The sequence below is a fragment of the Salvelinus namaycush genome, chromosome 18 (genome assembly GCF_016432855.1).
Source record: "Salvelinus namaycush isolate Seneca chromosome 18, SaNama_1.0, whole genome shotgun sequence".
Classification (NCBI taxonomy): Eukaryota; Metazoa; Chordata; class Actinopteri; order Salmoniformes; family Salmonidae; genus Salvelinus; species Salvelinus namaycush.
In genome coordinates, this window is record NC_052324.1 from 2,815,824 (window position 1) to 2,887,912 (window position 72,089).

The following is a 72,089-nucleotide window of genomic DNA, read 5'->3' on the forward strand; positions in this document are numbered from 1 at the left end:
TTGAGTGCATTCTCAAACGTGAGATTAGGCTCTGATAACAAGCATATGTATCCTATCATCATTAATCCCACACACCAGCCGATCGCGTAGCATTTGCGATAATGTATTCACATAGTTACAGTCCAGGGCTAGTTCTCAACTCAGCCACATATTCCCCCTCTGATTTGGTAGGTTTTCTCATGCGTGAATCAAACTTTAATCGTGGCACTATTTCACTGGGTTTGAGGTTGAAGAGATATTTTAATAGGTCGACTAGATCTATGAATGACTTTTCTCCTGGTTTATCTGGGCCCAACAGGTTTCTCATTAAACTGTATGTTTGTGCACCGACAACGCGTACAGTATGGATTTCTGTATAACGGCAAGGGTTATTATATTAGCAGCAAATAAATGTTTCATTATTTTACAGTACTCCTCCCATTCCTGATTTTCTTTGGATCAATTGGTGGTAGCGAGCCTATTGTTGCCAAAGCCATCTTTTCCGATTCTCTCTCCCCTCACAGTCAATAATTTGTCCTACCCGTATCCAAGGAATCAATCCTTCAGAATCTTCCACCACTCACTTGAGGCGCACATCCAGCGTCGCACGCTAAACACTCAGTTGAGTTCGTGGAAAACAAATCCAACGCAGACATCCTCGTCGCCAAATATCTAGTATCTCAAGAGGCTTCTTAGATTGATGGTTTAGTGTTTTAATAGAGTATTTAATGGTAACTTAGAATAACATACCCTAATGCACCTGGCATAAACTTGCTGAGGCTTTCTCGAGCATGGTTATATGGCAAAGAAAACGGCTACGGATAACGCAAAGCAAACCCCCGTCTTGAGTCAATACTGCCATCTATTGGTAAACATAAATATACCAGGTTACTACACTACAGATGCCTTGTAACTAGATATTTTTTCAAAACGATTGCCTACATTTACCGTGTAGGGCACTGCAAGGTTGGGTGACCAGAGCCACCTGGGACTGCCTCTTGGGGGAATTCAGGCGTGTGAAGTCTTCCTGTGTCCTGCATAACTTCATGAGGATGGACACAAGGTCCAGGAGGGGATATACAGCTCGCTGCCATGTGCCAGAGGAGAAGTCTGCTGCTCTGCAGGATGTTTCAAGGATGGGGTCCAACAACACAGCAAGAGAGGCAATCTGTGTGCAGGAGATCTTACATTTACATTTTACATTTAAGTCATTTAGCAGACGCTCTTATCCAGAGCGACTTACAAATTGGTGCATTCACCTTATGATATCCAGTGGAACAACCACTTTACAATAGTGCATCTAACTCTTTTAAGGGGGAGGGGGGGGTAGAAGGATTACTTTATCCTATCCTAGGTATTCCTTAAAGAGGTGGGGTTTCAGGTGTCTCCGGAAGGTGGTGATTGACTCCGCTGACCTGGCGTCGTGAGGGAGTTTGTTCCACCATTGGGGTGCCAGAGCAGCGAACAGTTTTGACTGGGCTGAGCGGGAGCTGTACTTCCTCAGAGGTAGGGAGGCGAGCAGGCCAGAGGTGGATGAACGCAGTGCCCTTGTTTGGGTGTAGGGCCTGATCAGAGCCTGAAGGTACGGAGGTGCCGTTCCCCTCACAGCTCCGTAGGCAAGCACCATGGTCTTGTAGCGGATGCGAGCTTCAACTGGAAGCCAGTGGAGAGAGCGGAGGAGCGGGGTGACGTGAGAGAACTTGGGAAGGTTGAACACCAGACGGGCTGCGGCGTTCTGGATGAGTTGTAGGGGTTTAATAGCACAGGCAGGGAGCCCAGCCAACAGCGAGTTGCAGTAATCCAGACGGGAGATGACAAGTGCCTGGATTAGGACCTGCGCCGCTTCCTGTGTGAGGCAGGGTCGTACTCTGCGAATGTTGTAGAGCATGAACCTACAGGAACGGGTCACCGCCTTGATGTGAGTTGAGAACGACAGGGTGTTGTCCAGGATCACGCCAAGGTTCTTAGCACTCTGGGAGGAGGACACAATGGAGTTGTCAACCGTGATGGCGAGATCATGGAACGGGCAGTCCTTCCCCGGGAGGAAGAGCAGCTCCGTCTTGCCGAGGTTCAGCTTGAGGTGGTGATCCGTCATCCACACTGATATGTCTGCCAGACATGCAGAGATGCGATTCGCCACCTGGTTATCAGAGGGGGGAAAGGAGAAGATTAATTGTGTGTCGTCTGCATAGCAATGATAGGAGAGACCATGTGAGGATATGACAGAGCCAAGTGACTTGGTGTATAGCGAGAATAGGAGAGGGCCTAGAACAGAGCCCTGGGGGACACCAGTGGTGAGAGCGCGTGGTGCGGAGACAGATTCTCGCCACGCCACCTGGTAGGAGCGACCTGTCAGGTAGGACGCAATCCAAGCGTGGGCCGCGCCGGAGATGCCCAGCTCGGAGAGGGTGGAGAGGAGGATCTGATGGTTCACAGTATCAAAGGCAGCCGATAGGTCTAGAAGGATGAGAGCAGAGGAGAGAGAGTTAGCTTTAGCAGTGCGGAGCGCCTCCGTGACACAGAGAAGAGCAGTCTCAGTTGAATGACTAGTCTTGAAACCGGACTGATTTGGATCAAGAAGGTCATTCTGAGAGAGATAGCAGGAGAGCTGGCCAAGGACGGCCCGTTCAAGAGTTTTGGAGAGAAAAGAAAGAAGGGATACTGGTCTGTAGTTGTTGACATCGGAGGGATCGAGTGTAGGTTTTTTCAGAAGGGGTGCAACTCTCGCTCTCTTGAAGACGGAAGGGACGTAGCCAGCGGTCAAGGATGAGTTGATGAGCGAGGTGAGGTAAGGGAGAAGGTCTCCGGAAATGGTCTGGAGAAGAGAGGAGGGGATAGGGTCAAGCGGGCAGGTTGTTGGGCGGCCGGCCGTCACAAGACGCGAGATTTCATCTGGAGAGAGAGGGGAGAAAGAGGTCAAAGCACAGGGTAGGGCAGTGTGAGCAGAACCAGCGATGTCGTTTGACTTAGCAAACGAGGATCGGATGTCGTCGACCTTCTTTTCAAAATGGTTGACGAAGTCATCCGCAGAGAGGGAGGAGGGGGGAGGAGGGGGAGGAGGATTCAGGAGGGAGGAGAAGGTGGCAAAGAGCTTCCTAGGGTTAGAGGCAGATGCTTGGAATTTAGAGTGGTAGAAAGTGGCTTTAGCAGCAGAGACAGAAGAGGAGAATGTAGAGAGGAGGGAGTGAAAGGATGCCAGGTCCGCAGGGAGGCGAGTTTTCCTCCATTTCCGCTCGGCTGCCCGGAGCCCTGATCTGTGAGCTCGCAGTGAGTCGTCGAGCCACGGAGCAGGAGGGGAGGACCGAGCCGGCCTGGAGGATAGGGGACATAGAGAGTCAAAGGATGCAGAAAGGGAGGAGAGGAGGGTTGAGGAGGCAGAATCAGGAGATAGGTTGGAGAAGGTTTGAGCAGAGGGAAGAGATGATAGGATGGAAGAGGAGAGAGTAGCGGGGAAAAGAGAGCGAAGGTTGGGACGGCGCGATACCATCCGAGTAGGGGCAGTGTGGGAAGTGTTGGATGAGAGCGAGAGGGAAAAGGATACAAGGTAGTGGTCGGAGACTTGGAGGGGAGTTGCAATGAGATTAGTGGAAGAACAGCATCTAGTAAAGATGAGGTCAAGCGTATTGCCTGCCTTGTGAGTAGGGGGGGAAGGTGAGAGGGTGAGGTCAAAAGAGGAGAGGAGTGGAAAGAAGGAGGCAGAGAGGAATGAGTCAAAGGTAGACGTGGGGAGGTTAAAGTCACCCAGAACTGTGAGAGGTGAGCCATCCTCAGGAAAGGAACTTATCAGGGCGTCAAGCTCATTGATGAACTCTCCAAGGGAACCTGGAGGGCGATAAATGATAAGGATGTTAAGCTTGAAAGGGCTGGTAACTGTGACAGCATGGAATTCAAAGGAGGCGATAGACAGATGGGTCAGGGGAGAAAGAGAGAATGTCCACTTGGGAGAGATGAGGATCATCTGACCAGAAGCTCTCGGGGTGTGCGAGAACACGTGGGCAGACGAGGAGAGAGCAGTAGGAGTAGCAGTGTTATCAGTGGTAATCCATGTTTCCGTCAGTGCCAAGAAGTCGAGGGACTGGAGGGACGCATAGGCTGAGATGAACTCTGCCTTGTTGGCCGCAGATCGGCAGTTCCAGAGGCTGCCGGAGACCTGGAACTCCACGTGGGTCGTGCGCGCTGGGACCACCAGGTTAGAGTAGCGGCGGCCACGCGGTGTGAAGCGTTTGTATGGTCTGTGCAGAGAGGAGAGAAGAGGGATAGATAGACACATAGTTGACAGGCTACAGAAGAGGCTACGCTAATGCAAAGGAGATTAGAATGACAAGTGGACTACACGTCTCGAATGTTCAGAAAGTTAAGCTTACGTTGCAAAAAATAAAATAAGATTAAAAAAAAAAAAAAAAAAAAATATATATATATAATCTTATTGACTAAAATGATATAGTACTGCTGGCTGGTGAAGTAGGCTGGCTAGCAGTGGCTGCGTTGTTGACTTTGTTTGAAAGTGTAGCTGGCTAGGTAACCTCTAACTGGCTAGGTAACCTCGACAATTTCTCAAAATTTCTCTAAACTACACAATTATCTTGGATACAAGGACAGCAAAGACAACTATGTAGCTAGCTAACACTACGCTAATCAAGTCGTTCCGTTGTAATGTAAGTTTCTACAGTGCTGCTATTCGGTAGAAGTTGGCTAGCTAGCAGTGTTAGCTAGCAGTGTTGACCAGGTAGGAGAACGGCAGCGCGGTGGACGAAAATAGCTGGCTAGCTAACCGATAATTACTCAAAACTACACAATTATCTTAGATACAAAGATAGCAAAGACAACTATGTAGCTAGCTAACACTACACTAATCAAGTCGTTCCGTTGTAATGCAATCGTTTCTACAGTGCTGCTATTCGGTGGCTAGCTGGCTAGCTAGCAGTGTTGACTACGTTACGTTACGTTAGGACGAAAATAGCTGGCTAGCGAACCTCAATAACTACACAATTATCTTTGATACAAAGACGGCTATGTAGCTAGCTAAGATCAAACAAATCAAACTGTTGTACTGTAATGAAAATGAAAATGTAATACTACCTGTGGCGCGAAGCGGAATGCGGAAATGCGGAATGCGGAATCTTCACCTCCTACTTCTTTCTGTACTTGGGTTTCTGTACAGCACTTTGAGATATCAGCTGATGTAAGAAGGGCTATATAAATAAGTTTGATTTGATACTACTTCAATGAGGGTGCTGTTCCCTGGCAACACCATAGACTACACTTTGCACAACCAAAGGCTATTTTTTTAAGAGCCACCCACATTGTAATAAGATTATTCTTCCATTTACTTAGCTATGTCAACTGCATTTATTCAATTTTCAGTTTCTCTCCCTTTGACTTCTACATCTCAGGTGAGGGTTCTGTTTAGGTAAGGATGTGATGTCTGTACAAAACAAAACAGGCTATTTTAAGTCCACCCAGGTGTTGACCTTGGTCAGGTCAGGGTTGGCATCCTTGGTCAGGTCAACAGGAAGTATTATTAAAGAGATGCTTTACATTGAAATACAGATATATGTAGTCCCAGAATTAATGATCCAAGGTCAGCTTTGCATTTCACCTCCTGATGATTGATGACTGGCAGAATAATAATTAAAAAAACAAGGCTTAAACATGCTCTCTGTCTCCATCTGTCTCTCGTCTGCAGGTATGTCTTGATGTGAGAGGATGCCAACCCTGAGTCCAGTCATTGCCAACTCACCCGCTCTTAAGATAACCTTTGGGCTGACTGGGAGCCCAAGGCTGGTTAGGAGACACCACTAGAGACACTATTATGTAATTATGATGAACAGAGAATATTAGGGTAGCACTGTGATTCATTAATCATATGCTGTCTTCCCTGATCCTCTGTTACCTCTTTCCCATTCTCTTTTACACCTCTCTCACCACCTCTTTCTTCCTGTTTTTATAATGCACACCAGATGTGCATTGAAGTACAGCTTGAACTTGTATTTATAAAATTACAATTATAATACATCTATTATGTATTCATAACACTTGGATAATTAACTTCTTTCAATAAAGCGTTTCACATTCTCCACTGGTTGAAATTAAGTGTCTCATTTGATTAAATGCTACACCTATCCTGTGTTTCTCAGATCGATGCAGATGAAGGAAATTAGATATTGAGACTAACCGGTTTTAGAGTATTTACATGATGCAAAGGAAGTGTAGTGTACTGTTTTTTAAATTATATTTCTGTATATATGAATTACAAATCAGCCTTTAACTAGTTAAATCATGTTTATAGTCTATTGCATAGTTACAATGTGTGTCCATTGATGTCCCAGGATTGGTAAACACTGTTTAAGTGTATATTTGTAATACATATGCGCAGACACAGCATCATTCAAAGACTGGAATTTGATACTCCTGGTTTTGGATATGACTGAAAAACACTGCACCTTTATTTGCCACGGTAGAGTACATGATCAGACAATATATTAAACGTACAGGCTACAATGTGGGGATCTCATGCATGGCAATAACTACATGTATATCCGACTTGTATCCTTGGCACAAAGTTATATTACACTCAATCCATAGGCTTCATTAATGTCATTCAGACCAATTTGAAGTTGATACAGCTGGCTATGATGGCTGGGGTTCATAGCTAGGTTCTGAACTAATATGTATACCAAACGTTTTAGGGTCCATACAAAGATTGGCTACATAGCTAGCTTCACATCCATAGGCATACAGGTATTTTTATCCTCTACTGCACAATAAGCAAGAAAATAGTTAGCTAGCTACGTTACATCAGCTGCATTACATGGCAAATATCAGCAAGGCAAGCTTACAAAATTGTACATTCAATTTGTAGTAAACGCTTTAGCTAGCGAAATGTTTTACATCAACTGTTTCACAAGACGACAGCCTGGTATGCTGGTTGTTTCAGGAGTCCCTAAAACATTAAACAAACATAATTACAATTTCATACTCATGTCACAACACCCATAAAGCTAGCCAGCTAACGTTAGCTGGCTAATGTTAGCTATTCAGCTAGCTTGCTAAATAGCGATTTTCGTAAATTAACTTTATGACAGAAACATCTGCATAATCGCTTGTCTCTACATTAACTAACATATTCCTCTTAACTGTACATTTTTTGCATGATTCGTTATGAGGTTATAATTACTGACATTTGCTTCCATTTGCTTTTTGTCAGCCATCTTTGCTGAAGAAAGTTCTAGTTATGTAAGAGATACTGTCACGCTTATCACACAGCAACGGCTATGCGTTGGTCTCAAACATAGGCTACAATTGTTCCGCGAACCATGAAACGGGCCACCCCAACCCGCATCAACTCTTAGAATATTCACCCCATACAAAACCAATTAGTCGATATAATTGAAATCACGCGATATGAATCAGACAGTGGGGCGCCGCCTGACCCACTAGTTGGTCAGAAGGTTCAAATCAGCGTTTCATAGCGTAATTTTCGAGTAGGCAGTAATGGTCATTTTTATTGTGCTTTAACTGAAATTAGAAGAATATCTTCTGATGTCCTTTCCCTTCGTCAAAGGTACATAATACATTTTTAAAAAGTGTTTTTACCCCGGGATAGCCCGCTAATATGACCCATAGTAGGGAATAACATTTATTGAGTGCAATTCGATCTACAGTGCATTTACACGACGATATGAAACGTTGATTTGAACCTTCTGATCTACTAGTAGGTCAGGCGGCGCCCCACTGTCTGATTCATATTGTTTGATTTCTGATGATAGTTGTCGATTATATCGACGGATTGCAATTGTATCGGGTGGAATATTAGGCCCGGCCTGAAAATCAATTTTTTCACATTGTTTTTTTCGGTTGCAGGACAATTAACGAAGAGGCAACTCTAATTAACTTTGATCGTTTTATTCAAATTTTTACATTGCAAAAAGTGACTATTATTGTTCATGTCAGGAGAGGTACCGGATACGGCTAAATAAGTTGCGGAACAAAACAGTTCAAAATGGAGAGGTTCCGGTTCAAATTAAGCCCTGTTATTGAAACTTGTCTACTATTACGTGGGGGACTTTTATTTTTAAAATTCGCAAATTCGTGTCCCGGATGTACTTTTTTGTTTTGCTGACGAGTCGCTGGTCGAGGTGTCTGGTTGGATATAGAGACCGTGTGGTTTTAGCGATAACATTCCAGGAATGATAGGAGCACGTAGTTTGAATCGAATAATAGACAGAAAGAAGGAGCAAAGCCTATCGGTTTTACTGTCGTTTGATGAAGTGGTTTTCCAAACGTATGTAAAACCTGGATATGGGATATATGCAGTGAGACCGCACTCACAGAAGCCGCTACAGTGTTACAATTGTAAAAAGTTTGGATACTTGGCAAGTGTTTGTCGAAGGAATAAATATGTAGTAGTTGAAGAGTCAGATGAAACATGTTGTAATTGTGATGGGAATCATGTTCCAGAGTTCTCGGAGTGCCCTGTAATGATGAAGGAGGTCGCAGTAACTAGGATCAGGGCCATCCAGCAGATATTATATGTAGAGGCAGTGAAAATAGCTGGAGTGCGTAGAGAGTAGATGGTAGTGGATGTCCCACAGTCTGCAGTGAATGCCATGCAGGAGAAGGATCCCCAAACACTAATAGTGAAGATGAAATGTGTTGCGTTTGTAGCGCAAGTGATACATTTCAGAAGTCAAACTAACGAAATCTAAGAAGCTAGACATCATTGTGAAGGCGGCAAATAGATTTATGGATCTCCAGGACTTTACAGACAAAATGTTACAGGGAATACTGAATGAAGAGGTTCCCCCTCCCATGTTCCTGAGCCTGTGTAGGGATCTGAATATTTAAACCGACTGGAGTAGTTTTTTGTTTGAAATTCAGGGTAGTAGCGTGAATTTGGTTAGTGTTTTTGGTAATAAGTATGAATTTGTAAATCCAAAACATAATTTTCTTTTTTTTTTTTTTTTTTTTTTTTTACTACCCCGTACAGTAGGTGGCGCAATACACATGTGTGTAGTCGGCCAATAAACCTCGAAGAAGATGCTGATCAAGAAGCTAGTATGAATAAGCAAGACCTAGCAAGAATAATGCCGCCACTGTTTACAGATGCTACACTAAATGCACATGCTTCTATACTTATACATTAAAACAATTGTACAGTTCATCCATTAACTTATTCGGAGGGAATTTTTGTTCCCGAAAATGGCAAATTCCTTTGCCCTTCACACTCAACTAGCCTCCATCATGGAGGTTTTGGCCAACGCGGCAGTGGTTGAAATCTGCGAGCTTGTTGACAATGGCTATGCGGTCCTGCATTCGGAGATATCTCGAGGGCAGAAGGAGAATGAAGCTTTGAGGAGGAAACTACGGCTGATGGACCTGAAAGTGTCTCGTGCAAGTACTCTGAGAGCGGGAATGGGAAGCTCCATCCTCGCGCACAGTTGCTCTCGAGCTCACCATGACATGGAATCGAAAAGAACATCAAGCTGTAAGATTTGGTCGTGCCATTAGAGCACGTACTAGCAACATTTATTAGTTACAACATCATTTTATAAACGAAACCACTTTATCAAGACAGCGTTAATACGTGTGTGTGTGTGTGCGTGCGTGGATGCAAACCATTTCTCATGTTTACTCATTTTAGGCGATATTCAATGTCTGAGAGCAGTTGATTCCCAGTTGGTCACCAGCCTTTTTAGGGAGGGAAAGTCTTCAGGTGACACTGGACAGACTACCACACAGAGAAAGGTAAGCTTTACTTTTGCATGTGTTCCCCATTTCCCACAATATTTCAGTGCTTATCAACACAGCCAGGTCTGGAAGCAAAAATAACCTAGTAAGCAGTGCAAACCCGTTTTGGTGATTTCTGGTATATCATCAAAATAAATAAATCACAGCACGTTGTTTTTGACTCATTCAGCAATTATTACCTGGTTAAATACAATACTATTGGAAATACATTTTGAAAGTTACATTTAAATGCCTAAAAATTAAGTTGAAAATTATGCTGTAGCTGCTTGCTGCTTGTTGACATTTTGAAAAATAGCCCAATGTCAAAACACAATTTGTGTCCAAGTCAATAACCAATATGCAGAAACAGTTTGATATATACACATTGACTATTTTTAAGAAAGCACCTTGTAAAAACTGCATAAATACCTAAACCCCTGTTGTTTTGACAATTGGCAATAAATCAAAACACAATTTGTGTCCAAGTCAATAACCAATATGCAGAAACAGTTTGATATATACACATTGACTATTTTTAAGAAAGCACCTTGTAAAAACTGCATAAATACCTAAACCCCTGTTGTTTTGACAATTCATTTATTGCCACTTGAAACTACCAAAACTAAAAACCACATGGAAACTGGATGACGTTTTAAATCACTGGTTAAATGATAACCTGCAGAACACAGTAAGCTACATTTTGGAATGTTACATTTGGATACAGGGGTCACGAAAACAGAAAGAGAAACACAACACTGCTTTGTCAATTCCTTTGAAATCAATTGTGCGAGAGGGGGAGATGAGGCTGCACTTCTTGTTAAAACTTAACACAGCTCAAAAACCATCTGGGAATAATGTGTACATCACTTTTTAGAGGATAATCACATTTTTATGTGTTTCATTTTGATTCAAGTAGGTCGCCAACGCGGTATCACACTTTTTTTGTTAATCATTTCCATTGATTTCATGCTGAAATCAATAGAACAGACGTTTGGGGTGTAGCGCTCTTTAACAGTGTTCAAAGGCCACACAGAAACTTGGAATAACCAATACATCAGGGATAAAAAAAGATGTTTACATTTCATCTATATTTAACCAGGTAGGCCAGTTGAGAACAAGTTCTCATTTACAACTGCGACCTGGCCAAGATAAAGCAAAGCAGTGCGACAAAAACAACAACACAGAGTTACACATGGAATAAACAAACGTACAGTCAATAACACAATAGAAAAATATGTATACAGTGTGTGCAAATTAAGGAGGTAAGGCAATAAATAGGCCATAGTGGCGAAGTAATTACAATTTAGCAATAAACTATGCTGAACTAAAATATAAACACAACATGCAACATTTCAAAGATTTTACTGAGTTACAGTTCATATGAGAATCAGTCAATTTAAATAAATTCCTTAGGCCCTAATTTGGGGATTTGGGGATACCTTTAAAAAAATGGACCTCCGGATCTTGTTACGGTATTTCTGTGCATTCAAATTGCCATCGATAAAATGCAATTGTGTTCGTTGTCCGTAGCTTATGCCTTCCCATACCATAACCCCACCCCCACCATCCCGTTATCACTCTGTTCACAATGTTGACATCAGCAAACCCTTCTTACGCACAACGCCATACACGTGGTCTGCGGTTTTGAGGCTGGTTGGACGTACTGCCAAATTCTCTAAAACTATGTTGGAGGCTGCTTATGGCAGAGAATTTAACGTTAAAGTATCTGGCAACAGCTCTGGGGGACATTCCTGCAGTCAGCATGCCAAGTGCATGCTCCCTCAACTTCAGACATTGTTGTGTGACAACTGCACATTTTAGAGTGGCTGTTTATAGTCCCCAGAACAAGGTGCACCTGTGTAATGATCATGCTGTTGAAATCAGCTTCTTGATATGCCACACCTGTCAGGTGGATGGATTTTCTTGGCAAAGGAGAAATGCTCACTAACAGGGATGTAAACTAATTTGTGTACAACATTTGAGAGAAATAAGCTTTTTGTGCGTATGGAACATTTCTGGAATCTTTTATTTCAGCTCATGAAACATGGGACCAACACTTTACATGTTGTGTTTTATATTTTTGTATAGTGTAGAAACAACCACAGGCCGATTCTTTTATTGAGCCGATGGTCAGGGGCCCGGAACATAATTACAAATAATTTGTAGAATGCAAATTGACCGCAAGAAGCCCGAACGGATATCACATTTGACTAAAATATAATCAGTTCAAACCTTGCTTACATCCTAAGTATACGATCACATACACTGAGTGGACAAAACATTAGGAACAACTTCCTAGCAGGAACAAACCACTTCTTTAAGTTAAATTCAACGAATCACGACACGCCATAAGATATCAAGTGATAACGGTTGGCTGCTATTTAAGTGATAGTTGGACTGTCAAATCCGTGTATTGGCTAGTGACTTTAGCGAGACCTCCCAAAATGTTCCCTGCCATTTGAGTCCTAAAATTAACTCTGAATACTAAAGGCCTCAGTCTGCATGCTTACCATCCGAAACAGTTCAGAACAGTTCAGACATTTTTATGTTTTGGTTTGTTTTGGTTTTTGGCAAGAGTTATTTCGGCTGTTCGTGCACACAACCTTTTTTTTCGAGGCAAGCCAAATTTCAGTAGCTGAAGTCTACGCCCCTTCCTCGGTCATTGGTCAACAGTAGGGAGTCTTCAATGGATTGTCAAGATGGACAGACTACTATTGCTGCTTTTTTTGTCATTTTTCAAGTGGTCTTTTTAAGGGAGTATGCGAACACACTCGCTTGTAGGTGCCAGCCGAACAGAAGGATGCAGAAGCCTTAACTCCTGCACTCCCCAGTATGTGTGACAAAATCAACGGTACAAAACCAAATATATTGATCTGTTGTAGCCCTTTAAACTCGTACGCAGGTTGAAAATGGCAGATTTGGGCATTGATGAACGCCTAAATTGGAACGCAGGGGTTGTACTGTAACATGCCATACATGACATCAGAGCTCTGGGTCTGCACTTCACAGCGCTGCATGGGTTTTGACTGACCGCTGCACCTCACGGGACGAGAAGTTGCCCCCGTCCCGCCCGCTAATTGGGCAACATTTTCACATGTTTTGTTGTCTGAGTGAAGGAAATTCTGTAAATTAAGAGGACTAAGTATTTTGAAAGATGAGATGTTGAGGATTATAATAAATACCGCTTGGATGACAAACAAGCCAAACACCCGTAATTTGAAATGTGCATTTCGCATTTCCATATCATGAAACGTATCATGTACATCAAACATAGTGATCATAAACATTGACAATGTACATGATACGTTTCATGATATGGAAATGTGAAATGCACAAGATGAAATGGCGTCATACCCTTAGTTGTTCTGAACAGAATGAGCCTATGTTTGACTGTTAAGAGAATTTGCTGCTGCACAGGCACCTGAATGCACTCATGACTCCTTTCTATGCTCACAAATTATGATAGGCTTTCACAATGCAATTCAGCAAAAACTAAAACTGTGATCCATATTTTATAACTTAGCTAGTCATGTTTGCTAGTTATGTTTGCAATAGAACAGAATTTAAATGATGCCCACTTTACCCAGATTGTGATTTATAATGGACTGTTTTTGGATTGCGTAAACAACAGTAATTGTGTTGGCAGGGATGCAGGGTTATGTTCCAAAAAAAACAACTACAATTGTGCTAGCTCTAGTTCCTCAACGGCACAGCTAGGAGTACTTCAAAAAGCTTATAGTTGAAGACTCTGAGTCATAAAAGTGCATTGAAATTACTTTGGAGCTGTGCACACTTTGGAGAGGTGTGTGGCCACTTGGAGACACCAGTTTAGTCCTCTCACTCAAACCCTTGTCATTTTTTAACTTATGTTGCACCTACCCCACATTTTCCAGGAATATTCTTAGCATGTTACTGAATGTATCCAGAGTATTTTCAGAATTCCTCCACAAATGCACTGAAAAGTACAGTAAATGTAAAATTCCCAAAATCAACAGTGTAATGTTTGGATTCAGTCTTGTCAGGTGAACTGTTATGTCCTCACCTTTGTGATCAAAACTGTTCCCTGTCAGTTGTTACCATGGTTATGCATATACTTTTTATATTTCTTCTGTAAGAAACATTTTAATTTAGCCCTATTAAGGGTTAAGCAACCGATCTTATGTCATCGTGTCAATTTTTATTCTAAAATCACCAATCTGAGGTAAAAGGATGTGTAATTCCACTAAGTTGTATTGGGTGAAAATGCAAGCTTGTGTAAGGTAGTAACTAACACGAACTGACCACATTAGGGAAATTAGCACAATGTAAAAAATATCATATGGCAAAATAATTCAACATGCCAATTTAAGATGATAGTGTACACTGTGTTGTCCACTCACAAACTATTGCAACAATGACACATTTCTTAATTATTTAGAGAGTAAAAACGCTCCGGGCGCTCCCAAGATTAGAGCATTCATTGTGTCTGTGCAGCAACCTGAACGTTTCACGTCCCTACCTATAGCCCACCCATGCTAGTGGTCATCTTGCAGTCAAGCGGTGCTGTTTTACCTGTTTACTGTGTTGTTAGTGTTCTTAAGTTATATCTTTTCAGTTTTCTTTGACTGACGTGAATAGAGTACATTTTCTCAGTTAGGGGATTATTCCCAGTTACAGTGCATTCAGAAAGTAGTCATACCCCTTGACTTATTCCACAATAAATTAGCAAACATTTCTAAAAACATGTTTTCACTTTGTCGTTATTGGTGTGTAGATGGGTGAGAGAAATCTATTTAATCCATTTTGAATACAGGCTGTAACAAAACTAAATGTGGAGTAAGTCAAGGGTTATGAATACTTTCTGAAAGCACTGGATATCTGGTATCCCAACTGATTTTACACTACATTGTGTCCAACAGCCTGCAGCATTCAATGATATAAAGCCCAAATCACCTACCATCAAAGAGGAGAGGCGGGAAGAAGCCTGGGAGAATCATGACCAACAAGAGCGACAGAGCACCGGTAAGTAAATGGGAGACCAACTAAATCAAGTCTTTTCCTTATGCCTTTTGGGAAAAAGTGTTGTATTACGCACATCTCATTACACTTAGGTTGTGGGCTGTACCATTTTGCCTTTTTCCATGAATATACCAAGCTTTTATATATGTAAAAAAAAAAATGCTGTCATGTAAAATTATTGTAATAATGTTGGACTGTGTACTGATACAATGCTTACATTTGATTTCATTATAAATGCTTCAGATTTCATGCCAATATTTAGGCTTTCATATAGACTAGATTTACAGTGCATTCGGAAAAAAAAAAATTCCCTTATCAATCTACACACTACCACATAATGACAAAGCAAAAACACGTTTTAAATGTTTTTAGCAAATGGATTAAAAATAAAAAATGGAAATATCATATTTACATAAGTATTCAGCCTAGAGGTCCACCGATTAATCGGAATGGCCGATTTTTAATTCGGGCCAATTTCAAGTTTTCATAACAATCGGTAATCGCCATTTTTGGACACCGATCATGGCCTATTACATTGCACTCCACGAGCAGACTGCGTGGCAGGCTGACTACCTGTTATGCGAGTGCAGCAAGGAGCCAAGGTAAGGTGCTAGCTAGCATTAAACGTGCATATTTAGTTAATATTGCCTGCTAACATGAATTTCTTTTAACTAGGGAAAATGTGTCACTTCTCTTGCGTTCTGTGCAACAGAGTCAGGGTATATGCAGCAGTTTGGGCCGCCTGGCTCATTCCGAACTGTGTGAAGACTATTTCTTCCTAACAAAGACAGCCAACTTCGCCAAACGGGGGATGATTTAACAAAAGTGCATTTTCTCAAAAAGCACAATCATTGCACGAATGTACCTAACCATAAACATCAATGCCTTTCTTAAATCAATACACAGAAGTATATTTTTTTAACTTCTTATGGCTGCAAGGCAAAGTGTTGAGTAGCCAGTGAAATCGTGCCCATTTCAAACGGCCTCCTACTCAAATCTTGCTCGTACAATATGAATATTATTATTCTTTTTGGATAGAAAACACTTTCTAGTTTCTAAAACAGTTGGAATTATTTCTCTGAGTGAAACAGAAGTCCTTCTGCAGCACTTTTCCTGACCAGGAAGTGAAATGTCAGAAATCGATGCTCTTTTCAACTTGATGCCTATACATGGTCTTGACACTTAGGAGTCTGCTGACACTCTATACGCCTTCCTATTGGTGTAAAGAGGATGTCAGAGAAGAAATTTTTGTGCTCATCTTGTTCTGTGGTGGAAAAAAACCTATTTCTTTGACGTGACCGTCCACTTCCCGTACTCTGAAGGAAGTGGGATTGACTTCTGTTTTGCCTTCGTAACGAACGGCTAACATCTCCGGCTCGAATTTTTTTTGATACATGTGACCATATCATCGTAATGTATGTTTTTTCAATATAGTTTAATCAGATTATTGAAACTTTATTCGGGAGTTTTGCCGTGTTCCGTCCTCTGACTGTGTTTACGTTGGAGAAATTTATGCCATCGGCTAGTGCCAATGCTAATTGAAGAGGGAAATTTGCCATTCTGAATCGAAACAACGACTCATCTGGACAGAGGACACCTTCTTCAACATTCTGATGAAAGATCAGCAAAAGTAAGACCCATTTTATGATGTTATTTCATATATCTGTCGTGCATGTGAACTGGCCGTGGGCGCCCAATTGTGTCTGTCTATTGTAGCTACGCTAATATAGCGATACATTTTGTTTTCGCTGTAAAACATTTAATAAATCGGAAATATTGTTTGGAATCACAAGATGCCTGTCTTTCAATTGCTGCAGACTATGTATTTTTCAGAAATGTTTTATGATGAGTAATTAGCTATTTGACGTTGGTGTCTGTAAATATTATGGCTGCTTTCGGTGCAATTTCGGATTGTAGCTGAAATGTAAACTATGGTTTATACATGAAATATGCAAATTTTTCGAACAAAACATATGCTATACAATAAATATGTTATCAGACTGTCATCTGATGAATTTGTTTCTTGGTTAGTGGCTATTTATATCTTTATTTGGTCGAATTTGTGATAGCACCTGATGGAGTAAGAAACTGATGGAGTTAGAAAAGTTGTGTCTTTTGCTAACGTGGTTAGCTAATAGATTTACATATTTTGTCTTCCCTGTAAAACATTTTAAAAATCGGACATGTTGGCTTGATTCACAAGATGTGCACCTTTCATCTGGTGTCTTGGACTTGTTAATGTGTGAAAGTTAAATATAAAAAAAAAAATAGATTTTGAATTTCGCGCCCTGCACTTTGAGCTGGATGTTGTCATAAGTGTACCGGTGTCGGGCTGCCCCCGTAAAAGGTTAACCCTGCATATTTTGTGAAAAGAAATCCAGGTTAGCAGGCAATATTAAACTAGGGAAATTGTGTCACTTCTCTTGCGTTCATTGCACGCAGAGTCAGGGTATATGCAACAGTTTGGGCCGCCTGGCTCGTTGCGAACTAATTTGTCCGAATTTTACGTAATTATTACATAACATTAAAGGTTGTGCAATGTAACAGGAATATTTACACTTATGGATGCCACCCGTTAGATAAAATACGGAACGGTTCCGTATTTCACTGAAAGAATAAATGTTTTGTTATCGAGATGATAGTTTCTGGATTTGGCCATATTAATGACCTAAGGCTCGTATATATGTGTGTTATGTTAGACTTAATTATATGATTTGATAGAGCAGTCTGACTGAGCGGTGGTAGGCAGCAGCAGTTTGCCAGCAGCTCTTCGCTGTGCTTCAAGCATTGAGCTGTTTATGACTTCAAGCCTATCAACTCCCGAGATTAGGCTGGTGTTACCGATGTGAAATGGCTAGCTAGTTAGCGGGGTGTGCGCTAATAGCGTTTCAATCGGTGACGTCACTCGCTCTGAGACCTTGAAGTAGTTGTTCCCCTTGCTCTGCAAGGGCCGCGGCTTTTGTGGAGCGATGGGTAACGATGCTTCGAGGGTGGCTGTTGTCGATGTGTTCCTGATTCGAGCCCAGGTAGGGGCGAGTAGAGGGACGGAAGCTATACTGTTACACTGGCAATACTAAAGTGCTAATAAGAACATCCAATAGTCAAAGGCATATGAAATACAAATGGTATAGAGAGAAATAGTCCTATAATTCCTATAATAACTACAACCTATAACTTCTTACCTGGGAATATTGAAGACTCATGTTAAGGAACCACCAGCTTTCATATGTTTTAATGTTCTGAGCAAGGAACTTAAATCAAATCAAATAAAATGTATTTATATAGCCCTTCTTACATCAGCTGATATCTCAAAGTGCTGTACAGAAACCCAGCCTAAAACCCCAAACAGCAAGCAATGCAGGTGTAGAAGCACAGTGGCTAGGAAAAACTCCCTAGAAAGGCCAAAACCTAGGAAGAAACCTAGAGAGGAACCAGGCTATGAGGGGTGGCCAGTCCTCTTCTGGCTGTGCCGGGTGGAGATTATAACAGAACATGGCCAAGATGTTCAAATGTTCATAAATGACCAGCATGGTCAAATAATAATAATCACAGTAGTTGTCGAGGGTGCAGCAAGTCAGCACCTCAGGAGTAAATGTCAGTTGGCTTTTCATAGCCGATCATTAAGAGTATCTCTACCACTCCTGCGGTCTCTAGAGAGTTGAAAACAGCAGGTCTGGGACAGGTAGCACGTCAGGTGAACAGGTCAGGGTTCCATAGCCGCAGGCAGAACAGTTGAAACTGGAGCAGCAGCACGGCCAGGTGGACTGGGGACAGCAAGGAGTCATCATGCCAGGTAGTCCTGAGGCATGGTCCTAGGGCTCAGGTCCTCCGAGAGAGAAAGAAAGAGAGAATTAGAGAGAGCATACTTAAATTCACACAGGACACCGGATAAGACAGGAGAAGTACTCCAGATATAACAAACTGACCCTAGCCCCCAACACAAACTGTCTCAGACTGCAGCATAAATACTGGAGGCTGAGACAGGAGGGGTCAGTAGACACTGTGGCCCCATCCAATGATACCCCGGACAGGGCCAAACAGGAAGGATATAACCCCACCCACTTTGCCAAAGCACAGCCCCCACACCACTAGAGGGATATCTCCAACCACCAACTTACCATCCTGAGACAAGGCCGAGTATAGCCCACAAGATCTCCGCCACGGCACAACCCAAGGGGGGGCGCCAACCCAGACAGGAAGATCACGTCAGTGACTCAACCCACTCAAGTGACGCACCCCTCCTAGGGACGGCATGAAAGAGCACCAGTAAGCCAGTGACTCAGCCCCTGTAATAGGGTTAGAGGCAGAGAATCCCAGTGGAGAGAGGGGAACCGGCCAGGCAGAGACAGCAAGGGCGGTTCGTTGCTCCAGAGCCTTTCCGTTCACCTTCACACTCCTGGGCCAGACTACACTCAATTATATGACCCACTGAAGAGATGAGTCTTCAGTAAAGACTTAAAAGTTGAGACAGAGTCTGCGTCTCTCACATGGGTAGGCAGACCATTCCATAAAAATGGAGATCTATAGGAGAAATCCCTGCCTCCAGCTGTTTGCTTAGAAATTCTAGGGACAATTAGGAGGCCTGCATCTTGTGACCGTAGCGTACGTGTAGGTATGTACGGCAGGACCAAATAGGAAAGATGGGTAGGAGCAAGCCCATGTAATGATTTGTAGGTTAGCAGTAAAACCTTGAAATCAGCCCTTGCCTTAACAGGAAGCCAGTCTAGGGAGGCTAGCACTGGAGTAATATGATGACATTTTTTGGTTCTAGTCAGGATTCTAGCAGCCGTATTTAGCACTAACTGAAGTTTATTTAGTGCTTTATCCGGGTAGCCGGAAAGTAGAGCATTGCAGTAGTCTAACCTAGAAGTAACAAAAGCATGGATTAATTTTTCTGCCACATTTTTGGACAAAGTTTCTGATTTTTGCAATGTTACGTAGATGGAAAAAAGCTGTCCTTGAAACAGTCTTGATATGTTCGTCATATCAAGACCGTCATATCAGGGTCCAGAGTAACGCCGAGGTCCTTCACAGTTTTATTTGAGACGACTTTACAACCATCAAGATTAATTGTCAGATTCAACAGAAGATCTCTTTGTTTCTTGGGACCTAGAACAAGCATCTCTGTTTTGTCCGAGTTTAAAAGTAGAACGTTTTCAGCCATCCACTTCCTTATGTCTGAAACACAGGCTTCTAGCGAGGGCAATTTTGGGGCTTCACCATGTTTAATTGAAATGTACAGCTGTGTGTCATCCGCATAGCATTGAAAGTTAACATTTATGTTTTCGAATGACATCCCCAAGAGGTAAAATATATAGTGAAAATAATAGTGGTCCTAAAACGGAACCTTGAGGAACACCGAAATGTACAGTTGATTTGTCAGAGGACAAACCATTCACAGAGACAAACTGATATCTTTCCGACAGATAAGATCGAAACCAGGCCAGAATTTGTCCGTGTAGACCAATTTGGGTTTCCAATCTCTCCAAAAGAATGTGGTGATCGATGGTATCAAAGGCAGCACTAAGGTCTAGGAGCACGAGGACAGATGCAGAGCCTCGGTCTGACGCCATTAAAAGGTTATTTACCACCTTCACAAGTGCACACTCAGTGCTATGATGGGGTCTAAAACCAGACTGAAGCATTTCGTATTCATTGTTTGTCTTCAGGAAGGCAGTGAGTTGCTGTGCAACAGCTTTTTCTAAAATTTTTGAGAGGAATGGAAGATTCGATTATAGGCCGATTTTAGTTTTTTTGATTTTCTGGGTCAAGGTTTGGCTTTTTCAAGAGAGGCTTTATTACTGCCACTTTTAGTGAGTTTGGTACACATCCGGTGAATAGAGAGCCGTTTATTATGTTCAACATAGGAGGGCCAAGCACAGGAAGCAGCTCTTTCAGTAGTTTAGTTTGGAATAGGGTCCTGTATGCAGCTTGAAGGTTTAGAGGCCATGATTATTTTCATCATTGTGTCAAGAGATATAGTACTAAAACACTTGAGTGTCTCTCTTGATCCTAGGTCCTGGCAGAGTTGTGCAGACTCAGCACAGCTGAGCTTTGGAGGAATACGCAGATTTAAAGAGGAGTCCGTAATTTGCTTTCTAATGATCATGATCTTTTCCTCAAAGAAGTTCATGAATTTATTACTGCTGAAGTGAAAGCCATCCTCACTTGGGGAATGCTGCTTTTTAGTTAGCTTTGCGACAGTATCAAAAATACATTTCGGAATGTTCTTATTTTCCACAATTAAGTTGGAAAAATAGGATGATCGAGCAGCAGTGAGGGCTCTTCGATACTGCACGCTACTGTCTTTCCAAGCTAGTCGGAAGACTTCCAGTTTGGTGTGGCGCCATTTCCGTTCCAATTTTCTGGAAGCTTGCTTCAGAGCTCGGGTGTTTTCTGTATACCAGGGAGCTAGTTTCTTATGACAAATGTTTTTAGTTTTTAGGGGTGCAACTGCATGTAGGGTATTGCGCAAGGTTAAATTGAGTTCCTCAGTTAGGTGGTTAACTGATTTTTGTCCTCTGACGTCCTTGGGTAGGCAGAGGGAGTCTGGAAGTCTTAAACGGTAGCTTTTTTACATGGCACATTACATTGCACTTTTACTTTCTTCAACACTTTGTTTTTGCATTATTTAAACCAAATTGAACATGTTTCATTATTTATTTGAGGCTAAATTGATTTTGTTGATGTATTATATTAAGTTAAAATAAAAGTGTTCATTCAGTATTGTTGTAATTGTCATTATTACAAATAAACAAATAAAAATGATCGGCCGACTGAATCGGTATCGGCTTTTTTTGGTCCTCCAATAATCGGTATCGGTTTCAGCGTTGAAAAATCATAATCGGTCGACCTCTAATTCAGACCCTTTACTCAGTACTTTGTTGAAGCACCTTTGGCAGCGATTACAGCCTTGAGTGTTCTTGAGTATGACGTTTGGGGAGTTTCTCCCATTCTTCTCTTCAGATCCTCTCAAGCTCTGACAGGTTGGATGGGGAGCATCGCTGCACAGCTATTTTCCGGTCTCCAGATATGTTAGATCGGGATCAAGTCCAGGCTCTGGCTGGGCCACTCAAGTACAATCAGAGACTTGTCTCGAAACCACTCCAATGTTGTCTTGGCTGTGTGCTTAGGGTCGTTGTCCTGTTGGAAGGTGAACCTTCGCCCCAGTCTGAGATCCTGGGCGCTCTGTAATTTGTTCCGTTCATCTTTCCCTCGATCCTGACTAGTTTTTCGTCCCTGCCTCCAAAAAACATCCCCACAGCATAATGCCGCCACCACCATGCTTCTGCGTAGGGATAGTGCCAGGTTTCCTCCAGATGTGACGCTTGGCATTCAGGCCAAAGAGTTCAGTCTTGGTTTAATCAGACCAGAGAATCTTGTTTCCTTTAGATGCCTTTTGGCGGCCAGCTCTAGGAAGAGTCTTGGTGGTTCCAAACTTCTTCCCTTGAAGAATGATGGAGGCCATTCTTAGGAACCTTCAATGCTGCAGACATTTTTTGGTACCCTTTCCCAGATCTGTGTCTCGACACAATCCTGTCTCGGAGCTCTACAGACAACCCTTTCCTAGATCTGTGTCTCGACACAATCCTGTCTAGGAGCTCTACAGACAATTCCTTGGCTTGCTTTTTGCTTTGACATGCACTGTCAACTGTGGGACCTTATATAGACAGGTGTGTGCCTTTCCAAATCATGTCCAATCAATTGAATTTACCACAGGTCGACTCCAAGTTGTAGAAACATCTCAAGGATGGTCAATGGCGACAATGTACCTGAGCTCAATTTCGAGTCTCATAGCAAAGGGTATGAATACCTATGTACAGTGGGGCAAAAAAGTATTTTGTCAGCCACCAATTGTGCAAGTTCTCCCACTTAAAAAGATGAGAGAGGCCAGTAATTTTCATCATAGTTACACTTCAACTATGACAGACAAAATGACGTCCTTCGTGTCAGGAAACCTGCATCTGAAAAGAGAGAGCGCAGCGAAACATCTCGCGGCGGTATATCCAGTGCAAAGATCTGTACCTGTTGAGACAGGAGAAACCATCAGGCACGGTGTCAGCAGCCTTGAGGCAGCAAGTGCTGCTGCCTGAGGAGGAGAAGAGGAGGCAGCTGAAAATAAAGATAAACACCGCATACTTCATTGCGAAAGAACAAGAACCTTTCGTCAAATTTGGGCCGCTTATCAGACTCCACCACAAAAACGGAGTTGACATTAATTCCACATACGACAATGATGTAAGATGTGCGGAGATGATCGGTCAAATTGCTGACATAATGAGAGAGCCTGTCAGCGAAGCTGAAAGCCGCGAAGTATCTTGCGGTTCTAATAGACGGAGACTGATATATCCAACACCGAATGCGAGATTGTCTGCGTACGCTTGTTGGAGGATGGGAAGCCAGTCAATCCCTTGGTCGGACAACAGACCCTTGAGCACTCTCATGCCATTGGTGAGTTGTTCCTCTTCATAGGCTTTGTTCTTGTGTAAAGTTTAATCATTATTCATAATGGAGATAATTTAGTTTGTCAGAAATACTTTTGTATGATTGTTTTTTTGTGATGTCATTCGAGGTGTTTTGGATGCTACCAAGGCCACATTTTGTGCTGTTTGCCCAGAGGAGGATGGAGGGTCATGGATGAAGAAGTGCATCTCCTTCGGGGCAGATCGTGCCTCCGTGAACATGGGCCACCGTGGGGGAGTGATTGCCCACCTGCAGAGAGAGGCGGGGGGGCATATAATCCCAATCCACTGTATGCCACATAGGTTTGTAACTAATAACTAATCATCTCTGTGCTAGAATGGTAAATACCACAGAATTATTGTTTTCTGTTGGCACGAGACAGGGGGAAGGAGACAGTGAATTGTTTGGAAGATTCTTTTCTGACTTTTACAGACTACAGCTGGCAATACTGACCATTCAGAAGAAAGAGCCAAAGGTGTCTGTCGTGTACGATCTTCTGAATCTGATATGGAAGACGTATCACTTCAGCGGAAAATGCAAACAAGAGTTCTATGTTCTCGGGCAAGAGCTCGGTGTGGATATTTGCACACTGTCTAGCGTCAAGGGAACTTGCTGGATCCCCCATGTCCACAGAGCCCTCAAAATGTTCCTACGGCATGGACAAGACAAGGACCTTGCCACTGACGAAGGCCAGTGCACCGTTGTTCGGCAGCACATGGAGCATCTGGCCGTAGCATCAACAACAGCTGAAGTTCAAGGGCGGTCAAAGGTCAGTTTTACACAGGAAATGTAGTACCACACTAGTTGTAAAAAATTGTTTCAAGACTCAAATGAACTTTCAGAATCAAGTAAATGAGGGGTGACAGTTTATTTACTCACAGATAAAGCGGGAAATGGAGGATGCACTCTTTTGTGTATTCTGCCATTTTCTTTCAGACATGTTTGAGGAGCTATCCTCACTTAGCCTCACCCTGCAAAGGAATGACCTGATCCTCCCCCAAGCCACATCAGAGTTGAGGAAGACAATGACCAGACTGGAAGCACTAAAGCTTAGGGCAAAGGCAGGAGGCATGCTGGAGAAGATCCAGACCATGCTTGCTCAGCAGCAGGGTGATGAGAGGAGATTCCAGGTGTGTTAGGATGAGAGCTTGTTAGGATGTAAGAGAAATCGATTTCATTGTGTGTTGGTGTGTGTTATTTCTGTTAAAGGGAATAACACTGAAGGGGAATCTGAAAGGCTTCACGGACCTCCAGCTGAATCCCCAGCTGAAGCAGCACATGGAGGTGGCCATCAACATCGGCGTGGATGATCTCAAAGCCAGGTTTGGTGGTTTGCTGAAGGATGAGGTTGTCCAGACCCCCAGTGGAGTCTTTCAGAGTGCTAAACCCTGACACATGGCCAGAAGACCAGGCCAGCCTCCTCACCTTTGGCGATGATGGTGTGGCATACCTGATGAGGCATTTCATGGAGCCTCTAGAGAGGTAAGAATTTATTTGACACAGCATTGCCATATGAGACAATGTTATGTTTGCATATTTGCAAACTCGCTTGCTCTGTTCAATCCTGTAGATCGGGGTGGAACATGGTTGGAATCCAGGATGAGTGGCAGAGGCTGAAAATCCTGGTCAGCCACAATTTCAAGGACAAGTCCTACAGTGGCCTGTGGGAGACCATGTTGACAAAGGACCCCTACAGGCACTATTACAAGGTAGAGTAACACTGGTTATGTATGGTATCCTATGGTTGGTTTTGATAAGTTAATGGTAAGAGTTTAAATAAAATTGAAAGATATAATCTTTTCCCTAGAACATACTGGAGTTGGTGCAGCTTATGCTGGTGCTGCCCATTTCAGCTGCCCAGTGTGAGCTAGGCTTCTCTGCGCAGAAGCGGATTAAGAATTCGACAAGAAGCTGCCTTGGTCTCCACCACCGAAGACCTGATTAGGATCAGCCTGGAGGGGTCTTCTGTCAAGGAGTTTGATCCCACTCCTGCCGCGGACCGCTGGCTGACCTCTAAGCGTGCCAGACGGCCAACATACAAAAGCAGCTGGACAACTGATATCCTTTGCGTCAAGTAGGCATGGGTCAATGTGTGATTTTGGTGGTATGTGCTGTTCCACAGATGTGTCCCTTAGTACACGCTCACACACACAGTATAAATATGTATGTAATAAATTGTTTGTTAATAAACTCTGTGTTACATTTCTCACTGTGCTCCTAAATTTCTTTGTGTGCTCCTACATTTTTTTCATTTAGGAGCGCATGTACTCCTCGGGAAAAAAGTTAGCGTAGAGCCCTGGGCTTGCAAGCTTCCCCCTTTTTCCTCCAAACATAACAAGGGTCATTATGGCCAAACAGTTTGTTTTTGTTTCGTCAGACCAGAGGACATTTCTCCAGTTGCAAACCGTAGTCTGGCTTTTTTTATGGCGGTTTTGGAGCAGTGGCTTCTTCCTTGCTGAGTGGCCTTTCAGGTTATGTCAATATAGGACTCATTTTACTGTGGATATAGATACTTTTGTATCTGTTTCCTCCAGCATCTTCACAAGGTCCTTTGCTGCTGTTCTGGGATTGATTTGCACTTTTCGCACCAAAGTACGTTCATCTCTAGGAGACAGAACGTGTCTCCTACCTGAGCAGTATGATGGCTGCGTGGTCCCATGGTGTTTATACTTGCATACTATTGTTTGTACAGATGAACAGATTTTTCTGAGGTCTTGGCTGATTTCTTTTGATTTTCCCATGATGTCAAGTAAAGAGGCACTGAGTTTGAAGGTAGGCCTTGAAATACATCCACAGTTACACCTCAATTGACTCCAAATGATGTCAATTAGCTTATCAGAAGCTTCTAAAGCCAGGAAATCATTTTTTGGAATGTTCCTAGCTGTTTAAAGGCACAGTCAACTTAGGGTATGTAAACTTCTGACCCTCTGGAATTGTGATAAAGTGAATTATAAGTGAAAAAATCTGTCTGTGAACAATTGTTGGAAAAATGACTTGTGTCATGCACAAAGTAGATGTCCTAAACGACTTGCCAAAACTATAGTTTGTTAACAAGAAATGTGTGGAGTGGTTGAAAAACGAGTTTTAATGACTCCAACCTAAGTGTATGTAAACTTCCGACTTCAACTGTATTTCTTTTAGAAATGTTTGCTATTTTATATATTTATTTTAAACAAACTTGTTTTCGCTTTGTCGTTGTGGGTTATTCGGTGTAGACTGATGAGGAAAACATTTATTTAATCAATTTTAGAATAAGGCTGTAACAATGTGGGAAAAGTTAAGGGGTCTGAATACTTTCTGAATGCACTGTATAGCAATACATTTATCTGAAATTGCTCATACCCTTTGACTGATTTGTGATACTTTCATGATGATTATCCATTTCATATTCACACACTGTTATTTATTTTGCAGAAGCTTTAGATCATGTTGATGGAGGGGAAATGCATTCCAGCATCGACACAGAGGCTGCTCAACCAATCAGTAAACAGGAGAACGACAGATCTTGTATGTGGGTGAGTGGTGAAACCGACAACTGCATCCTCTTGCCAGAATCAATTAAAAACCTGAGTGTGAACAAAATATCTCAAAACCCACGATTGGGAAATGGTGATGGAATACCTGACAATGTTGGCTTTGATTGTATGCTGTTTGAGCCCCCCAGACAACTTGGGACCTTTAGCACACAGGGTCATGGGACTGATCTTCCTGACTGCTCTTACTCTCGTGTGGATGTGGTACCTATTCACTCTGGTTCAGAGAATGGTCTTCCCTATGTGATGAACAAGCTGAGTCGCTCCATAACTGAGCACAAACAACCTGTAGGTTACAGAGACAAAAGACAGATGGCGTCATTGCCCTCAGATGAGCCTCACATGACTATACGAAAAGGTATGGATACTGGATCCAATGCTTTGTTGATGAAGGATGGTTGGGTCACCCATGACCGTCATAATAACAACGCTGCAAGTTACACCACTGACGGCACAGCAGGTAAGCTGTTCATTTGTAGTTTATGTGGTAAGACTTTGGCTTGTCTGCAGACCCTCAAGACACACCTGAGGGTTCACACCGGGGAGAAGCCATTCAGCTGCATGCAGTGTGGGAAGTGCTTCTCTGATTCCAGCAACTTCAAGCGACACCAGAGCGTTCACACGGGGGAGAGACGCTACGGCTGCAGCCACTGCGGCAAGCGCTTTGCCCAGTCAGGCTCACTCAAAGACCACCTGAAGGTACACACAGGATGCAAGCAGTTCAGATGCTCACAGTGTGGAAAGACTTTCATATCGGCCAATCACCTCAAGAGACACATTATTGTCCACAATGGAGAAAGACTTTTACCAACAACTTTTCAATGAATGAAAGCATGCCGAAACATGCTTTACCCCAGCTTGAACAAAAAAGGAATCTGGTGCTCGACTGAGGGACTAGATAATCCAAAAAGTATTCCATACACTTTTTAATTAGTGTTTTTGTAACTACAGTACCAGTCAAAATTTTGGACACACCTACTCATTCAAGGGTTTTTCTTTATTTGTACTATTTTTTGCATTTATAGAATAATAGTGTAGACATCAAAACTGACGTAACACATATGGAATCATGTAGTAACCAAAAATGTTTTAAAATAATCAAAATGTATTTGAGATTGTTCAAAGTAGCCACCCTTTGCCTTGATGACAGCTTTGCACACTCTTGGGATTCTCTCAACCAGCTTCAACTGGAATGCTTTTCCAACAGTCTTGAAGGAGTTCACACACATGCTGAGCACTTGTTAGTTGCTTTTCCTTCACTCTGCGGTCCAACTCATCTCAAACCATCTCAATTGGTTTGAGGTCGGTTGATTGTGGAGGCCAGGTCATCCGATGCAGCACACCATCACTCTCCTTCTTGGTCAAATAGCCCTTACTCAGCCTGGAGGTATGTTGGGTCATTGTCCTGTTGAAAAACAGACGATAATCCCACTAAGAGCAAACCAGATGTGATGACGTATCGCTTCAGAATGCTGTGGTAGCCATGCTGATTAAGTGTGCTTTGAATTCTAAATAAATCACTGACAGTGTCACCAGCAAAGCACCATCACACCTCCTCCTCCATGCTTCACAGTGGGAACCACACATGCAGAGATCGTCTGTTCACCTACTCTGTCTCTCACAAAGACACGGCGGTTAGAACCAAAAATCTCAAAGGACAGATTTCCACCGTCTCTTCTTCTTGTTGGTGTCCTTTAGTAGTGGTTTCTTTGCAGCAGTTGGGTCTTCCTTTACTATGGCGGTCCTCATGAGAGCGAGTTTCATCATAGTGCTTGGTAGTTTTTGCGACTGCACTTGAAGAAACTTTCAAAGTTCTTAATTTTACAGATTGACTGACCTTCATGTCATAAAGTAACGATGGACTGCCGTTTCTCTTTGCTTATTTGAGTTGTTCTTGCCATAATATGGACTTGGTCTTTTACCAAATAGGACTATCTTCTGTATACCACCCCTACCTTGTCGCAACACAACTGTTTGGCTCAAACGCATTAAGAAGGAAAGAAATTCCACAAATTAACTTTTAAGAAGGCACACCTGTTAATTAAAATGCATTACAGGTGACTACCTCATGAAGCCGGTTGAGAGAATGCCAAGAGTGTGCAAAGCTGTCAAGGCAAAGAGTGGCTACTTTGTAGAATCTCAAATTTAACATTGATTTAACACTTTTTTTGGTTACTACATGATTCAATATGTGTTATTTCATAGTTTTGATGTCTTCACTATTATTCTATAATGTAAAAAAATAAATAAAGCAAGACCCACTTTTGACTGGTACTGTATATCATTTAAGTTTTTAGTCACTCATCCTCTGTACATGAAGTGCCTCAGTTTTAGTGCAAAAACCTCTAACATTAGAGCTCTGAGCGTAAATATTTCACTGTACACTGCTATAAAAAAAAAATGTATACATACACTACCGTTCAAAAGTTTGGGGTCACTTCCCCACTTCCTTGTTTTTGAAAGAAAAGCAAATGTTTTTGGTCCATTTTAAAATAACTTCAAATTGATCAGAAATACAGTGTAGACATTGTTAATGTTATAAATGACTATTGTAGCTGGAAACGGCTGGTTTTTATTGTAATATCTACAGAGGCCCTTTTTCAGCAACCATCACTCCTGTGTGTTAGCACGTTGTGTTAACTAATCCAAGTTTATCATTTTAAAAGGCTAATTGATCATTAGAAAACCATTTTGCAATTATTTTAGCACAGCTGAAAACCGTGGTGCTGATTAAAGAAATACAACTGTCCTTTAGCCTGGCAGCTTCATTAAATAGTACCTGCAAAACACCAGTCTCAACGTCAACAGTGAAGAGCCGACTCCGCAGTGTTGCAAAGAAAAAGCCATATCTCAGACTGGCCAATAAAAATAAAGATTAAGATGGGCAAAAGAACACACACTGGACAGAGGAACTCTGCCTAGAAGGCCAGCATCCCGGAGTCGCCTCTTCACTGTTGACGTTGAGACTGGTGTTTTGCGGGTACTACATAATGAAGCCAGTTGAGGACTTGTGAGGCGTCTGTTTCTCAAACTAGACACTAATGTACTTGTCCTCTTGCTCAGTTGTGCACCGGGCCTCCCACTCCTCTTTCTATTCTGGTTAGAGCCAGTTTGCGCTGTTCTGTGACGGGAGTAGTACAGAGCGTTGTATGAGATCTTCAGGTTATTGGCAATTTCTCGCATGGAATAGCCTTAATTTCTCAGAACAAGAATAGACTGATGAGTTTCAGAAGAAAGTACTTTTCTTCTGGCAATTTTGAGCGTGTAATCAAACCCGCAAATGCTGATGCTCCAGGTACTCAACTAGTCTAAAGGACAGTTTTATTGCTTTTTTAATCAACACAACAGTTTTCAGCTGTGCTAACATAATTGCGAAAGGGTTTTCTAATGATCAATTAGCCTTTTAAAATGATAAACTTGGATTAACTAACACAACGTGCCATTAGAACACAGGAGTGATGGTTGCTGATAATGGGCCTCTGTACGCCCATGTAGATATTCCATAAAAAATCTGCCGTTTCCAGCTACAATAGTGATTTACAACATTAACAATGTTTACACTGTAATTCTGATCAATTTGATGTCATTTTAATGGACAAAAAAGTTGCTTTACTTTCAAAAACAAGGACATTTATAAGTGACCCCAAACTTTTGAACTTTGTGTGTGTGTGTATATAAGTGGTTTTTGGATGCGTAAGTGGTGTTGTCAAACAAATAACTATTTCATGGTGGGAATGTTGTAAAAATACTGTTTTAGTTGTTGATTTGACAGTAATATGAGTGGTGTGTAGTCATGATTTAACATGGTTCCTAAAGAGCCAGTCATATTGAGTGAATGGATGATACACATGCTCACTGCTACATCAGTGATTCTCTACTCCTAGTACAGAAATACTGTTCAGTGGTTTGAAAACTGAATACAGATGACATGGGTCATTCATGTTGCTACACATTTTTTATTTAAAAGAAAATACCTTTCATGGTCACATACACTCACATTATAAATGACCGTCCATAGATCCTAAAAATGCACTGCAAATATTGAATCTTGAAAAGGTCACATATTTGGACCACTATAAAAATACATTACATTTCCTATTCAACGAATAATATAGTTGTACAAGCCAATTTGGTTTAATTAACTATTTTCAAATCTGTTAGGTAATTTTTAAGATTTTATTTGACAATGCTTGCGATATAGCTCATTAAATGTTAAAGAATATAAAAACATACAGTACAACAGACATTGATTATTTTCAATTACATTTATTTTTTATAACGCATTAAAATCAAACCCTAAGGAGTGAGTACAAAAGACAAACATGCATACAACAAGTACTGTACCACACATTTTCCACATTTAGAAACTGGTTGAGTGTATTGGTTGAGCAATTTTAATATTTTGATTGAAATAATGTACACGTCAAACTGGTTTATGTAAAGGTACTGGAAGAGTGGTCTTATAAAGTACATTCAGTATATGGGTCATTCTACGAAAATGGTGGCTTTCCTGTATTATTCACCAGGAAAAAGTGAGATAATGACACAATGTTTTGTTTTAATTGAGTGTTTTATTATTAATAAAACATATGTAAGACAGTTATATTGCAAACAATTGTTGTTATGTATTGTAGAGCACAATCAGTGCAATGAAATTGGCTTGTCCCTCGGGTCAGGAGTCATGGTTTAGTGACATATTTTGAGTGTCATGCCCTGACCTTAGAGATCCTTTTTATGTCTCTATTTTGGTTTGGTCAGGGCGTGAGTTGGGGTGGGTATTCTATGTTGTGTATTTCTTTGTGTTTGGCCGGGTGTGGTTCTCAATCAGAGGCAGCTGTCTATCGTTGTCTCTGATTGAGAACCATAATTAGGTAGCCTTTTTTCCCACCTTTCTTTGTGGGAAGTTGACTTTGTTTAGGGCACATAGCCTTTGAGCTTCACGGTTTGTTTTTGTAGTGTTAATTATTTTGTTCGGCGTCATTTTGATTTAATAAAGAAAATTCACGTTCACCACGCTGCACCTTGGTCCTCTCCTTTCAACAGCTGTGACATTAAAAAATATAAAAGTTAAAAAAGTTTTTTTTTTAAGTTAAAAAATCCCTCTTTAAATGTCATAATACAAAGGAAAGTATTATAGTTATTTAGTGGACTACTTAAACTAAAATATCAAATAAATATTACAAATAATTTACCAGTAATAGCTGTCTCTCAATTTCATGTCACTGGTGTTAAAATGTATAAAAACCGCCAAATTCTTCCTGGGTCAAAGATTCATTGGAGACGGGACTATTTTGAAAAGCACACGGTGAGTGTGCACTCTCTTCAATTTGATGATTAACTTGGTAATTTCATGCGAGGTCACTGGTGTTACACGGAACCCAAACCGGCTGCGCGCGTGCGCCATCGTGCATAAATTTATTTTGTCCCCCCATACCAAATGCGATCATGACACGCAGGTTAAAATATCAAAACAAACATGTATTGCAATTTAACTAGCTAGCTTGCACTTGCTAGCTAATTTGTCCTGGGAGATAAACATTGAGTTGTTATTTTACCTGAAATGCACAAGGTCCTCTACTCCGACAATTAATCCACACATAAAACGGTCAACCGAATCGTTTCTAGTCATCTCTCCTCCGTCCAGGCTTTTTCTTCTTTGAATTTATAAGGTGATTGGCCTCTAAACTTTCATAGTATTACCACGACGACCGACAACACAGTTAGTCTTTCAATCACCCACGTGGGTATAACCCACGTGCCATCTCCTCATTTGTATCTGCTTCTATAAACCAACGAGGAGATGGCAGGACTTGCACCGCGATCTGCGTCACAAATAGAACTGAATTCTATTTTAGTCCTTGGCAACGCAGACGCTCGTGAGCAGTGTGTAATTGAATAATATAGATTTCTACATTTATTTTACAACGCTAGCGCATGTGACGCGAGCGGGGTAGTCAGAGTATTATACAGTTTATAGTAAGGGGAAAGGAAATTGGATTACATTTATTGATAAAATTGCATGATTGTGATTTATTTACAATTTAAGAAGTGTGGTTTGAGTTACAGTGGCTGCTATCTTAGATATGCCATCTTGTCTGCAGATTTGTCACTGGTGTTATCGTCACTGGTGTTACGGTTCTTGCTGGTAACACCAGTGACATGACGATAACGCCAGTGACAATAACACCACAAACTTGTTTCTCAATGTAATGTTTTATAAAACCCTCAACAATCCATCTAGACTTCAGTGAGAACTTCACTTACAAGTATGCTTCTGAGATGCAATCCGTTCACTTCGGGGGTCACACAAGTAAGTGATGCTCCACACTGGTGTCCTCTATGTGAGAGAGGAGCCCCCCCCCCCCCCCCCCCCCCCATCTCTTTCTGCACCATCTCACCAAGCAGAAGGCATGATCCAGCAGCCATATGGGCTCACCTGGACCCCATCCATGATAATGATAATGACATAAAACACCAGTACCCTGCCGTGCAACACCTTCATTTCTTCAGTGATGACCCTGCCACACAATATAAACAGAAGGGCAACATGGTTTGCACAGAATCTTACAAGAAGGGCTTCCAGGGGACTACGTGAAACTTTTTTGATGCCAGTCACGGAAAAGGTGCTCCGGATGGAGTGGGGGTGGGGGTTCATTAGAGGTCAGCCGACCTCTTGGTCCGCGACAGGTGAGACATAACGGATGCAATGTCTTTCTACCAGGAGTTGAGGGACTCTGGCAGTCAAATACAGTTGCATTATGTCAGCGAGGAAGAGGTGGAAACAAAGGCACAGAAGATGTCTGAGGTATCTCTGGTTACCTTAAAGGGCACCAGGTTGTAAGTATCACACCTGGCATCCTGAAATATAGAGACATAAGTTGTCTCTGCCAAGCAGCGGCAGGCGTGTGGAATTGCCCATGTTATGGTCTCCCAAGAAGTCACCCTTCCGACAATGACGGCTAATGGCCGTGATCTCTCACCTCCACATCAACCAGATGTCATTGATCTGGATACCTCAGCTCCATTTTCTCCAGATGTCATCGAGTCTCACCACAGTGGACAGTGGTGTATCGTGAACTAAGACAAACAACCAAACCCTGGCATTATACTGGAGGTTGAAGAACATAATGTTGAAGTAAAGTGCATGCACAGGAATGGTGTCAACAAGTTCTACTGGCCAAGCCCAAGAGATAATATCAACTGGTATGGGGATGACCAGATTGTTTGTTTGTCTGATGCCAGAGCCGCTGCCAGTGAACAAAATATCCGTTCAAATTTGCCACAGTATCTGGAAGTACTTGGAGGAGCACCTGACTGTGTGAAAGTGGCAGATGTGAACTGGCTACAGGTAAAGAAGCCGTTAGTAGCTAGAAAGCAATGGAGATTGGCTCAGAGATGATAAGAGATGGACGTGACACAGTAACATGGCAAAGACAAACATATCTGAAGTAAAAGTGAAGAACAATACAGGAAAGATTCCATGAACATGTTTTACTGCATACACAATGTTCGTATCAGTGTGGTTAGTAAAACCGTTTTAGTTTATGTTCAATGTTTCTAATGTTCTAGTGGACATGTTTTATATGTTGTATGACAATGTAATTATGAAAGACATTTTAGTCAATAGGCTTCATCTTTTGGTCTTAATCTTTGACCAATAACCCTCATTTTATTGTTCATATTAACCCATTTTATGAAATCTGAAATAGTTTGTAATTAAAAAATATTATACAATTTGTTTGAAATAATCTTATGTTGTCATTGGTTTCACATTGTGTCACTGGTATTACTGTATGGCATATTGGTGTTCTGGCATCAGAGCTGCCCAATTTAATAGAATATGGTTTTGGTATCTGCCTAACTGTTGCTACATTCATTAGTTAACATTGTAAGGATATTGTCATTAAATTTTGATGACTCAACCTCAATTATTTCTAATGTTACAACAACAACAAAAAAACAGTATAAATGGAAAAATGTCAGACAACTTTACACATGCATGTTTAAAGTAAATTATTACTAATCCAAACAATTTCTTAGTATTATCATTAACCTTTTCTGTCTTTGATTATATATGCAAATTAAAGACTGAAATTACATTCTAGGAAGCCTGAATTGTCATAAAATATAGGTAACACCAGTGACAAAAAGGCATCACAAGCATTTTTTTATGTAATGTAGTAAAAATATAAAACTGTTAAGCTGTCATTTATGTTGTTTTATAATGTCAAGGGGTTAACTATTATCTGACTAAGTTTTGATTAAAAAAAAGAAATAGAATTTGTAAAAGTTGGCTGTTCAAAAAGCCACCAGTATGACCCCGTATGTCATACGATTGTAATACAAATCAAGAATATACAAAGAAATGATAACTGCCATGTTTTCTACATATAGTATGTACATTGTAAACAAAGCAATAAACTAGCAATAAATGATGTCTCCTGGCAACACTACCAATTTTTCATATTCATTTTGGCTCATTGATTGCGGATCACATCTTATTTTAATCTGGTCAGAGAATTGTTTCATTTTAAGACAAACATTCAGATTTGGCATTTGCCGTGAATAAATACAGCAAAACTTCTCAAATCTCTTTCTTCTGGACAAACAGTACATATAAGGAGACAATCAAATACACCTTTTCTACAGCACCAATAACATCAATTTATAGAAAATGACAGAGTTGAGTTGTACAGTATTTAACAACTAAAGCACAATTAACCTCTATTTTCTTTAGATTCTAAAAAGCTTGGTGTAGTTTGAGGCCCAAACATGACACTAATATTTCAACTTTATAAAGTAAGTACATATTCAATTTATTCAGCTACCCGCTGTGCCTTGTTCCTTTTAATGGAAAACACATTTTCCTTCTGGGTTGATAAAAAAACATAAATATTCATAACCTTCAATGTCATTACATATTGTGCTGTTTTTTTTTAGTCAAATAGGGGGGGGTGATTCACGTTTTATTATTTTCCTCTGTTATTTTGAGTATAATCTCAATTCACATATTCCATCATTTCTATCCACTTAAGTGTTTATGGTTAACCACAAGAAGCAGCTAATAGTTATGAAAATGTGTGCATTCGGAAAGTATTCAGACTGCTTTCATTTCTCCACATTTTGTTACGTTACAACCTTATTCAAAAATAGATTAAATCAATACAAATCCTCATCAAGCTATATACAATACCCCATAATGACAAAGCGAAAACAGATTTTTAGAAATTTTTGCAAATGTATTATAAATAAAGATACATTATTTATTGTAAATAGCCCACCCAACTACCTCATCCCCATATTGTTATTTATTTTTTTGCTCCTTTGAACCCCAGTATCTCTACTTGCACATGCATCTTCTGCACATCTATCACTCCAGTGTTTAATTGCTAAATTGTAATTATTTCGCCACTATGGCCTATTTATTGCCTTACCTCCTTAATCTTACTACATTTGCACACACTGTATATAGACTTCTATTGTGTTATTGACTGTACGTTTGTTTATCCCATGTGTAACTCTGTGTTGTTTGTGTCGCACTGCTTTGCTCTATCTTGGACAGGTCGCAGTTGTAAATGAGAACTTGTTCTCAACTGGCCTACCTGGTTAAATAAAGGTGAAATATAATACATTTACATGAGTATTTAGACTTGAAATTGAGCTCAGGTGCATCCTGTTTCCATTGATCATCCTTGATTTTATAACTTGATTGGAGTCCACCTGTGGTAAATTCAATTGATTGGACATGATTTGGAAAGGCACACACCTGTCTATATACGTTTTAATTTTATTTAACCTTTATTTAACTAGGCAAGTCAGTTAAGAACAAATTCTTATTTACAATGACAACCCACTGTTCCCTGGTAGGCCAACTGCCTTGTTCAGAGGCAGAACGACAGATTTTTACCTTGTCAGCTCAGGAACTCAATCCAGCAACCTTTTGGTTACTGGCCCAACGCTCTAACCACTAGTCTACTTGCCGCCCCCAAACCAAGTTCCCACAGTTAACAGTGCATGTCAGAGCAAAAACCAAGCCACGAGGTCAAAGGAATTGTCCGTAGAGCTCCGAGACAGGATTGTGTCGAGGTACAGATCTGGGGAAGGGTTCCAAAAATGTCTGCTGCTTTGAAGGTCCCCAAGAACACAGTGGCCTCAATCATTTTCCAATGGAAGAAGTTTGGAATCACCAATACTCTTCCTAGAGCTGGCTGCCCGGCCAAACTGAACAATCGGGGGAGAAGGTCATTGGTCAGGGAGGTGACCAAGAACCTGATGGTCACTCTGACAGAGCTCCAGAGTTCCTCTGTGGAGATGAGATAACCTTCCAGAAGTACAACCATCTCTGCAGCACTCCACCAATCAGGACTTTATTGTAGAGTGGCCAGACTGAAGACACTTCTAAGTAAAAGGCACATGACAGCCCACTTGGAGTTTGAAAAAAAGCACCTAAAGGAGAAACAAGTTTCTCTGGTCTGATGAAACCAAGATTGAACACTTTGGCCTGAATGCCAGCATCACATCTGGAGAAAACCTTGCACCATCCCTACGGTGAAGCATGGTTTTGGCAGCATCATGCTGTGGGGATGTTTTTCAGCAGCAGACTAGTCGGGAAAGATGAACGGAGCAAAGTACAGAGAGATCCTTGATGAAAACCTGCTCCAGAGCGCTCAGGACCTCAGACTGGGACGAAGGTTCACCTTCCAACAGGACCACGACTCTAAGCACACAGCCAACACAACACAGGAGTGGCTTTGGGACAAGTCTCTGAATGTCCTTGCGTGGCCCAGCCTCAGTAGAGACCTGAAAAAAGCTGTGCAGCGACGCTCCCCATCCAACCTGACAGAGCTTGAGAGGATCTGCAGAGAAGAATGGGAGAAACTCCCCAAATACAGGTGTGCCAAGCTTGTAGCATCATACCCAAGAAGATTCAGCTTTAATCGCTGCCAAAGGTGTTTCAACTGAGTAATGGGTCTAAATTCTTATGTAAATATTTCTGGGTTTTATTTTTACAAAATTTGCAAACATTTCTACAAACCATTTTTTAAATTTGTCATTATGCGGTAGGTATTATGTATATATTGACAAAATGTGGAAAAAGTCAAGGGGTCTGAATACTTCCCGAATGCACTGTACCTTCTTCCCATATCACTAGCTTTAAGCACCAGCTGTCAGAGCAGCTCACAGATTACTGCACCTGTACATAGCCCATCTATAATTTAGCCCAAACAACTACCTCTTTCCCTACTGTATTTATTTATTTATTTTGCTCCTTTGCAACCCATTATTTCTATCTCTACTTTGCACATTCTTCCACTGCAAATCAACCATTCCAGTGTTTTACTTGCTATATTGTATTTACTTTGCCACCATGGCCTTTTTTTTGCCTTCACCTCCCTTATCTCACCTCACTTGCTCACATTGTATATAGACTTATTTTTCTACTGTATGTTTGTTTTACTCCATGTGTAACTCTGTGTTGTTGTATGTGTCGAACTGCTTTGCTTTATCTTGGCCAGGTCGCAATTGTAAATGAGAACTTGTTCTCAACTTGCCTACCTGGTTAAATAAAGGTGAAATAAAATATAAAATAAATAAATAAAATATTCCTCCCAAGAAAAATGAACACTGAATACAATTCATTGTCCAGAGTGTTTTCATTTCAGTACTACCATGATCGTATAGACGTCCAAACACAGTGCTGACTTTTCTATTTCAGCAGCCTTTCGTCTGTCAAAGACACTTTCCTGTATTTTAACAATACCTTATTGTGTTTAAGGATTCAGCAGTCTTCCACTTCTACTGATATGTAGCCCTGTTTTGTTTAGTAGGCACAGCATGCTTTTAGCTAAGCTAAAGAAGGCACTTAGCATGTATTTCGTCAGGAAAAATGGCACTTTATCATTCTGTAGTTAAAATTAACTTCCAGTTAGTTCAGGTATAATAACAAATTAATGTTGTCCATTTGGTTATATACAGATTAAAGTTGCAGCTGTCATTTTGGTGAGAAAAAACAGGTCTCACACTTCTACTTTAATGGCCCTGCAATTGTATTCAAAATACTGGAATCTAGAAAAATAAGTAATGTTGGACAGTTCCAAAAAAAAGCCAAGATCAGCTAACAATAAAAATGCTGGTATTTCAAGAACATATAAAAACCGATGTGCATAATGTACAATATAAATATTACTGATTTTGATTTATTATATTCAGGATTATGGGTGACATCTTGCACAAGCAAATAGCAGTGATCAGTGAGCAAAATAACAAACATTTTAATAGACTAGAAGGTATATGCTATACAATTTACAAAGACCTTGAGTGTATTGTAGTCAGTGGTGAAAAAAGTACTCAATTGTCATACTTAAGTAAAGATACCTTAATAGAAAATGACGTTAAAAAGTTAAAGTGAGTCACCCAGTAAAATACTACTTGAGTAAAAGTATTTGGTTTTAAATATACTTAAGTATCAAAAGTAAATGGAATTGATACAATTTACTTAAGTATCAAAAGTAAAAGTATAAATAATTTCAAGGTCCTAATTAAGGTCCTATCAAGCAAACCAAAAGGCACAATTTTATTTTATTTTTTATTGACAGATTGCCAAGGGCTGTCACGAACGTCGTAATCCTCCTCGTCTGAGGAGGAGCAAGGATCGGACCAAAGCGCAGCGTGGTTTGAATACATACTTGAATTTATTTAACGAAGACGAAACGAAGAACACTTGACAAACTAACAAAACAACAAATGAACGAATGTGAAGCTATACTACGACAAGTGCAGACACAGGCAACTTACGTAATGACATAGACAATAACCCACAACCCAAAACAGACTACCTAAATATGGTTCCCAATCAGAGACGACACAAAACACCTGCCTCTGATTGAGAACCATGTCAGGCCAAACTAGAAAACCCCACATAGGAACAGACAACATAGAACTGCCCACCCCAACTCACGCCCTGACCATACTAACTAAAGACAAAACAAAGGAAAATAAAGGTCAGAACGTGACAGTACCCCCCCCCCCCCCCCCCCCCCCCCCAAGGTGCGGACTCCGGCCGCAAAACCTGAACCTATAGGGGAGGGTCTGGGTGGGCATCTGTCCGCGCTGGCGGCTCTGGCGCTGGACGTGGCCCCCACTCCACCATAGTTTTAGTCCGCTTCTGTGGCCTCCTAGGAACGGCGACCCTCCTAAATGGCCCCACTGGACTGAGGGGTGCCTCTGGACTGAGGGGCAGCTCCGGACTGAGGGGCAGCTCCGGACTGAGGGGCAGCTCTGGACTGAGGGGCAGCTCAGGACTGACTGACGGCTCTGGCAGGTCATGGCTGACTGACGGCTCTGGCAGGTCATGGCTGGCTGACGACTCTGGCCATTCCTGGCTGGCTGACGGCTCTGGCCGGTCCTGGCTGACTGACGACTCTGACAGGTCCTGGCTGACTGACGGCTCTGGCAGCTCCTGGCTGGCGGGCGGCTCCTGACTGACGGACGGCTCTAGCGGCTCCTGACTGACAGACGGCTCTAGCGGTTCCTGACTGACGGACGGCTCTGAAGGCTCAGGACAGACGGGCGGCTTTGAAGGCTCAGGACAGACGGGCGGCTCAGATGGCGCTGGGCAGACGGGCAGCTCAGACGGCGCTGGGCAGACACAGGCAACTTACGTAATGACATAGACAATAACCCACAACCCAAAACAGACTACCTAAATATGGTTCCCAATCAGAGACAACACAAAACACCTACCTCTGATTGAGAACCATGTCAGGCCAAACTAGAAAACCCCACATAGAAACAGACAACATAGAACTGCCCACCCCAACTCACGCCCTGACCATGCTAACTAAAGACAAAACAAAGGAAAATAAAGGTCAGAATGTGACAAGGGCACACCAACACTCAGACATAATTTACAAGCGAAGCATTTGTGTTTAGTGAGTCCTCCAGATCAGAGGCAGTAGGGATGACCAGGGATGTTTTCTTGATAAGTGTGCGAATTGGACCATTTTCCTGTCAAAATGTAACAATTACTTTTGGGTGTCAGGGGAAAATGTATGGAGTAAAAAGTACAATATTTTCTTTAGGAATATAGTGAAGTGGAAGTTCCCCAAAATATAAATAGTAAAGTACAGTTCCAGTAGTACTTTTAAAGTATTTTTACTTAAGTACTTTACACCATGGATTGTACTAAACAACAGTTAAATTTTCTCCTAACGCACATCTTTGGAGTTTCAAATGAAATTGTTCTTGATTTTACTCTATTTCTTCCATTGATCTTTGCTCTTTTGCATAACAAATATCACCCTATACCTATGGACAGTAAGCTTCTTTACCAATCAGGACCTGAATATGATTCCACGTCACATAATAATTTAACACGTTCATTAATTTTGTAGGTAGTTATTACACTCTCACCTTTGGAGGGAAGGCAGTATCACATCACCAAGGAGCAGCTTGAGTTCCTCGTAGATTGTCACATGACCATCAGACAAATGGTAGATGTTCTCAATGTGTCGCACTCTGTGGTCAAGCGGCGCATGAGGTAAGTTATCGTAATTGAATAAAGCAATTGTAACACGAGGGAGATCTCTACATCCTCTCTAGATTTGAACACATTCCTGATTGATGTATCTTTTTGTGTTATTTTTGTATTTCGTAATTTTCAGCTTTTCAGGTCCTACTCACTGTTGTCAGACGCTCAGTTGGATGAGAGGATCAAAGAGCTGATATCAATAAAAACAGAATGGCGTCACTATAAGAGAAAAAAAAGTTTTTGTAAGACAAACGTAATCATGTTTTTTAGGTGGAGGATTGTTATCCATGGTGCTGTGGATGGTTACAGCAGACTTGTTGTGTTTCTGGCCTCTGAAGTGCGAGATCTTGATGTGTTTGCCAGTCAGTGGAACCACCATGGGCTGAGGACTGAACAACGGCAGTCACCTCTACAGTTGTTCGTCTCGGGTTCCCTGGCAATGCAGAGGGCCAATCTGACAGCAGTAAGTGATTTGTTCGCCCCAAATTTAACCACCATCAGCTCTCAAGCCACCACCTCAGCTCCTCCAACCACCACCTCAGCTCCTCCAACCAACACCTCAGCTCCCCCAACCACTGGCGCTGCAGCTCTTTATTGGTCGGAATGGGTGATTGTACCACAAATCCAGTTCACCATCATCACACACAGATGGAACTGTTGCGGACAATAATTCCATTGGAAGGCCCCAGAGGCAGCCTGGGAGTTGACAATCTACAGAGGGTTATGGCAGTTATATCTTCAGTGCCACTCGTTCCTACTCCAACCTGACTTACTACACCCCTTTAACCCCCCTACTGGGATGAGGGATTGGACGCTATATCTTCAGCGCCTCTCGTTCCTTTGAATCAGTTCATTTTTATAATACTATTATACATTTTATAATACTAACATACCCCTCTTTCACACACTGTATGATTTGGTCTCTAGAAAGGTACGATAGACATCTTCAACTCTAAACAGATGGGGACCAGAGTTTAGACACAGATGGCCTTAACAAAAGTTAAGTACTTCCCCATTCCAGTACAATTTTGTTTGGTCATATTTGGAGAGAGTCAGGTACTGTTAAGATATACGGCCTATGGTTATTGTATTTTTCTCTATGGCGCTTTAGCACAACATTCCATCTGCTGACACTATTTGTCTTCCACTCAGTACAACACGACCCAGGAGAGGCCTACTGCAAGCGCTGGATTGGAGCCTTCAGAGCGTGCCTGCTGTGGGAGGACAACTGGACATTATTAAAACAGAACTTACATTTTTGTAATGCCTAATCGGGACTTTTATAAATTGTTAAAATAAATAATTGTGTAAATAATTAAAATATAAAATAATAACTCCCTATAGATAATAACTCCCTATAGTTAAAAAAATTAACTATGAAGATAGTGGTTCGCCCCCGTTACATTTGATATAATTATGATTAACACCAACCTATTACAGTTAGTAACATAACATTGTTGACACATTGTGACAGCTCAAATTATGTGGTTGAAGATGGACTAGTGCAGGCCTCTCAACCTTGTTCCTGGAGAGCTACTGTCTTGTAGGTTCACTCCGGCCCTAATCTAGTGCACCTGATTTTAATAATTACCTGCTTAATAAGTTAAGGAGGTTAGTTACAACTGAGGTTGGATTGAAAACCTACAGGAGGGTAGCTCTCCAGGAACAGGGTTGGAGAGCCTAGGACTAATGGATCTAGTTCTTAAGTCAATGCATTTGAAATTCAATAAGTCACTACGAAGGTGCAGTTCCCAGAAGTGGAGCTGTCACTTAATGCAGTGGATGGGAAGCCTTATTTCATGTAGTTCTAATTAAATGATAATGGCTGAAGTCAATTTGTTCTTAATGTAGGACATCAAATTATCAGATTTGGATGAGTTGACTGCAATATGGCAGCAGTACTTCAGTCAATATCAGCAAAGGATATTGGTTATTAGTAAAGTGTTTCTAAATAAACTAAACCTTAACACCAAGACAAGCAATATGGATTGTATAATTGAATTTTAATGATCATTAAGTGAACAATAACAGCCAATATGGAAATACAGTGCATTTGGAAAGTATTCAGACCCCTTGACTTTTTCCACATTTTGTTACGTTAGAGCCTTATTCTAAAATGTATTAAATAAATAAAAATGTAGCGTCAAACCCAAGAAGACTATGGTGTAATTGCTGCCAACGGTGCTTCAGCAAAGTACTGAGTAAAGGGTCATAAATGTAATATTTCCTTTTTTTTATACATTTGCAAAAATGTCAACCTGATTTTGCTTTGTCATTATGGGGTATTGTGTGTATATTGATGAGGGGGGAAATTATTGTATCCATTTTTGAATAAGGCTGTAACGTAATAAAATGTGGAAAAAGTCAATATATGTTCCGAATGCACTGTACAAACAATACAGATGTAAGTGGTTAAATGTTGATTTGCAGTTACATTTTCAAACACTCAATTGCTACTGTAGTTTAGTGCTACTAGTGACAATTATGTATTGTAAAAATGTTTTTATGCAGCACCAAAATGTGAGGAATTCACAATACCGGAGGTCATGAATTCCCTAAAGGCATTGTAGGTGCTATGAAGAGAGAGCCTTAGTGTCACAGCACACGTGTTTGCCTCTGGGTACTTTTTCTTCTGCTGCCCAGCGAGACGCCCTCGCGCTGTGTTGAGGAATTCGATGGTCGGGGTGTCCTCAAACCCAAGGGGTGGCACCACCGTTGCCCCAGTAGCAAACTCCAACACCATCGCCACTGTTAGAGGAGGACATTCTCCATCTGAGGAGTACACAGTAAAACGTTTAAAATACACATTTAAATCACAAAAGGGAATAATATGCAGTTACCGATAAACTTGAACAATTTACTATTTTACCTTGCACCTCAGCCAGCCAGTTGAACCAGTGGCAGATGGTGTCATTCTCCAAACACTGCCAGTTGCCGCCAGGTATGGAATAGGTTACTTTAAGGTATGGAATAGGTTACCACTGTCCCTGGCAGTGGGAGGCTTTATGGAGTCCACAAAAAGTGCTCGGAAGCTGTCCGGGTGGTTCCCCAATGCTTCGAGCAGCCCAAGAGAGTTGAGACGATATTTGAACCTGTTATGGTTTAGAGACCGTATGTATATTTAAAATAAGTGTTAAGGACAATATAGTGATGTGTATTGATTTAGGGGGTGGACTGATTAAAAATACTTATGTTAGAGGAGGTAATGACAAGTTCTTCACAGATTTATGACAGAGTTGACTTACTGCTCCAAGGCCACTTGCATGCTCCCTTGGACAAATTGTTGAGCCACCAATTCAACCACACCATCTCTGTCCTCCATTGTCTTGACAACAGTCCTTTTTTTGTAGGGGAACGAGCTTCCTGTCTGTCTTAAAGGCCTCTACATTTGGATTCATCTGGGGGAATTGTTTCCCCCAAAATCTTCAAAAAGCTGCTCTCCTGACCATAGGGCACTTTGATCTGCCTCACAGGATACTCTAAAGATACTGAGATATGGAAACATTATTTAAATCTAATAAAAAAGTATCCTAATATAAAACAGGGAAATAGTCCATGATCTTTAATAAATAAGTAAAATAACCTACATTAAGTCTATGTTTAATCACAAGATAGATTCACACCTGGGCGGCAGTGTAGCCTAGTGGTTAGAGCGTTGGACTAGTAACCGAAAGGTTGCAAGTTCAAATCCCTGAGCTGACAAGGTACAAATCTGTCGTTCTGCCCCTGAACAGGCAGTTAACTGTTCCTAGGCCGTCATTGAAAATAAGAATAAGAATTTGTTCTTAACTGACTTGCCTAGTTAAATAAAGGTAAAATAAAAAAAAATACAAAGCAAGCACTGTGTCCTCATGTACTACATGGATATAGGGAAAATGTACCTATCCTGTTCAGCTGCTGGATGGTATGGTCAGCGACCAGGCAAACCCTCATAGTTATCAACCTGCTTCTCCCGGTTTGCCGCCTTTGGACTCCAGCATTATCCCGTCTCCTGAACGACTGAAATCTGACATGTGCAAACCTTATAAAAGTTACAATAATGACACTCAGCATAATCGACGCCGCCCATACTCGCGCACCCCACTGTAGCTGTTGGAATCATTAGCTAGCTAACGTTACTAGGTAGTTGTGCCGGTTAATGTTGACTTTTGCCAGGTATTACCTAACCTTCCAGAATAAATCCTACCTTTGAACCACCCGATCCTCCTGCGGTTGTTGTAAAGGTGGTTGCACTTGGCTGGCATAATTTAAAAAGCGGTCTCCCATGTTTTCAAGGTTCGACATGACTTAGTCGTTTGTTGGTGATGATGAATGAGAAGTTTTTCATATAGTGATTGGCCAACATTTGCATATAATTTACATATTGTTATTTGACGTGTATCTTTTCGACACGCAAAGACCCAAACGGCATACCATATATATACCTGCTCAACTGAGCCCAATAACCTTTTTATAACCAGATTTTTGTAACTCGTGTTACATTATGTGCAAGTGCAGTCCATATGTGTTTATTCAATTAAATGTAAGATAATCTCCATTATAATTTTTTATTGTTCTTCATGTGGTCTACTTCCACCCTTTTCATTATCACAGCGCATTTCTGTCTCCTTGCAAAAAGTCTTGATATCCTGAGTAAACAGAAGTGTGTGCATGTGTGTACACAGCTTTCATCTACTAATTTATTGATGTAATATCCTGGAATAAACATTTTAAACAAAGTTAATGGCCACATTTAATATGGAACATGTCATTCTCTGAGGTCATAAGTAATGTATTTTAACATTTTGAGAATATGACTCACCTCCGTATTTGCTTTCCTCCACTTGCCCATGAGCCCACACTTTGTGAGGACTGGAGACTAGACAATGTATTAAACTCATGTTCCGAATTTTGATATGCTTTGAAATTTTCTTCAAAAGCCACACTGAAAACACTAGAGATTTATATACATAGAGATGTCATTATCAATATAAATGTGGTGAATGCCATTGTCAGTCCCCTGAAAAATAATGAAATAGTTTACGTTAGCAGGTATTCTATACAGGAGAGCATATTTAAGGGTGCTTTTATCCCAGACTTAATTCATAATGAATGAGGTTTGCAAATGTTTATACTGTTTACTTTCCTAAATTGTACTGACATTTTTATGCTGGTTATTTTAAAGGGATAGTGCAACGTTTGGCAATTAAGCCCTTTTTTTATTCTTACCCAGAGTCAGATGAACTCATGGACACCATTTTTATGTCTCTGCATTGTAACAATTTTGATTTGACTCTTGAGTTTAGTTTTAGTTAGACACAACCTATCTGTCACCCCCATCAGAGACATTTTTGATTTCTCCTTTTTGTTAGTCGGTATCATCTGTCAGTCAAGTCTACACCAATACAAATCATGTAAAAGTCAGTATTGTGAAATACACTTTTCATAAAACCTTAAACATTGAAATAACTGCAACATTTGAATCTTTTGTGTTTGTATTATTATTATCACACAAAGGTCCCAACATAATAATAATAATATGTTCACTGAGGAAAGTCCCGTACCTCTGGCCTAAAAATAGTATGGCCCAGTAAATATTTCAAGTGAACCTGGGACCTCATAACACATTTGTCCATTCATAAATAGTGTCCCATTCACAAACTCGACACCATAAAGGTTCCCGTTCACACAACAATAAAAATAATTAGGATTACAATATACAGTGCATTCGGAAAGTATTCAGATCCCTTGACTTTTTTCACGTTACAGCCTTATTATGAAATTGATTGAATCGTTTTTTTCCTGTCATCAATCTACACACAATAACCTAAAATGACAAAGCAAAAAAATTTAAAGAAATGTTTTCAAAATTATTACAAATAAAAAATGTATATCACATGTACAATTGAAGTCGGAAATTTACATACACTTTGGTTGGAGTCATTAAAACTCGTTTTTCAACCACTCCACAAATTTCTTGTTAACAAACTATAGTTTTGGCAAGTCGGTTAGGACATCTACTTTGTGCATGACACGTAATTTTTCCACCAATTGTTTGTAGACAGAATATTTCACTTATTATTCACTGTATCACAAATCCAGTGGGTCAGAAGTTTACATACACTAAGTTGACTGTGCCTTTAAACAGCTTGGAAAATTCCAGAAAATTATGTTATGGCTTTGAAAGCTTCTGATAGGCTAATTGACATCATTTGAGTCAATTGTAAGTGTACCTGTGGATGTATTTCAAGGCCTACCTTCAAACTCAGGTGCGAAAAGTGCAAATCAATCCCAGAACAACAGCAAAGGACCTTGTGAAGATGCTGGAGGAAACAGCTACAAAAGTATCTATATCCACAGTAAAATGAGTCCTATATCGACATAACCTGAAAGGCCCTCAGCAAGGAAGAAGCCAGTGCTACAAAACCACCATAAAAAAGCCAGACTACAGTTTGCAACTGCACATGGGGACAAAGATTGTACTTTTTGGAGAAATGTCCTCTGGTCTGATGAAAAAAATAGAGAACTGTTTGGCCATAATGACCATTGTTATGTTTGGAGGAAAAGGGGGAGGTTTGCAAGCCAAAGAATACCATCCCAACCGTGAAGCATGGTGGTGGCAGCTTCGTGTTGTTGGAGTGCTTTGCTGCAGGAGGGACTGGTGCACTTCACAAAATAGATGGCATCATGAGGCATGAAATTTATGTGGATATATTGAAGCAACATCTCAAGACATCAGTCAGGAAGTTAAAGCTTGGCCGCAAATGGGTCTTCCAAATGGACAATGACCCAAAGCACACTTCCAAAGTTGTGTCAAAATGGCTTAAGGACAACAAAGTCAAGGTATTGGAGTGGCCATCACAAAACCCTGACCTCAATCCTATAGAACATTTGTGGGCAGTACTGAAAAAACATGTGCAAGCAAGGAGGCCTACAAACCTGACTCAGTTACACCAGCTCTGTCAGGAGGAATGGGCCAAAATTCCCCCAACTTATTGTGGGAAGCTTGTGGAAGGCTACCTGAAACGTTTGACCCAAGTTTAAAAATGTAAAGGCAATGCTACCAAATACTGAAATAAATTATTCTCTCTACTATTATTCTGACATTTCACATTCTTAAAATAAAGTGGTGATCCTAACTGACCTAAGACAGGACATTTTAACTCTGACTAAATGTCAGGAATTGTGAAAAACTGAGTTTAAATGTATTTGGCTAAGGTGTTTGTAAACTTCCGACTTCAACTGTACATAGGTATTCAGACCATTTACTCAGTACTTTGTTGAACCTTTGGCAACGATTACAGCCTCGAATCCTCTTGGGTATGAGGCTACACGTTTGGCACACCTGTATTTGGGGAGTTTCTCCCATTCTTCTCTGCAGATCCTCAAGCTCTGTCAGGTTGGATGGGGACCGTCGCTGCACAGCTATTTTCAGGTCAAGTCCGGACTCTGGCTGGGCCACTCAAGGACATTCAGAGACTTGTCCCGAAGCCACTCCTGTGTTATCTTGGCTGTGTGCTTAGGGTTGTTGTCCTGTTGGAAGGTGAACCTTCGCCCCAGTCTGAGGTCCTGAGCGCTCTGAAACAGGTTTTCATCAAGGATCTCTCTGTACTGTGCTCCATTCATCTTTCCCTCGATCCTGACTAATCTCCCAGTACCTGCTGCTGAAAAACATCCCCCACAGCATGATGCTGCCACCACCATGCTTCACCGTAGGGCTGGTGCCAGGTTTCCTCCAGACGTGACGCTTGGCATTCAGGCTAAAGAGTTTAATCTTAGTTTCATCTGACCAGAGAATCTTGTTTCTCATGATCTGAGAGTCCTTTAGGTGCCTTTTGGCAAACTCCAAGCGAGCTGTCATGACTTTTACTGAGGAGTGGCTTCCGTCTGGCCATTCTACCATAAAGGCCTAATTATTGGAGTGCTGCAGAGATGGTTGTCCTTCTGGAAGGTTCTCCCATCTCCATAGAGGAGCTCTGTCAGAGTGACCATTGAGTTGTTTGTCACCTCCTTGACCAAAGCCCTTCTCCTCCGATTGCTCAGTTTGGCCAGGCAGCCAGCTCTAGGAAGAGTCTTGGTGGTTACAAACTTCTTCCATTTGAGAATGATGGAGGCCACTGTGTTCTTGGGGACCTTAAATGCTGCAGAAATGTTTTGGTACCCTTCCCCAAATCTGTGCCTCGACACAATCCTGTCTCGGAGCTCTATGGACAATTCCTTCGACCCCATGGCTTGGGTTTTGCCCTGGCACTGTCAACTGTGGGACCTTATATAGACAGGTGTGGGCCTTTCCAATCATGTCCAATCAATTGAATTTACCACAGGTGGATGATAGCTATTTAATGGGGAATTAAAGGGGAAGCGCAGCATTGGGAGGGGACTCACTGAGACGGTTCAGACATAATTTGGTGCCGTCACACACCCTCTACCCTGGAAAAAGTAAACCATTGCCATGTAAGGCACATGTTGGTCTGGGAAACTGAGAAAAGTCTTCTCACTTTCGTCTTCAAAGATATTGAGGACTTTGCGGATCTCACTCTCCTCAGCTGAGGGATAAAAGGCCTTAAAGCGTGAGGCTTCTGGTTCTGGGAATCCGAGAAAAGTCTCCTCATCACGTTTCTCTTCAAAGATTTTCAGGACCTGGTGGCGCTCAATCTCCTCCAATTCCTCAGCTGACAGGTAACAGGCCTTAAGGCGTGAGACATGGACAAGGCGCATATCTCCACCATCTGCTCCACAATCCTAAATGGTCCTTGCCATTTAGAAGAGAGCTTGGCCGAGAATAATTTTTCCGCTTTTGAGTACGGATGGGAGCTGACATGTAACTGCATGTTTATTCTTGTCGTAGTTCTTCTTCTGCTTGAGACAGGCCTTGATCAGATTCTTTGAGACGAGAGCTCTCAAGTTGTGCAGATGGACTATGTGGTCATAGCATGCAGAGTAACCATATCCAACGAACCTCGGAGGGGACAACTTAGGTTCATCTCTGCAGGGGTGACTCCAGTGGACTCTTGCACAGCAGAATTCAGGGCAAAACTAAACTCGCGAAGGTGCTTGTCTCCAGTGTTTTTTCTAGGTCCCTACATAGGAAGCAACCATAGTCTTTAACCTGTTTGGGCTGCAAGGGGCAGTATTGAGTAGCCAGATAAAATGTGCCCATTTCAAACGGCCTCGTACTCAATTCTTGCTCGTACAATATGCATATTATTATTACTATTGGATAGAAAATACTCTCTAGTTTCTAAAACCGTTTGAATTATTTCTCTGAGTGAAACAGAACTCATTCTGCAGCACATTACCTGACCAGGAAGTGGAAAGTCTGAAATCGATGCTCTGTTCTTCTTCCTGCCTATAAATGGGCACAAGACTTATTAGGATACATGCACGTCATACACCTTCCTCTGGGTGTCAAGAGGCTGTGAGAGAAGAAATGAGTTGATTATCTTGGTCTGAGATGGAACACATCATCTTGGAATGACGTGTCCACCATTTTCGGTACTCTGAAGAGCGCGAGCTGGACAGTCGGATTGCCTTTTGTTTAGCTGCCGTTATAGGCGACTACAATCTCCGGCTTTGATTTTATTTGATACATGTCACCATATCATCGTAAAGTATGTTTTTTCAATATGGTTTCATCAGATTATTGAAATTTTTTCGGGAGTTTTGCCGTGTTCCGTTCTCTTCCGTTTGTTGACATGGAGAGTTTTGTGCCACTAGGCTAGCGCGCTTGCTAAATGAAGAGGGAAAGTTGCCGTTCTGAATCCAAACAACGACTGTTCTGGACAAAGGACACCTTGTCCAACATTCTGATGGAAGATCAGCAAAAGTAAGAAACATTTTATGATGTTATTTCATATATCTGTCGTAGTCGCCGGCGCCCAAGTGTTTCTGGCTATTGTGCTAAGCTAATATAACGCTACATTTTTTTTTCGCTGTAAAACACTTAATAAATCGGAAATATTAGTTGGAATCACAAGATGCCTGTCTTTCATTTGCTGTACACTATGTATTTTTCAGAAATGTTTTATGATGAGTAATTAGGTATTTGACGTTGGTGTCTGTAAGTTTTATGGCTGCTTTCGGTGCAATTTCTGACTGTAGCTGCAATGTAAACTATGATTTATACCTGAAATATGCACATTTTTCTAACAAAACATATGCTATACAATAAATATGTTATCAGACTGTCATCTGATGAAGTTGTTTCTTGGTTAGTGGCTATTTATATCTTTATTTGGTCGAATTTGTGATAGCTACTGATGGAGTAAAAAACTGTTGGAGTAAAAAAAGTGGTGTCTTTTGCTAACGTGGTTAGCTAATAGATTTACATATTGTGTCTTCCCTGTAAAACATTTAAAAAATCGGACATGTTGGCTGGATTCACAAGATGTGTACCTTTCATATGCTGTATTGGACTTGTTAATGTGTGAAAGTTAAATATTAAAAAAATATATATTTTGAATTTCGCGCCCTCCACTTGAGCTGGCTGTTGTCAAAAGTGTACCGGCGTCGGGCTGCAGCCATAAGACGTTTTAAGGTTTAATTCAATCTCTTATTGAGGTTGGTCTGTGGGTGATGGCAGGTGGTTAAACTATCCCCAACTTAATGTAATTGCAACCCTCTGCATGCACAGTGCATTCTTCCATCACGTGCAGTGCACTCTTCCATCACATGTACAGCTGATTCTCAAGATCTTGCACACTAATGAGATGCTACTGAGCCCACACTACTGCACTGTCTGAGCCAAGGACTACATGCTTTGAATACAATACTGGGTGGGGTGAATATATTTTATATGACGTACATGATGTTTTGTTAACTAGTAAATAGTAGCCTATAGCAAAGTGTGGTTAAATCATTTCTAACTTGTTAACAATTTCTGCTAGTTAGTTTTTGCTATCATGTGGGTTTTAGCTTGCTTGAGCCTGCTAACTGAGGAGTGTTAATTCACCTGTTTCCATACGTTTCATTTGAAAACATTTATCTTACAAAGGAGTTGTTTAATCTAACTGCTTAACTATTTATGTGTACATGGAATTGTATTTGTGTTTTTTTTTTACTAATTTCTTTCTTATCTTTACAGGAAATGATGTGTGGAGACATTTCACTGCAGCTAATGTAGAAGGAAAAGCTGTGTACATTTGCAAATACTGTGCCAAATCATATGTGAAGAATGCAACAAAGATGCAGAATCAGCTGACCAAGTGCATAAAGTTCCCTCAGCGCTCACAACAAGCAATTGACAAAAGTCCCTCTACTTCTATCTGAGGTGAAATGATGAATCAGACACCTTATCGATAGCAACAGCTCAAGGTCCTCCTGGAATCAGAAGTTTTTTTGACTCAATGGAGGAATGTAGTCAGAGCTGCTGATGAATGTCTTGCTCGAGTAGTGTATGCAACTGGTTCACCTCTGATGCTCACAGGCAGTGTGTATTGGAAGATATTTCTGAATGTTCTTCGCCCAGCATACACCCCTCCAACCAGATATGCTTTATCTATTCATTTTCTGGATGCAGAGTTCAAGTGAAGGTCAAGCAAATCATAGAGAAAGCAGACTGTATTGCAATCATCTCTGATGGGTGGTCGAATGTTCGTGGGCAAGGAATAATTAACTACATCATCTCCACCCCTCAACCAGTATTCTACAAGAGCAGAGACAAAAGGGACAACAGACACACTGGTCTCTACATTGCAGATGAGCTGAAGGCAGTCATCAATGACCTTGGACCACAGAAGGTATTTGCACTGGTGACAGACAATGCTGCGAACATGAAGGCTGCTTGGTCTAAAGTGGAGTCCTACCCTCACATTACACCCATTGGCTGTGCTGCTCATGCATTGAATCTGCTCCTCAAGGGCATCATGGCACTGAAAACAATGGAATCACTCCACAAGAGAGCCAAGGAAATGGTTAGGTATGTGAAGGGTCGTCAAGTTATAGCAGCAATCTACCTCACCAAGCAAAGTGAGAAGAATAAGAGCACCACTTTGAAACTGCCCAGCAACACCCATTGGGGTGGTGTTGTCATCATGTTTGACTGTCTCCTGGAGGGGAAGAAGTCTCTCCAAGAAATGGCCATATCAAGAGGATCCTCCTGGATGATGTATTTTGGGAGAGAGTGGTAAGGTTCTTGGCAGTCTGGCGATGTACACTTCCAAGCAAGGCTATTTCAGCCACACCCGTTGCTGACGTGTATAAAATCAAGCAGACAGCCATGCAATCTTCATAGACAAACATTGGCAGTAGAATAGCCTTATTGAAGAGCTCAGTGACTTTCAACATGGCACCATCATAGGATGCCACCTTTCCAACATGTCAGTTCGTGAAATTTCTGCCCTGGTCAACTGTAAGTGCTGTTATTGTGAAGTGGAAACGTCTAGGAGCAACAACGGCTCAGCCGCAAACTCACAGAACGGGACTGCCGAGTGCTGAAGTGGGTAAAAATCGTCTATCCTCGGTTGCAGCACTCACTAAAGAGTTCTAAACTGCCTCTTGAAGCAATGTCAGCACAAGAACTCTTCATGAAATTGGTTTCCATGGCCGAGCAGCCGCACACAAGCCTAACTTCACCATGTGCAATGCCAAACATTGGCTGGAGTCAAATCTTATTCGTCACATGCGCCGAATATAACAGACCTTACAGTGAAATGCTTACTTACAAGCACTTAAGAGCAGGTGAGTTAGCTATGATGGGACTGGGGGTTTGGCATCCTCTAGCCCATCAAAATATACCTGCAGATGAGAGACATATGGAGAGAGAGATGAAATAAAAAAACAAGGCTTAAACATACTGACACTCTCAGTCATCATAATCATCAGGTGAAATGCAAAACTGACCTTGGATCATTAACTCTGGGACTACTACATCTGTATCTGTATTTCAATGTAAAGCCTCTCTTTAATAATTCTTCCCATTGACCCGACCAAGTGACCTCTCACCTCTGATCATGCTGTGCCCTCAATACAGCCAGTTCAGATGCGATAGGGGTTCATCGACAAAGCTGATATAACCTAGAGGATTTAGGGAGAAGGGGAGAGAGGGATGAAGTGAAGGAGAGAGACTGTTATTGAGAAAATATGGTAGTTAAAGAGACAGTGTTCAACAGGAATCTGTGTGTGTGGCCTCACCTGGTGTCCACACTAAGTGGCTTCAGAGTACTTTATGCTGAAAAACATGCACAGACACACGAGGACAAACAATATAGCGTTGTTATAGAAATAATGAAGTGTCTTACTATTCTCCATGGTTGGCCCTCTGGCCTATTCTTTGAAAGTGGAAGGAGCCACAGTTATACACTTGAGCCTGCTTACTGCACAACACAATCCATCTGTAACGTCTGCTTCCAACTCACACCCTCAAACACGTAGATCCCCTGAACGCAGCTCACTTTCCAGTCCACTTTCCAGCTCACATTCTCAAACACCTAGATCCCCTGAACGCAGCTCACTCTCCAGATCCCAATCACCCGAATTCTAATCACCTGTTCACACACCTGTATGTCATTATCACACACTATTTAGTTCAGTTCTTTGCACCCCATCACTGTGAGGTATTGTTTGTTTTGTGACAACATGTCTTTTGGAGCGCTGTGTTTCCCGTGATTTACTCCTCCCGTGTATGATAGTTTTGCCTGCCCCACTAATGACGTATTTTGCCTATTAGAGAGAATACAGTAGATAGCATGTGTCCGAAGGTGATTGATTATCTATTTTTTGTGTCACGTGTTTATGCTCATTTATGTACATCCTATCCGGATGTTTTCACGCTATGGTCATCCTGTCCGGATGTTCTCACGCTATCGAGTGAGTGCTTATGTAACATGATAGTGCAGCTGTTTTGGGTAAAGCACGTGTTTGCAATAAAACTGTCCTGGTGATTGATGTGTAGTGACCTTGTTGAACTGAAAGAAATTTTGAACTTATGGATTTGCGGTTTAGGGAGCGTGTATATGAAAAAGTAATTTCCGGGGTATGTATGCCTGAGTATATGTAAGAGCTGTGCACACTATAAGCGACAAGAAACCTCGAGAGATAAACCACAGAAGACTTTAAAGAAGAAAGAAATAAAACAAGGATTTGTTAAATACTGACACGCCCATGACGACCTTAACATCGGAAGTAGGACCACAGCTAAAACATAGAGAAAGGGATGAGTATAAATCATCAATATATGATGCGCCAAAAAAGCGTTTTATAAATTTGTATAGAACCCAAATACCTCCCGTAACCGTACTGAAGATTCAAGTGTTGATGTCTAATGGACAACTATGGGGGTATATGTTTGATTACTCTGCCTGTAGAGTGAAACGCTATACCTTAGCCAAAGGAGAAGAATATACAAACCAGACCTTAGGAGTGGACTACAAGATTGAAGACTGGCAAGTGTTTCGCACGGTGGTGTGTCCTGAACTGAGATTTAGCTCAAAGGGTTATAGCTTGTTCACGGGCTACGAGGCATGTTGGGAAGGTGCCCCTGACTCCTCAGGAAGAATATTTTATAGGGTGAAAATGCAAAGAAAGAATGGACTTCCTTGTGGATGCATGGAGTTCCTATATCAGCAACGAGAAAATCCGCGATGGTGGACTGACCGGGGATTTTAGGTCACATATGCTTATTCCTTTTAAAGGTTGGGATATAATGGAATTGAAATTGTTTGAGTTAGTGGATGCTCTCTTTGTACACAGCCAATGCCAGCAGAGTATTGTTAAACTAAGGAAGTGCATTATACATATGAATCCTAAGGATGTTGATTCAAATGAACCCCCAGAAGGGTCAGCCCCTGAAAAAAATGAAGTATGCTGTTGTTACGTTAACCACGCCCCTGATCCCAAAGTAATGGTTCAACAATAAAAGGGGGTGACCATAACTCCTATGGTTCTTCATTTCATCATATACCATGGATATTCATATACCGTATGAGGACTCAAATACATTGTTGGTACCAGACCCTATGCCTCACAGCCCTCCTTTCTACTCCCCCCAGTCATGCCCGCAGACACCCCATGCATATACACAGCATGAGGATGTGTTTGATGGGGTGATCAGTACTATTTTTGTTGATACCATCAATGCCTCTGTAGCCGCACTTTCAGATGTGGTGATTGGAGAGTATATAAGAGAAAAATTCCCTGGTTGTAAGACCAGCCAGCGACTACATCCTTGTTAGTACCTCCGGTGAGCCCTGAGCAGGTCAGGGTTCTATAGCTCCAGACAGAAACAGCAGAGACTGGACCAGCAGCACGACCAGGTGGACTGGAGACAGGGAAAGCCAGGAGTCGTCAAGCCAGATCGTCCTGAGGCATGGTCCTAGAGCTCATGTCCTGCATCCTTTATTTAACTTGAGTGTAGACTAAGCCCTAGAGGTTTGTAACTTCACATGATTTAGCCTACTTGTCAATCCAGATCTGAATATTTGATATCCTTTTTACTGTACACTGTTGATAGTAATTTTTTCCAAAGCTAATCACTGAATGTCCTACTACAAGGATGTGACAGGTTGACACTTCTAAGTCATGATAACAGAACACACACACACACACACATCAGATTGCAAGGGCAAGTACAATGAGCAGTTGGGAAAATGAAGTCTGCTGCATGGTTGCCAGATACACACAAACTTAATAAAAAAAATGGTATTGTATTTATTACAGCTACTCTTCCTCGGGTACAGCAAAATTAAGGCAGTTATACAATTTAAAAACAATATAACACATTAAGTGGGTCCCCTCAGACCACTACTCTACTGCCACATATCTACACAAAATTCATGTGTACGTGTCTGTACAGTGAATATGTTATTGTGTGTATGCATGTGTCTGTGCCTATGTTTGTGTCTCTTCACAGTCCCTGCAGTTCCATAAGGTTTATTTGTATCTGTTTTTTTAACCCTTGTGTTGTCTTAAGGGTAAAAAATGACACGCCACTATGTTTAACAGCAGAGAAATCGCCCTACATTATAGTTTTTCAACTTGAAATTTGATTACTTTTCCTAAAGTGACCGCAACATTAGAAAAAGTGAAACATCGCCTTTGTTCATATTTTCATGAAAGCTGTACGAGGTGTACACTTTACACTTTTTTTGTACAGGGTACAAATATTTTCTCAGGGTCATTTTTGACCCGGCAGTTATAAAATAATTTTCACACCACAAAAACCACACACACAATGAGAAATTGAGATCACGTGTGCTACTGATTAAACTCAGCCAGCAGCTCCAGAAGAGGAAGATCACCATGATTGGTACAGTTAGAAAGAACAAGCCTGAGCTCCCCCATGCACTCCTCGCAACTAGTGGGAGAGAGGCCTTCTCATCAAACTTTGCCTTCACCCACACCACCACTCTAGTTTCTTACCTCTCAAAGAGGATCAAGAATGTGGTCCTCCTGAGCACACTGGAGAAAATGGCTGAGATCAGTGATCGTGAGGACAGGAAGCCAGCCATCATCCTGGACTACAACCACAACAAAGGAGGCATGGACAACCTGGACAAGGTGATTGGAACTCACAGTTGCAGGAGGATGACTGCCCACTGGCCCTCTTCCATAACATCATTGATGTGTCCTCATACAATGCCTTCATGATTTTTTTTGAACCTTTATTTAACTAGGCAAGTCAGTTAAGAACAAATTCTTATTTACAATGACGGCCTAGGAACAGTCAATCAATCAATCAAGTTTATTTTATATAGCCCTTCGTACATCAGCTAATATCTCAAAGTGCTGTACAGAAACCCAGCCTAAAACCCCAAACAGCAAGCAATGCAGGTGTAGAAGCAAACAGTGGGTTAACTGCCTTGTTCAGGGGCAGAACAACAATTTCTTTTTACCTTGTCAGCTCAGGGACTAGGCTACCTAACCACTAGGCTACCTGCTGGAACAAGATCAACCCTACCTGGATGCCTGATTAGGGGAACAAGAGGAGGGTGTTCCTGGAGCAGCTGGGAAAGGCACTTGTAACCCCACACATTCAAAGAAGGGAGTGCCTCCCCCACACAGCAGCCTCTGCAGCGCTTGTGAAAACTGTTCAGGGGGCTGAATCTTGTCTTGATCCACCTGAGGCTGCAGCTGGGGCAGGCAAGAGGAGGAGATGCCAATTCTGCCCCGAACAAGGACTGTAAAACAAATACTATGTGCTGCACATTTGAGAAATACATCTGCAAAGTCCATGCACACATACTTGCATACTGTCCTACATGTGCCAATTAGAGTTGATTTGATTTATGTTCTTCACGTTTTTGTTCTTATTTTATTCTTATTTATTGTTGTTGTTTATACACCTTGTGGGTGGGGGCAATGGTTAAAAAAATGGGAGAAGACTAGTATTTTTTAGTTGAATTCCTCATTGTACAGTATATAAGAATATATCACTATGTTGCCAAAAAAGTTCAAGACTAATTGTTTCCCTTCAATAAAATGCATTCAAAACTCCTTTCTGCACATTTCCACTACTTTTTAAGGCTATACAAGTGCTATCTCTTGCAAAAAAAATATTTTTACACCTATGCAGTACCTTTAGCAATAATAATAATAATAAACATCAGAGAGAATACAGTAGACGGCATCCGTCAAAGCAGTGATTTATGACCTATTTTATGGGTCACGTGGTTACGCCCATATATGTACATCCTGTCCTTCCGTTCTCATGCTATCGAGTGAGTGTTTATTTAAGCTGTTGCACTGATGCGCATGACATGCAATTACAAGCTAGCATAGGCAGCACAATAGAATAAAGCCTATAGCATAAAATGGACTAAACAGGTTCAATAAGCTAGAGGAATTGCAAATAAACAATACAGTGATACATACAGTAATGTAGAAATGTCTACAGAATATAACCAGCATAGCATGAGCGATATACACAGATAAGAGTAAATAGCCTAACTCCACAAAATATAATTTCTGACAAACAGCTAATTGCTAATAGGCATGCTAAATACTAATGCATTCCAAATGGCAATGCTAGCTAGCAAGCTTAACACAAATGGTCATGATTTACAGACTATTTGGATCTAAGACAAAGATTCCTTGGCTCTTACATTTAGCTGCACGCACAATAAAACATCAGAAAGCAAAGACAGGTTTGTGTCATCAATGACGTGAGGCCCATTGTTTAGCTTAGCAATGACCATAAAGGGTAAAAGAAAGTTTCAGAACGTTAGAAAACCCATTCACTTACATGTATTTAGCTTGAAATTAACATGCTATATTTGGGGGGTTAAATCATATTCATGCCATCTTAACTGACTGTATAATATATCCTTTACTACAGCACTACTACTATCCAACTTCGACTTGAAGAATGTATTTTATATTTACCTAGCTAGCTTCCCATTGCTAGCTGGTTGGATGGGTAGCTATGCAGGTTGGTACTGCATATCTAGCTAGCATTATAGATTGACAAACAAGGCAAAAAGTGATTATCCAGACTAGATAAAGCTAGTTTGCAACCTTAGCTAGATGGGTTATGAAACGAATGCCTAATTTGAAAATAACTTGCTGTTTTTGGGTTGCTTGAAAGTTGTCACATTCAAAATGCTCAACAGCTAGCAGCAGCTTGATCACTCCCTTTCGGCTGTCCAATCCGTCCCGACCTTAAGACATGTTTAGGTTATTCTAACCTGATCTGTCATCAACGACAACTAGCTGGCTCGGGAATTGTGGTGATGACATTTTCTCATCAGTATTTGGGGATTTATGCTGATGAAGAGTAACACTGCTTCTGCCTTGCCTCAAGTTATATTTCTAGCTAGGTAAATATAACATGCATGAGTCATGACAGTTGACAAATAATTGTCTTTCTAGTTTTGTCTCGTCGATATTAGCTTCTAGTTGTAACTTTACTTAGCACTCAATGTGCACAATATATTTCTAGTCCTAGCCTCTAGAAATACACTGCAATGGAGAAGAAGCAAAGCAAAAACTATGATAAATGTGCCCACTCACACTAGATACGGACCCAGCAAACTTGGCTATTTTTACAGTGGCATGGGACACCCATGGGCATGCAGTTATTGCATTTAATTAGCATTTTACCACCTCGGCTTCGTAGCTAGAAATAAATGGTAAAACTGATGTATTTTTTAATTAGACTTGCTGGCTCTACACATCACAGATAAGGCATCAACTCGGTTATAGATAGAACACATGGTTATTTGAAAATATTTAAGCCATTTAACACAGCACTAAAATATATGCATTTCAATTAGAGATTCCTTTATCTTTACCCTTTGTAGGTGGAGCTGAATCTGTTGTTAGGGACATTCGGTTCGAATGTCTAAACCTTCTTTGATGCATTGTCCAAAGGAGGTAGAGTTCACAGGAGGGAAAAACGGTTAGTGGTCATCAGGATGTAAAACTACTGACTACTGCCGTGCTCGTGTCCTACACCAAGTCCCAGGAATAAAGGCTGCTGATTGGCTAATAAAATAATGATTGGCGTGACCTAATTCCAATAAGACAACTTAAAGCAGTTGGGTCTTGTGAAAAGGAGACTATGAGCTGGCCGTGTTTACAGCCACCCCCAAATGTGTTTGTACAGATTTGTAGTCCATAAAAAGGGCATCAAGGGCAGACAGTCACTGAGAGGGATGATGTGAAGACTTGTGGTCATCCAGCAAGTCAGAGATGTAGACCAGATGGGCGACTGGTCCAACAGGAGTCCTGTCTCTTTATGCATCTGGCCGCCCCGTCACAAAGGTACTTGAGTGATGCAGTGGGGGCCAGTGCAGGCTGTGTGGCAGTTCTGGAAGAGGGGAGCCAACTGGATGCAGACGAGAATCTGGTGGTGGCCACCCCCTCTGCCCAGTAACAGGCAACAGGAGGACCTCAGCAGTGAGTGCTTGTAAGGCCCCAAGGGAAGGAGCAAGAGTCATCTTGACCCCCAGCACATTGTCAGCTAAGGACACCAGAACTGGGGGCTGGACCCAGGAAGTGGAGGCCAGGCCACAGCAGCAGAGCTCAATGAAGAAGGTCTCAGGACTCATCACTGCAGGGCCGCAGCAGCAGAGCTTGACAGGGGCTTCCGGACTGAAGACAGGAAGGCCGCCCCATCAGCAACAGGAGAGGCCCCCTGGACAGGAGCCGGGGTCAGCTGGATCTCCGCAGCAGCGACGGGCAGAGATCACAGGATAGTAGACAGCCGGACCCCACTTCAGCGACAGGAGAGAGCTGCGTGTCAGGAGCTGAGATCAGCTGGATCCCCACAGCAGCAACATTCAGAGATGGATTCACCTTGTCAGTCTATGTTATGGAAAGAGCAGGTGTTCTTAATATTTGTATAGTCAATATACACAGATAACAGCATACTGTATCTAGCCTAGCACCACAAAAGAGAAATGCTAAGAAACGGCAAATCACTAATCGGCATAATAAATACTAATGCATTCCGCACTGGATGGCCGCACTGGATGGCCTCGTCCACTGGTCGTCGCCGCTGTGGAGGTGGGTGAGAGCTATGGTCCTATGGTTTCTCTCGACTCACCCGGCTCCAGGATAGATTTTGACTCTTCAAACATACCAGAGTCGCTATATGCGATCCCTGACTCTGCTTCTGGTACGCAAGCTATTTTAATTAGTTCCCCGCATCCAGTGCAGGCGGGAGGGATTGTTAATTGCGCTACCGAACTGCCCCTAATCAAAACGAAACAAAACGGCCTAAACCCAGCCGTCAGAAAACACAGAAAATTTAACTTTTTTCAATGTGTCAATCACTCTCGAGTCATCTGGGACCCACGAGCTAAGCCCAAGGGACTACTAGGGGGGCACTTGAACATTCGTAGTGTCATTCCAAAAAGTGATCAAATTCAACATCTACTCACAGACTCCAACCTTGACTTTCTCTGCCTCTCAGAGACATGGCTCCATAAAAACTCTCCATATGCTGCTTGATTGTGCCTGGCTACAATGTTTTCTGGAGAGACAGGATTGAAGGAAGAGGGGGTGTGATGATTTACATTAAAGAACATATCCAATGTAAACAAATTGAGTGGTCATGTGATAATGAACTAGAATGTATTGGCCTGAACGTTACACTGTCTCCCCAAATGTCTTTTACCCTCATTGGAATGTATAGGCCACCTTCCACCAAAAGTGTGTTTTTTGATCAGTTTAATAACATGCTTAGGGAATGTGATTTTGGGAAAGAGGTCATCTTAATGGGAGATTTTAACATTAATTATGAAGACAAGTGTTGTAGGAAAACCCTCAAACGGATCACTAATACCTTTGACCTTACACAGCTAGTTAAAGGGCCAACCAGGGTGACTTGTTGCTCTAAAACACAGATTGATTTGGTGTTCAGTAATAAACCAGAGAGAGTGACTAAATCATTCAATATGGTTACTGGGCTGTCTGATCATAATCTGACACTTATAGCCAGAAAGCTGTCTAAGAGCAGTTTTAACCATTCTACTGTTAGAAAGCCAGATCAACTAAGAATACCTAAGAGTGAATTAAGCTATTTTGTAAGCGCAATTAAGGGAATTAACTGGAATGATCTCTTGTCCTATACAGACATGGAAGCTGATAGTCAAGTTTTTCTATCCACAATCCAGACTACAATAAATGGTTTCCTAAAGAAAATCAAATCCAAACCTGGCCAAAAGAGCACTCTTCCTTGGCTAAATGGAGAAATCTGGAAATTGATGAAAGAACGAGATTATGCTCTAAAAATAGCCCTAAGATCTAAATTAGAGCATGACAGACAAAGGTTTACCATGTTGAGAAATAAGGTGATGAAAGAAATCAGACAAGCCAAGGCAAACTTTTTTATTAACATAATTGGTGAAGCAAAGGGAAATTCTAAATTGATATGGGAGAATCTAAAAAAGTTAACAGGGAAAGACCATAGTAACACTGCAAAAAGACTAGAAATCATGGTGAATAACAATCTAACACAGGATGCAGTCGAAATAGCAATAGCCTTCAATTCCTACTTTATTGACTCTGTCAGGGTACTGACACAGAACCCCTCCACTGGTTTCTTGGGCTCAGTGCTAGTGAATGACACTCAACCTGTCTTCATCATAAGGGAGGTTTCTGAGTCAAAGGTGAACAAGGTGATTAGCTCACTAAAGAACTCTAAAGCCAAAGATGTGTTTGGGATGGACTCTACCTTTCTTAAAAACTACAAAGAGTCACTCATTGGCCCCATTACTAAGGTCACCAACACATCTATTTGTCTCGGTGTGTTTCCAAGGGTATGGAAGTCGGGCCATAATAGCGGCCATCTTTAAATCAGGCGACCCTGCTGACGTGAGTAACTACAGGACCATTAGTATACTACCTGTGGTGTCAAAGGTTGCTGAAAAGTGTGTAGCAGAACAACTGATTGCCCACCTCAACAACAGCCCCTTCACATTACACTCCATGCAGTTTGGCTTCAGAGCGAAACACTCCACAGAAACGGCCAACTGCTTTCTTCTGGAAAATGTGAAGTCCAAGATGGACAAAGGGGGTGCTGTTGGGGCTGTGTTTCTGGACCTAAGGAAGGCTTTTGATACTGTTAACCATGAGATTCTCATCACAAAATTGTCCAAGTTCAACTTTTCCCCTGATGCCTTGAGATGGATGAAATCATACCCTGAAGGCAGAACTCAGTGTGTCAGAGTGAGCAATGAGCTGTCGCCCACTCTTAGCTATGATGTGGGCGTGCCCCAAGGGTCAATACTGGGGCCCCTCCTGTTCAGCCTGTACATTAATGATCTGCCTTCTGTCTGTACTGGGTCTGAAGTTCAAATGTATGCAGATGATACAGTGATATGTGCATGCAAACAACAAGCTGCACAAGAACTCACTAGTGTAATGGTCCAGGTTACAAAGTGGCTCAGTGACTCGTGTTTGTATCTCAATGTGAAAAAAACTGTTTGCATGTTCTTCACAAAGAGGGCAACAGATGCTACTGAGCCAGATGTCTAGGTGGTATCCAGGTGGTATCCGATTTTAAGTACCTTGGCATCATACTTGATTCCAACCTCTCTTTTAAAAAGCATGTGAAAAAGGTAATTCAAATAACCAAATTCAACCTAGCTAATTTCCGATTTATACGAAATTGTTTGACTACAGAGGTAGCAAAACTGTACTTCAAATCTATGATACTCCCCCACTTAACATACTGCTTGACTAGTTGGGCCCAAGCTTGCTGTACAACATTAAAACCTATTCAGTCTGTCTACAAACAGGCTCTCAAAGTGCTTGATAGGAAGCCCAATAGCCAACATCACTGTTACATCCTCAGAAAGCATGAGCTCCTGAGTTGGGAAAATCTTGTGCAATACACCAACGCATGTCTTGTATTCAAGATCCTAAATGGCTTGGCTCCCCCTCCACTCAGTATTTTTGTTAAACAGAAAACCCAAACATATGGCAGCAGATCTACAAGGTCTGCTATGAGAGGTGACTGTATAGTTCCCCTAAGGAAAAACACCTTTAGTAAATCTGCATTCTCTGTGAGAGCTTCCCATGCATGGAATACACTGCCATCAGACACACATAACTGCACCACATATCACACTTTCACAAAATGCTTGAAGACATGGCTAAAGGTCAATCAGATTTGTGAACATGGTCCCTAGCTGTGTGTTGCCGCTTTCCATGTCTGTTGTCTGTAACTTGTGAGGTGTGGAAACACTTTGTTGCTTTTATGAATTTTGTCTTGCTGCTTTTTGTTCTATGTTGCTCTGTCTGTATGCTACGTCTTGCTTGTCCTATGTTGCTCTGTCTGTATGCTATGTCTTGCTTGTCCTATGTTGCTATGTCTTTGCTTGTTCTATGTTGCTATTGTCTATATTGTAATTGTTTTTAATAACCTGCCCAGGGACTGCGGTTGAAAATTAGCCGGCTGGCTAAAACCGGCACTTTTACTGAAACGTTGATTAATGTGCACTGTCCCTGTAAAAATAAAAATAAACTCTAGGAGACAGAACACGTCTCCTTCCTGAGTGGTTTGACGGCTGCGTGGTCCCATGCTGTTTATACTTGCGTACTATTGTTTGTACAGATGAACGTGGTACCTTCAGGCGTTTGGAAATTGCTCCCACGGATGAACCAGACTTGTGGAGGTCTACAATTTTTTTCTGAGGTTTTGGCTGATTTCTTTTGATCTTCCCATGATGTCAAGCAAAGAGGCACTGAGTTTGAAGGTAGGCCTTGAAATACATCAACAGGTACACCTCCAATTGTCAATTAACCTACCAGAAGCTTCTAAAGCCATGACATCATTTTCTGGAATTTTCCATGCTGTTTAAAGGCACAGTCAACTTATTGTATGTAATCTTCTGGAATTGTGATACTGTGAATTATAAGTGAAATAATCTGTCTGTAAACAATTGTTGGGAAAATGACTTGTGTCATGCACAAAGTAGATGTCCTAACCGACTTGCCAAAACTATAGCTTGTTAACAAGAAATTAGTGGAGTGGTTGAAAAACGAGTTTTAATGACTCCAACCTATAAGTGTATGTAAACTTCCGACTTCAACTGTAATTGACAGAGTGAAAAGAAGGAAGCCTGCCTGTACAGAAAAAAAATATTCAAAAACATGCATCCTGTTTGCAATAAGGCACTAAAGTAAAACTGCAGAAATATTGTCAAAGAAATGTACTTTATGTCCTGAATACAAAGCATTATGTTTGGGGCATATCCAACACAACACATCACTGAGTAACACTTCATACTTTCAAGCATGGCGGTAGCTGCATTATGTTATCGGTATGCTTGTCATTGGCATGGATTAGGGAGTTTTTTATGATAAAAAGAAACGGAATAGAGCTAAGCACAGGCAAAATCCTAGAGGAAAACCTGGTTCAGTCTACTTTCCAACAGACACTGAGAGACAAATTCATCTTTCAGCAGTACAATAACCTAAAACACAAAGCCAAATATACACTGGAGTTTCTTACCAAGACGACATTGAATGTTCCTGAGTGGCCTGGTTACAGTTTTGACTTAAATTGGCTTAAATCTATGGCAAGCCTTGAAAATGGCTGTCTAGCAATGATCAACAACCAAATTGACAGAGCTTAAAGAATTGTTTTAAGAATAATGTGAACATATTGTACTATCCAGGTGTGCAAAGCTCTTAGACCCAGAAAGCTGTAATTTCTGCCAAATGTGATTCTAAAATGTATTGACTCAGGGGAGTTTAGGTTCTAAGTTATGGTACAAATCCAGACTGCATAACTGGATTACACCCAGCAGCTGCATAACACAACATACATGTCACACAAGCACATATGTGACTCGTTTAGGAAAACTAGGCGTATGTTGCACTTTAGTACTTCACAGGAGAGGCATTTGAACATGAACTTTTTTCCAGAAATGCCTTCTGGAACATGTGAACTTTCATGTGCCTTGTGGGAATGCCAGTAGCACCACCAGTGAGTAGGTAAGTGTGTGTGGCTAGTTGGTACTGGACTAACCTTTAAAGATGATGGTGTATGGAAAAGGATGGAAGCGGAATGCTAGAGGTCCAGTTCAAAAAAGGGTTACAAAGATAATAACGAATAAATGTAACATTTAGGATCCTGTGATATAAGAATGACAAAATAAACCGTAATTAGTTAGAAAAGAGAACGAATAAACTCATACAAGCCATCACCCCACCAACAGCCTGAGCTCAAATGACCAGCTATATAAATCCACGGAGCCCTACCCAGCTTGGAGCCCTACCCAGCTTAACCATTACTGCAGTTAAGTTGAGGGTAGGTTACACAACTGGATGTTCAGATAAAAAAATGTTTATTTTTTATTTATCCGTTATTTTACCAGGTAAGTTGACTGAGAACACGTTCTCATTTACAGCAATGACCTGGGGAATAGTTACAGGGGAGAGGATGGGGGATGAATGAGCCAATTGTAAGCTGGGGAAGATTGGGTAGCCATGATGGTTTGAGGGCCAGATTGGGAATTTAGAATACTTTTAAAATATGATCACAATAGGTTTTATACTTTAGTTTTACACAACATCAAGGTCATAAAAATAGCTCTCAATCGATGATTCAATAGACATGTCAGGCCCTGATCTGTTTCACCTGTCTTTGTGATTGTCTCCACCCACCTCCAGGTGTCACCCTTTTTCCCCATTAGTCCCTGGGTATTTATACTGCAGACTCGGTCATCTGAGCAATCTGATTAGCCAGCGGTGGCATAATGCACTTGATTTCCTCTCCTGGCCCACCGGGAAGGCAGATGTTGTACCTTCAGACACGTGAAATGGCAACAGTTTGCCTACCCGGCGCCCAGGGCTGCTGATTTGGCTGCACCTACCACCAACAGCCTGAGACGATTAAAACAAATTAGGAAGACAAGGCTTTATCGTTGGGGTTTTACAGAAATGTTTGGTGATCGAATAGAAATGCTTTGGAGATCGACAAGTTGATTGCGATCGACCGGTTGGTGATCACTGCCTTACGTAGGTCTAGGGTACTAATGTACTGGGCCTTACCAAGGAGTTCGTTGAGGTCATCTAACCTCAGGGGACAATGGGCACCAAAATGAGACTGGCAGTTAACTTTTCTGAAGTCCATACAGTATCTGATTGTACCATCCTTCTTGGGGACAAGAACTACAGGGTTGCTCCACTCGCTGTTTGAACTTTCAACGACCCCTAGAGACTTCATCACCCCCAGCTCTTTCTTGAGCACTGGGAGCAGCCGTTCTGAAACCCTGTACATTATCTGGTAAACTGGAGTGGGGTCTTTGAGTGGGATCTTGTCCACCTGTGTGTTGTAACCTGGCTTGTCAGAAAACAGGTCAGCAGGAAAGATTGCCTCTAACTCCTGCTGCTGTGGAGACAAATGAGATGAGTCTAGATCTTCAACCGTTTGATTAGACTTTGTAGGGAAGAACTTTTCAGATTGGTCTTCGTCTTCCTTTACTGGTCTGACAAACAGTTGCAGACTGACATCTCTTAACCTCCATTCTTTTGGGACTTGCAGAGTGTCACACGTCAAAAAGAGAACCAAGTTCTTATTTAGCGCCTGCCTACGCAGACGCTCGCAAGCAGTTTGGATGAAATGATTATTTTGCAACATGTGGTCAGCATGTTACATGAAACTAACTAAATGTCCCCTTTCATCTGTGGATTAATTGTTGGAGTAGAGAACACACGATTTTGTGTGTCTCAAAATGGATCAAAATTCTTCAAAGATCCAGAAAAAAAGGACCTTGTGCATTTCAGACAAAATAACAACCCAATGTTTATATCCTATGACAAATTAACTAGTACCAGCAAGCTAGCTAAATGGCCATGAATGTATCATGTGTTTTGACCTGTCCCCAAATGAATATAGTTGGTTTAGAGTTAGACATTGATATTTCAACCTGCGTGTCCTAATCGCGTCTGGTGTGGATGGACAAAATCTACATGCGCACGATGGCGCACACGTGTGCCCGGTCTAGTCAGCATGTAACTCCTAACCTTAACCCCTAACCACCCTTTACAATGAAGATCTGTGAAGTTATTTGGATTTTTATGAAGTATCTTTGAAAGACAATGTCCTGAAAAAGGGATGTTTATTTTTTTGCTGAGTTTACTTGTAGATACTGACTGTATTGGACTAGCCACTACAACAAAACACATGACCATATACACAGACAAAACACAGGTGAAACAAAACAACAATCAAAATCACATGTACATTGCTATTAAAGTTAATGCAACATGAAGAACAGGCATTTACAATTACCCACAACCCTCTAGTGAAGACCCCTTTCAACTTATTAAAGAATGATTTAAGGTTTGTAAGAAACATTTCTCAATAATCATTTTCACTAACTGTTAGAAATTTAACCTCTACCACTTCTCTCTCCCGGATCCGGGATCCTCCTCATCAAAAAAGCTGACTAGCATAGCCTAGCCTAACGGGACAGGGATATCATATAATATCATTTTCATGAAATCACAAGTCCAATACAGCAAATGAAAGATAAACATCTTGTGAATCCAGCCATCATTTCCGATTTTTAAAATGTTTTACAGCGAAAACACAATATGTATTTCTATTAGCTAACCACAATAGCCAAAGACTCAACCGCATATTTTCACCATGTTTCTACCGCATAGGTAGCTATCACAAAACCGACCAAATAGAGATATAATTAGTCACTAACCAAGAAACAACTTCATCAGATGACAGTCTTATAACATGTTATACAATACATTCATGTTTTGTTCGAAAAATGTGCATATTTGAGGTATAAATCATAGTTTTACATTGCAGCTACCATCACAAATAGCACCGAAGCAGCCAGAATAATTACAGAGAGCAACGTGAAATACATAAATACTCATCATAAAACATTTATGAAAAATACATGGTGTACAGCAAATGAAAGATAAACATCTTGTGAATCCAGCCAATATTTCCGATTTTTTAAGTGTTTTACAGCTAAAACACAATATAGAATTATATTAGCTTACCACAATAGCCAAACACACAAATGCATTTATTCACCGCAAAAGGTAGCTATCGCAAAAACCAGCAAAAGATATAAAATTAATCACTAACCTTGGACAACTTCATCAGATGACAGTCTTATAACATCAGGTTATACAATACACTTATGTTTTGTTCGAAAATGTGCATATTTAGAGCTGCAAACCGTGGTTATACATTGTGAATACGTAGCATCGATTCACCAGAATGTCCGGAGCTATTTTGGACACTCACCTAATCTGACCAAAGACCTCATCATAAACTTTACATAAAAATACTTGTTGTATGGCAAATGAAAGATACACTGGTTCTTAATGCAACCGCCGTGTTAGATTTTTAAAAATAACTTTACCATAACAAACAGCTTGGTTTATTGCGAGACAGCGCTCGCCAAAAGGGCAGAGGATAGGAATCAACATTTTCCACAGAAATACGAAATAACATCATAAATTGTTCTTACTTTTGCTGAGCTTCGATCAGAATCTTGTACAAGGAGTCCTTGGTCCAGAATAAATCGTTGTTTGGTTTTAGAATGTCCTTTTCTCCTGTCGAATTCGCGCCAACAATGCTAGCCAAGGTTGATAACGTTCCCACCCTCTCTTGACGCAAAGAATGGAAAACTCCAAAAGTCCCAATAAACGTTGAATAAACTGATAAAACTCGGTTGAAAAAAACTACTTTACGATGTTATTATCACATGTATCAAATAAAATCAGAGCCGGAGATATTAGCCGTGTATACCGAAAGCTTTTCAGAAGCTAATGTCGAGCTCCGCCTCGCGCCTTGGTAGACAAAGGAAATTCCTGACCTGCCACTCCAAAAGCTCTTGTTCGACCTCAGATCAAGCTAGACACCCCATTCCACCTTCCACTGCCTGTTGACATCTAGTGGAAGGCGTATGAAGTGCATGCATATCGATAAATATAAGGCAATTGAATAGGCAGGCCCTGAAACAGAGCCCCATTTTCAGAATTTTCACTTCCTGTCTGGAAGTTTGCTGCCAAATGAGTTCTGTTTTACTCACAGATATAATTCAAACAGTTTTAGAAACTTGAGAGTGTTTTCTATCCAATAGTAATAATAATATGCATATTGTATGATCTAGAATAGCGTACGAGGCCGTTTAAATTGGGCACGATTTTTTCCAAAGTGAAAATAGCGCCCCCCTATTGACAAGACAGCTTGTTTGGTCACTCAGGCATGCTGGTGACACATTCCTTTCCACATTTCTATGACGAACACTGGCCCAATACCTGAAGCCTCAGGGCTCTATTCAAACCTTATCGTGGAAGTTCAGCATTACAGCGTGATTTCAATTTAAAGTCTATGTCATTTCAGATTTAGATATGATCATTTATCACGAAGTAGCTTGGAAGTAGTGAGCTACTTTTTCAAAGTAACTTTAGTTAATTAAGTAAACTATATTTTTCTTAATGGTAGCTTTAGTGTAGCTTAACTTCTTCCAGTGTGAAGTAATTGGTGGCTTGGTAAACTATATTTTCAGAGTAGCTTCCCCAACACTGTGTATACACATGTATTATCGAACACTGCAAATTCGCCAGTGTTAAATTTAGCACAGTGTTAAATTAACACTGAAAATGTGGACCCATCTGTACACTGGAACACTATTAAATTAACACACTGCTTGGTGTAAAGCCTTGTTTCCCAGAGTGCCTTGCCTTACGAGTGAATTGTAGAGTTACCACCCATGAATGTATTTGTTAGTGACACAGACATTGTTGTTGCATTCATCGATTTTCAGTCATATGGACGTCCTCAGGGAATATGTAATCATAAAAATGTAATTATTTTAAATGATAACAATTTAAATGATAACATATTGACTTAGGATCTCAATTGGTGAAGTTCAAGAAATTGAAATTTAATGAATGCACAAACCATGTCTCTGTCACTAACAAATTCAGTCATAGGTGGTAATTCTACAATTCACTTGAAAGGCAAGAAACTCTGGGAAATAGGTAAATAAAGCCCTTCACTAAGCAGTGTGTTAATTCAACACTGTTTAGTATCTATACGGGTCCACACTTTCAGTGTTAATTTAACACTGGGAAATTTGCTGTGAAGGTACATTTATTTCCATGTGTAGTTCTGAGTGTAGTATGAAATTCTAATTTAATTGAGTTGACGTTGAGTTTTGAGTGTTGTGTGAAGTGGGCAATTCTATAAAAAAAATGATAATGAAAACAATAAATTATTTAAATTATGTTGATATCATTGTTTGATCTCTTATTATAGCCTTACATTTTTTACTTTTTAGAAAAAATTATTCATTATGTTTAACATATCCCAAATCTCATCCATACAGATTGGCACTCTGGACCTAGTGATCTACTGGCCTGCGAAAACAGCCACGCCATCGAGAAATGCCTGGAAATGTTGAAGCACAACATCACTCCATTAACCAACTACTACAAGGAGAGGG

General features: G+C 41.3%; 2 protein-coding genes and 1 long non-coding RNA gene across 7 annotated transcripts; 2 read left to right on the forward strand and 1 right to left on the reverse strand.

The window, feature by feature from the left end:
• Positions 1-8,965: 8,965 nt before the first annotated feature.
• LOC120063017 (zinc finger and SCAN domain-containing protein 29-like) lies at positions 8,966-43,198 on the forward strand. Of its 4 annotated transcripts, XM_039013107.1 has the most exons (7): positions 8,966-9,466; positions 9,623-9,726; positions 14,607-14,709; positions 26,584-26,684; positions 41,096-41,241; positions 41,503-41,695; positions 42,385-43,198. In XM_039013107.1, exons 1-7 carry the CDS (start codon positions 9,181-9,183, stop codon positions 42,472-42,474), a joined length of 1,023 nt encoding a protein of 340 aa, XP_038869035.1. In that variant the 5' UTR covers positions 8,966-9,180; the 3' UTR covers positions 42,475-43,198. The 4 variants fall into 4 exon arrangements, with proteins under 4 accessions (XP_038869035.1, XP_038869034.1, XP_038869036.1 ...); XM_039013106.1 differs by having other exon boundaries at positions 41,503-43,198; XM_039013108.1 differs by lacking the exon at positions 42,385-43,198 and having other exon boundaries at positions 41,366-41,613.
• LOC120063018 lies at positions 22,569-25,378 on the forward strand. Its single transcript, XM_039013110.1, has 5 exons — positions 22,569-23,471; positions 23,602-23,938; positions 24,379-24,651; positions 24,740-24,878; positions 24,977-25,378. Exons 1-3 carry the CDS (start codon positions 23,344-23,346, stop codon positions 24,559-24,561), a joined length of 648 nt encoding a protein of 215 aa, XP_038869038.1. The 5' UTR covers positions 22,569-23,343; the 3' UTR covers positions 24,562-24,651; positions 24,740-24,878; positions 24,977-25,378.
• Positions 43,199-43,545: 347 nt separating the features above from the next.
• LOC120062661 lies at positions 43,546-45,408 on the reverse strand. Of its 2 annotated transcripts, none has more exons than XR_005478424.1 (3): positions 45,114-45,408; positions 44,102-44,720; positions 43,546-44,004 (listed from the first exon to the last, which is right to left on the reverse strand). It is a non-coding gene; the product is annotated as an uncharacterized LOC120062661 (long non-coding RNA). The 2 variants fall into 2 exon arrangements; XR_005478426.1 differs by lacking the exon at positions 45,114-45,408 and having other exon boundaries at positions 44,102-44,324; positions 44,478-44,950.
• Positions 45,409-72,089: the final 26,681 nt, after the last annotated feature.

Coding starts and splice junctions, on each gene's coding strand:
- LOC120063017 (XM_039013105.1), top strand. CDS start 9,181: ATGGCAAATTCCTTTGCCCTTCACACTCAACTAGCCTCCATCATGGAG. Junction 9,727..14,606: donor AGACTACCACACAGAGAAAG/GTAAGCTTTACT, acceptor TGTGTCCAACAG/CCTGCAGCATTCAATGATAT. Junction 14,710..26,583: donor ACAAGAGCGACAGAGCACCG/GTAAGTAAATGG, acceptor TTTATTTTGCAG/AAGCTTTAGATCATGTTGAT.
- LOC120063018 (XM_039013110.1), top strand. CDS start 23,344: ATGAAGAAGTGCATCTCCTTCGGGGCAGATCGTGCCTCCGTGAACATG. Junction 23,472..23,601: donor ATCCACTGTATGCCACATAG/GTTTGTAACTAA, acceptor TGACTTTTACAG/ACTACAGCTGGCAATACTGA. Junction 23,939..24,378: donor AAGTTCAAGGGCGGTCAAAG/GTCAGTTTTACA, acceptor TTTCTGTTAAAG/GGAATAACACTGAAGGGGAA.